This window comes from Diadema antillarum, unplaced genomic scaffold (assembly GCF_040938485.1).
Source record: "Diadema antillarum isolate AM-2024a unplaced genomic scaffold, OU_Dant_1.0 scf00000094, whole genome shotgun sequence".
NCBI lineage: Eukaryota > Metazoa > Echinodermata > Echinoidea > Diadematoida > Diadematidae > Diadema > Diadema antillarum.
In genome coordinates, this window is record NW_027270983.1 from 2,158,219 (window position 1) to 2,230,307 (window position 72,089).

Consider the following 72,089-nt stretch of genomic DNA (forward strand, 5'->3'; position numbering starts at 1 on the left):
TAGAAAATATCAGCCACAAGGTTTTGGCTTCATAAAACATGGAAGCTGGGAGCATCAAAGAAAAATGTTTCTCATAGCTTTGGCAACGAAAAGTAGATAGGTGATGCATTTTGTTGCTTTTGAAATGTGGTTACATTATGCTTATAATACACCATCACTATCATTCCCCCAACCCCCTCCCCACACACACACACTCATGCAAATACAGATGTACATGTGGTAATAAGTGATAGATTGGCACATTGTTGTAGTTCTGGTTCAGTGGTTGCAGTGACATTTTGTGCTGACAGAAGATCGGAAGATGAATGTGATTTGGAAGACACATGAAATTCACCAGAGCATAGAACATCTGCCACTGGCTGGCTTTAAGGTAACCGGGCTATTAAGACAAGTTGTCACTGCCCCCTCTCCCTTGCCCTTTCAGTTCCCCCAGCCCCCCCCCCCCCCCCCATCAGTTTATGGATAAACTAGTTCTTAACACATCCATTCCTGTGCGTCATCTGCCCTACAAAAACAATGACTTTCCAGAGGAGATAGAGGAAATAGTAGGATTTTCTTATCCACAGACTATTAAACAGTTACTGTAAAACCAAATCGGGGCATGACACTTTTGTGAGTTGCCATAAGCATTCAATGCAATAGTAGACTAAATCTTGCAAGTTCATTTTACTTTCGCAAATCTTGGCTTGTTGCAGAATTTGCAAAAGTTTCATGCACGCCAAAAATTTTTGGTTAATACAGTATGTAGACCTAGATATTGAAAGAGGAGAATGAAGAAGCGAGGTAGGTCTCGATCTGGAGGCAAGGCCAGACGAAGGGAGGGGGGTTCGGGGTTCGTTGGGTGGGGGTAGGCTGGTCTAGGGGGCTGGTCTTCTTTATAATACACATAATGTGTTATTGTTCTGCAGGGGAGGGGTGGGGTATGGTGGGGTGGGGTGGGATGTGGTGGGGTGGGGTGGGAAGAGAGTGATGCCAGCAGGATAGCAGTGAGAGTAATGAGGACTGACGGTCAGGAATTGACACTAATGGATGAGCACAGAATGAGCTGGCCAACCTCTGTGGCCCGCCACTTCCTGACTGAACTCAACCCGGGGAGAGCTAGAGAGGATCCAGGGAGGGGCAGGTGGGAACAGCCAGAGGAAATATGGAGAGTATGATGGGGGAGGGGGGAGGTGGGTGGATGAACACATTTGGAACATTGAGGTGGGTTCGGGGGTGGGAGGGTTTGAGGTGGGGGACCAGGATGTATTATGTCAGAAAATTTTCAATGAAAACTATTGTATCACCTGATACACTAGAAGCAATGGCATGAAAAAAGGAGGGGGTGAATAAAGAAAAAGTACTCGGAAAAGACACAAGGACAATATGATAAATAATATAGTCACATTTTTATACCAAGGATGTATCATAAAGGGTTATAAATTAACATGAAAACAACTTGAGGGGAAACTAGGTAAAAAAGAAATAGAAAATAATGGGTGTATCGTACAAAATACACATATGATAAGATGGAAATAAAAGTTGAAAAAGAGGGGTAAAGTACATTCAAACACATGTAAAAGACTGCAAAAACAAAGGACAATTGACACTAAAGAGAAAAAGGATAAAAAGTACACAAGGAAAATATAAGTGAAAGAAAGTGAGGAGCTTTAATGGACAATTAAGGGATATTTCATGAAGAAAAAAATATACAATGTTAGGTAGTATTGATTTGAACAGAGCTGAACTGATTTAAACACAAGATGAGGTAAAGAAGAGAGCTCTCATATACAGGTAATGAGAAAGGAGACAAAAAGTGGGGAAGTACATGGTCCTTGTGGGGTCCCCAACACCAGGGGTGTGGCAAAGGTCCTATACTCCTGTACTTCCTTTTGTATCTGTAGAAGAGCTCACATTTTTTTTTCTTTTTCTTTCCACAATGAGTTGTGTAGCCCTGAGTGTTTCTTCCTTTTCTTTTTGTTTCTGTGAAAAAAAAAAAATTAGGAGTGTACCGCTACTGTTTATAAAATGTGCATTCATTTTTTTTTGTATTTATATAACAATCTGTAGTGTTAAAAAGGTATTAGTTGTGTATACAGAATGTTTGAATGTAATGTAATTTATAAGTGTATTATGATTATGTTATTATTTCATCTGTTTTGCTGTATAACCTCTGTATATCTGTGTAATTCGACATTTAGTCGCCGACTCAGATTTTATTTGAATAAAGACCTTTTAATCAATCAATCAATCAATGAATTGATCTGATATATTGCACACATCAGATTCCAGAAAGTCCAGAAAATATTTTCAATGACAGCTGAATGACATTTCAGCAAACCCCACTCAGTAGCAGATACACTGTACATATGAACTCTGCCGACATAGTAATAGGCTCATTTACACTAATGGTGAGTTACCACGATATTTTGTGTGGCACATTGTATTTCATAATGCCAATGCAAATACAGTGTGTATTGCAAAATGCATCGCGAAGAACTCTGGTATTTAAGGTGATTTAGCAATGACAAGTTTGTGTGAAATGTGCTTGCAAGATTTGAGTGTGAATTATGTCACAAAACACCAACCACAGAAAAGCAGTGCATATCTCACATGATCTGACACACGTTCTGTCTTCTTCCCATAGAAGGTATGCATACACTGTATGTGCACTGCTTACCCTGGAAAGGTGTACTTTTGGGCCAGATTTGTACCATGGAATTTTGTGATACTCCAGCCAATACATACATGTAAAGAATTGCATGGGAATTGCATGGGCATTTCTGTACGTATAGTGTGTGGTAATCTACAGTTACAAGCACAACATGTACTGAAAAGTGAATTCATCAAAAGGAAAAGAAAACAACATAAATTGACACACTTAAGTGGGTTTCGGTGGTTAAAAAACAACAAAAACAAATATTCAAAGAACAATATTCAAGCTGAAAAGCCAAAAAATTTCTTTATATTCTATCGATTCTTATCCCTCATAAGTGAAATTTTCTCTAAGTCAAAGCTATTTCTTCAGTCCAAATAGATTTGACTTACGCAAGGTTTAATGTACTACCTACCAAAATGGTCTTCCTTTGCTATTTTTGTTTTTCCCCATGTATATGAATAATGGTGATATGGGTAGGGGGCAAACCATAACAAGAACAACCATTAACGTAGTACATGCCACGTGCATGTCTCATAGTCACTGGTGTCTATATATATATGAAGTGTGTCTGAAAAGGGTCAACCTGTCATAGCTAAAATTGGTTTTGTTTCCTCTGAAAGAAGTCGTTCATACATAAAAGGGTGAACGAAAAATGCCATGATTCACCTCATAGAAAATAGATGATTGTTACCTTTTATGTGCTTCTTTATGCACATATGAGGTTGATAGGCGCATAAATTTAACATTTATTACCTTGTTGCTATGCTACTTCTCCAAATAAAAGTACAACTTATCTATAAAAAAGAAAAAAAAATCTTTCATAAGGGGGTGTAGGGATTAGTACATGTACTTACAGCAGCAACACCTGCATCCCTGCATCAAACAACCCCCTTCAAAAAAAGACAAAGAAATAACATGAGAAAAGGTCTCCATGTAAAAATTGGTATTGTTGTTGTGTGTGTGTGTTTTTTTGTTTTTGCTCTTTTTTTTTGTCAGACATCGAACAACAACCTATACAATACAAGCTTTGCTTTTTAGTAGGTTCATCACATTTTATGACTGTTAAATTGTCTTTTTCTCTAGATAATGATACTATATCTTGTCTTATGTTCTATTGGTTATATTGTTATATTTATGTTAACATGTGGAACAATAGAATAACACATAAAAATCAAAGTGATTCACAACATGCTAACAATGGATATTCCTAAATGAATGAAATATTGAAGTGACAGAAAAAAACCAAACATATGGGAATGTTAATTATGTGAGGAAGGCTTTGATATTTTTTTCCTTAGGGTGGGATTTCACGGAGCACGCGAACGATTTGCGAAGGATGCGAATGGCAAAATCCAGCATTCGTATTTTCGTCTGCAAAAGATTGCCAAACGAACGTGAGGGTTCGGAAGCGTCGTCAATTGTTCGCGAATGTCGTTTTTACTTCGGCAAGAATTTCAAAAAAGTTTGAAATTTTCTGCGAACCTTTTCCGCACACTTAGTCGTGATTTGCTCGTGAATTGTTCTCGAAAGTGTCTTTAAAGCCTTGTCATATGCGCAAGACCTTCGCAAGACACCCGCGATGTTCACAAAATGTTCGTGAAACCCCAAACAGACTCCGAAACTTTGGAGAATGTCTCGCGTATGTTACGCGAAATCTGCGAAGTTTTTGCGATCATTTTACGACGTAATCGCAAACTGTTCGCGTACCTTTTGAGACATTCTCGCGAACGTTTAGTGCACGTTTGGGGGATGTATGACCTATACGTTTTCTACAAATAAAAATCGTAGCATACACCTCAACATCAAACAATTATTAAAGTGAAAACAAAGTTTTGGTAAGGGCTTGAGAACCCGTCTAGCACCATTTCATATTTGCTTGCAATATATCGAAAGAGTCTACTAAGAAACTTACCTGGCTGACGCGGTTTGCCGGAATGATGAGTCGTTTTGGAGTATTTTGAGAAAAATGATAATAGTAGGAAAACCGACTTTTATTCCAGAAGGCTCCAGACTAACTCGGTCTCAGGAAAAATTCGACCCTACTTCAGACAAAGTACACGCAGTTTGTGATCACCATATTCTACTGGCCACTGCATAATACCAAACGAGGCCTAACTGAAGAGACAGGAAAGTGCGTAATCCTGTACAAAAAAAAAAAAAAAAAAATCACAGCGCGCGGTCCTCAAGCCTATACGCACATCAACTCAATTGTTGCTGAGTCGAGACGCGCGGTCTTTGAATTTATTGTTGTTGTTTATTATCGAGCGTTTTTCATTGTTTTAGAGGTGCTTGATAGGCGCACACTAATTTTACATGCGCGCAAAAGAGGTTTTTGATGCGCGTGGTGTAACAACTCGGACCATTACTGCGAGTAGGCAGAACACCAAGCGCTAGTTTATACAGGCCGCTCCCATATACATAGGACAACACTGTACAATCAGATGGACAACCATTACAACTCATCCTGCCGTCAAAGCAAAGCCGAGTTATCCCCGAGTCCGAGTTTGGCCTGACCCCGCTCGGGTAAGTTCTGAGACTGAATCTTTTTAGTTAATATTTCGCATTTTCGTCGTTAACCATCGAATAGCTTGTTATTAAAGCGTTATCCCGCACATTTCCTAAGCATACGTTCACATTTAGGAGCGAAATTTGACAACTTTTGCAGGCGTACCAAAACTTTGTTAGGGCTTTAACAACTATAGTAACAAAAGAAATTAAAGACTAGCAAAGAGAAAGAAATGTTTGATATACAAAAAAAAATCGCAGAATACACTTAAAATTAATCTAAAGTATGTAAAGTTTTATTTGAGGTATAGAGATCATGTGTTGGAGGAACTGCAAAAAAAAAAAGATCATATGCTTTACTAGTGGAGATACGTCCTAGGAAAAAAATGTAGGCAAGTACACGAAAGAAAAATGAGAGAAAAAGAAAGGAGAAATAGAGGAAAGAAAGAAATTCAACTCAAGACAGCTTCCACCTCTCCTTGGGTACATTTTCTCCCATGATTACTGAAAATTTTTTGTTGTTCGCATTTCCGTCGCGTTTTCTTCGTGTACGTAACATGCTGTACTTTAGCAATGGTACACACGACATTCGCACATACGTCGTGGAAACTTTGCACAAATTGCGCAAGAATAGTTTTCGGCTTCATTGTCGGAAAACATTCGGAGAAAAACTTTTCCGAATGTTGGATTTTGTCATTCGCGTCCTTCGCAAATCGTTCGCGTGCTCCGTGAAATCCCACCCTTAATGTGCTGACTCACTACTTTTTTGTTTGGACTAAAAGGAATTTCAAACTCTGTGGCATTTGCTAGGGGGTTGCAATGTAGCGTATATTGAAAGTACATTCTATATGGGATTACTGAAAGTATTACTGTCCCCAGTACTTGATATTCATGTAAAAGCTAATAGCATATTATGAAAGATGTAGAAATTTTGTCACAAAAGACATATGATATTACCACTTGCTTTAATGGGGGTACATGTTCTTCCCTTTATAATGTGACAAAACAAAACAAGACTGAAATATGCAATGTCTACAACTGAGAACTAAGTATCAAATCTTAAGATGACATCACTAAAAACTTATTTCCATAACACCACACTGCAAATATGCAATCTTGATAAACTGGCTTCATCTTCTTCTAACTAGATAAAATCAAATGGGGTGGTGGGACTTGGGATATTGTACCCAAATTTGTAACTATCGACATCGTGATCTGAACTTTAGATTGATGTCATAATCATTGGCATAAAAACATGACCTTTGAAGCAAATGTTAGGATGCCTGATAGTTATGCTTCACTGAATTCTTTGCTTAAATTGACGGATGCCTCTCCAACTCTTCCAAGTTCAGCATACCAGTACTTAGTATATATGTACAAATTTTTTCATCATGACGGATTAGGATGGAAATGATGCCTCAGACACCATCTGAGCATGAAGCATAAAAAAAAAGAGGAAAAAAGATGTGCTGCTGAATGAGTGGCTCATCTACTACAGTGGCACTCAGCACATCGAGCTATATTTTAGGCCTTGGTCATTGACTTTCTTCAGGTCCCAGCTGTGACAAGTAATGCGCAACTTCTCCACTCTCTCTCTGGCACCCCTCCCCCCCCCCCACTTCCCCCTTCCTCGCACCTATTGCACCCCTCCAATGACTCGCCGGCTTACAGGAAGGCAGGTAATAAATTTGCGGTGTGCTGCCTGGAAGTCATTACTTACCACCAGCTTATCCCCGCTTTCTAAAAACAATGGCCAAACGAAGAGCCAGACAAGCTTGTAAGGGATGGGTGGATGGATGTACGCCATGACACCAATTCCATTACAACTTTGAGGGCAAGAACTCCCCCCTCTTCCCCCCCCCCCCCCCTTCGTCCCAACTGTTTCCCCTATTTTTCCTCCTTCTTTTATTAGCCTCCAAAGCCTCATCCATTTCTTTTCCACACTTATTTTCTCACTGCTCTAATCCAAGATGATCCCCCTTGAGGAGGTGGTGTGCTGGAAATATCCAAAAAGTGTCGCTTTATGAATACTGAATGAGAGCAGCAAGTGGAGGAGTGGGACAGATGGTGATTGGCGGAGAAGGCGGATGATCTTCCATTCACGTCCCCGTTTCCAGGATCCCAGTCTCAAACACAAATGCCAAATATATACTCATCAAATCAAAAGCTGAGGAAGAAATCAATATTCTAAAGAACATGATGGGACTTGCAATTTATTCTTTCTCAGATAAATGCTCCTCCTCCCCCCCCCCCCCAAAAAAAGGAGGCTTATTCTAATGGGTTTTCCAAATATTTCATGAGCTTTAATATCGGATGTCAATTTTTCAAATCACAGAATACACGGAGTTAACAGTGTATTCCAAACGTGTCTGGTGATTGTTTGAATTAGTATCACAGTTCTTTATTCTTGTGCATTTAAAAGCATGAATTCTTGCATTAGAAATCAATGTTATCAATACACTTCCTCATTTTGATATAAGGTCGATGCAATGGTAAGCACTACTCGACAATACACAATGCAAGTGTACAGTTAGCCCTGACAATTTCTTTCAAAATACATGTACTTTAGAACTGAAAGAGTTTTCACTTTTCTTTCATACCTCTATTAATCCCCTCATCTTTCAAACGATATAAATTCAATCTTTTCCAAGAGATCTACAATGCAATCATGGAGCAAAGATGAAAAAAAAAATTAGGCATCAAAAGCTCTTCAACTCTTGGCACATAATATCTCTGTTGGTCTAGAAAGTCATGGCCTGAAATATTACATGATAGACAAGTAAAAAAAAAAATTTGAAATAGACATACAACAAGCAAAGAAGCCGACTATCTATTTTCTGACACAAGATGTCAACAGTATCATGCGTTATCAACACAATCTTCTGCAATTGTTGCAAAGGGAGGGGGAAAAATGAGACATAAATCCCCTTTGGTTTATAAGCCCTACTTTTGTCTGACCTCAGGGAGGAAATCAACAGAGCAGGGAGGAAAAATATCTTGTCTGACAGATGTCAACTTCATATCATCTTCGTTTCTCTTGCCCATGGGCGTATTCCGGGGTTTTCTTCGCAAAGCATATCAACCAGATCATATTTACTACTGTTAAATACCGTGCTGGCCCTTTATTATGCTTTCCAGTCGCCGACATTTTCATCCAGCCCCCTATTTTCGGGCCGGCCATGCGCTGATCCCCGGCGAGAGGGTTGAATCTCCCCCCCCCCCCCCCCCACCCCTTACCCTCCCTGAATTCCTGTTCTCCGGAGGGTTCTCGAAATGGGGCCATTGTGACTCACCGCTGGTCCAAACTCAGCCGCTTCCTCTTAGCACCTCGAAATCCAGTAAGCGGAAATGATGGTCTCTCCGCGTCTCTCCGTCACTGTCTCTCTGATGATATCTTCTACTCTGTCTCTTTTCTCTCCATCTCTCACTCTCTTCTTCTTCTTCTTCTTCTTCTTCTCTCCTTCTTTCTCCCTTTTCCTCTCTTCTTCTCTCTCCCCCCCAAAAAAAAATTACAATGGAAATTTTGCATTGATAACTTCCAATATGATTAAACTGTCCAAACGCTATTTCTGGGTCTAAAAATATAACATCTTGATACCTACATTTTGCAGAAAACCCCCATTTAAGTTGGTTATGGAGTCACAGAGAATTGTGGATCATTGTGCTGCATGTCATGGGTCTGATTCTTCCAAGTTTAGCACTTGGATGCTCTTGGAACTGCATATAAATGTGTGAACACAAAGGACAGAACTTCGAGAGAAGGGATTCCAGACATGATCCACAAAAATCCTCATTTCTCTGTGATCACTACAGCAAACTGGATGGGGTTTTCTGGAAGATGTGGGTAATACGTTATAGTTCCATACCCTGAAATTGTATTTGGATTGATTTGCCATTTTCACAGTTATCATTGCAGAGAGTCCTAATATATCTTTTGTTGGACACATAGTATTCATGTATTTTAGTGTATAGAGTGCTTGCACTATCAGGCACTGTCTACTCCCCCCCCCCCCCCCCCCCCCCCCCCCCCCGCCCAGTCTCCAATGCAAACCTATCATCAATGATTTTTCAAGTCTTGTGTTGCATCCATCCATGCCCTTATTCTAAATACAATCCTGCTGTTGATAGAGACAGTAAAAAAAACTGCCACACCACAAATACTGCTACATTACAGTAAAAAATGCTAGGCAACTGTGCCCAAAAGACTCATCCAAAGCATTACTGGAATATTTCATTTCATTGATTCATTTTCATTATTTCAACAACATTATTTTCAACAACAAAGAGTTGAAGTGTACAAAACATATACACAAAAAAAGAGCAATATACATATTTTACATATCAAAATATGATACAAACACACATTTAAGAGCACATCAAAGCGTAATTTGTTTCAAACTTTTAAAAAACTTTTAAAGAAGTTTGCAGTTGATCAAGATTTGCCATGTGAAGCCACACAGAAGAAAACTTGCCAATTCTGTCACATGACTTTTATTCCCTGTTAACATTACTTCCTGTAGCCATACACTAGATGTCAAGCTAGCTGGCTGGCTGAGCAATTGTATGCAGCAGTTTAAGCCAATTGCTGCATGTGTACTACAGTGGGCACAACCTCTTCTGTAGCACCATAATTCAAGTTGCGTTATTTTGCTGTCGTTTTTTTTTTTAACTCAATAAGGACAAGCAGATTTTCATATAACATGCACTTTCCATTGATACATGTACCTACCCAAGTACAATGTATGCTTGGAACAGTCTCAAATGGGTCAATGTTACAATATTTCCCCAATGAGAATGAGCTATATATATATACCAAATATTTTGCGATGTTTTCACTTTTGCAAACTTTGCAAGTCAGGTACTATTCGCGAATTTAAAGACACGCAAAAATATTGACTCTGATCCCGAATGTGATGTACATGTTCTCCATTCAGTACTGTACTCCACTATCGTGATTTGTGTGTGTGTGTGTGTGTGTGTGGAAGGGGCATTGACTGAGGGTGGAACAGGGGGAATTTTGCTTTCTCAGAGAGAGAACTAAATTTGTATAAAGATATGCTTTATGGTTAATGTAGGCCTGTGATACAACGGCTGAAAATTTATGATGAACAAGCACCTGAAGAGAACTGCTGCGTGCAAGATGTATGCACCAGACTGCCCAATCAGCAGAAGAATGCTGATACTATTAACCTGAAGGCGACGAGCAGATTTTGCTGTAACACCCATTTCCAATAGACACTTTACTGGAGTATATTCATTCATTCATTCATTCATTCATTTTTCCATTTCCAACAAAAGCATATGAATATGATTTTTACAGAAACTGAATACATAAATTTCACCACAATACATAATAAAGGATAGGTTTACAGGTTTACAGAATATTTTAATATTTGGGACTAGTCCTCTATGGGTTAAAAATGTCATGGAGTTAGTAATTTGTATACTTTTTTAAAGCTTTCTATTGGCTTTGAGTCATTTGGTTCTGTCCCTGCACTGTGTCATCCCAGCCGTTTGCTCTCTATCATTAATTTTTTCGCACTCATGTAATAACAGGTGAGCATGTTTTGTTCACATAGAGTATGGCTTCAGTTCAAATAACCCAAGGATAAATTCACTGACTAGCCTCTGCAGTTAATTATACTTTTGTATGTTCTCCTCTAGCAGTCTAATAGTATGCACTCTTCTTGGTAATGTATGCATAGTAATGTTTTCCCTGTTGTTCTCAAACATTCAAGTAGTATAAGGTAATACATCTTGTATGATCATCTCTTGCATTAATGGAGCATATATGTAATGTTCTTTATATGTTATTCTTTAGCAGTCAAGAAGCATAATCATGAAATTATGTAATACTTTATGATTATTTTATTTTTTAGCACTCAGGTGGCTTAGTAATTCACAGCTTGTTGCTGTAATCTTTATTTTGTTTCTGATGGTGTTTTTTTCTTTGTTTTGTTTTGTAGATTGGTCAGTTGGTAGACTGAAGTATGAAATTTTGCCACAGCATTTGATGATTCCATTTTTCTCTCAAAAACAGCAAAACAATAAAATCACTTCTATTTGTTGTGTCAAAAGGCTGTCCAAACTTTTGTGTAGCTTTGGTACAAACAATTACAAACAACAGTAATGCCAAAACAAAATCATCTTATGCTATTCTGGTTGACTGACTAAACAGAACACATATCCACTCCTTATCATGTGGAATTATAAGAACAACATAATGACAACAAGAACAACATGACCACTTTCTGATCAAATTTGTGTCTTATAATGAATATGAACATTGATAATCTTTTTGATAATCTTTGTCTCCATAAATATGCAGCTGATTCAAGAGACAAATTCTAGTCTTTAAAAAAAAAAAAACTTTCTCATTTGTTTGTTTGTCTGGACTCAATCTGCACACATGCTATATGATATCTTATTTGGTATGACAAGAGATGCCATGTGAAGTTTTGCAATATATTTTTTTGGTTCCTTAGACACTCACGTTCTTCTACTTATATGAGTAAATTTATTTACCCACAAAGGAAGAATTCTAATGTCTCTATCTGAAACTGATAGGGCTGATTTAAAGATTCATCATGGATGTGCATATTCCCTTCATCCTCTTCATCTAACCCTTTTCCTTATTCACTTTGCCTAAGGGCAAAAATGAGATAAGAAATTGCAAATTATTAAAAAAACACTCTACTTCTCAATTCTGGCTATTAAAAAGGGATATAACTCTGATAATGTTTTTCCACATCTCACAACTCCTTGATTCCATTGCATGTAAATCTTCCTGTTTGCTTCTTAGCTGTAAAACACACAGTGCCTTGACCGTACAAATTATTGATAAAATTAGCCCCACACCACGCCTCCTTCTGGCCTCATTTATATCCAAACAAAAAGGAGCGATTCCACCGTCTCTGCAGAGACCGGTGCAGTTCATGTAAACATCGCACAATGGGTGTCGATTTTCTCGCTTCCTTCATATTTCAAACTTCCCTTTTACTTCGCGCTATGAGTAAAGCAGGCACCGACTTAGCAAGTTATTGCTCAAATTAGTCACTGTGTGTATTATTGACTGGCATTTTTAATGTTTGGCATTTTTAATGTTTGCCACAAGTGTCTCAGCTACACTGAATGTCCTTCATCTGCTTTGGGTGCTCACAATGCTCTGGATACTCTCTTCTTTAGAAGGGCCTGATGAGTACGAACAACTCACAGCACATCTTGAAGGAAGCTGCCAGCATTGCTCACGCACTGAACTTAAAGCACATGTGGGGAGGGGGGGGAGGGGGATACAAAATAAACACCTTCGTCAAATTATGGGAAACTTGAGTGTAAGTTCATTGGGAAGTTGATAACAATTTCAGGTTAAAGCACAAAGCACACCAGAAGAATTATCATAATCCCACAATTCAAATACTATGGAACTATTTAATGTAAATTTTTAAAGGACAAGTTCACCTTCATAAACATATGGATTGAGAAAATGCAACAATATTAGTAGAACACATCATTGAAAGTTTGAGAAAAATTGGACAGTCGATGCAAAAGTTATGAATTTTTTAAATTTTTGTGTTGGAACCGCTGGATGAGGAGACTACTACAGCTTGTGAGTCATATGCGTACAACAGTATAAAGAAAATGTAAAAGAAAATTCAACATATTTTCACTTTTTTCGCATAATAAAAGAGCACTTGACTTGCCTCTTTCTAAAGGCAGGGGGAATAATATTACCCATAACATTTGTCGGTAACGAGTCAGGGGAATGTGTACTTTTTTCAAAAGATGGAATTTTGTGAAATTCTCTTTATATTTTCCTTATATTGTTGTACGCATGTGACATCTAAGTTATTCATACACTGCAGTAGTCTTCTCATCCAGCGGGTACTGTACAAAAACTTCAAAAATTCATAACTTTTGAACGGATTGTCTGATTTTCCTCAAACTTTCAATGATGTGTTCTACTAATATTGCTACATTCTCTCAATCCTTATGTTTATGAAGGTGAACTTGTCCTTTAAATAAGTGATATACCAGACTAAAAATTCACATTAACCAATTGTTTAGGAAGGACAGAAATTACATAAGACTAAAAATGGAGCTACAGTGTAGGAGCAAGGGGGGGGGGGGGTTGGAAAGAGAATTTAAAATATCTATTAATTCAATATTCAACTTATAAAGTCATCAATTTCATTGAACAGGAACTTTATAATCTCTAGAACTGTTTGATGCTAATTAAAGGAAATGAAAAAAAAAATTCTTTCGTGTCTACGTGTTGCAAATATAGCCTGTCTGAGCTCAACTTGCCATTAAAGCAAAATGTCATCTTTTTCTTTCACACTGGAAGGCGTCAGGATTGCCTTCAATAAGTGAATATTCTCGCCAGTGTCTTAAATGTTACATGATATCAGATACACCCATATATTACTCTCCAGGGGAAGGGGGAGGGAGGGATATCAGGGCTGTGACATTTGTCATTTTTGTCCCGGCTTGGCGGCAGCAGCTCTGGAGTAAATGGTGTGACTAATGGAATACTCCTGAATCAAATCGATGTGTCAAAACTCTGGAAAAGCAGAGACAAAGCAAAACAACTTGAAACAAAACAATCCCCTCCCCCCTCCCCCTCCCCCTCCTCCGACCTCCTCCTCTGCATCATCATGAGGAGTAAACTTGCACAACAACAATGTCTTCTACCTGACTCTTTGGTTTCTTGTGGTGTCTGTGTGGGTGAGCTTAACACCAAGGCTTTTATCAGAAATGAAAATGGCGGGGGTTAGGGTTGCCCCCCTTCAGTAAAGACCCCTCCCCGTCCCCCTCCCCCCCCCCCCCCCACCTCACTGTCCTCAGTCTTGTCGAGCTTCTCATCATCTCGTTAGAATTAAGCAGCAGAGACAGCTAAGTATCAAGTGGTAGCCAGGGCTTAAAATAGCTACCGCCTGTGATTGAGTTCACACGGGGCCTTACTCACAGTCTAGCGCTCGCATTACTCTCCTGATTCGATAACGGCTTTGCTAATAACGCGGTGGAAAGCTTCACTTTGCAAATGGCCATCCACCGGTGGAAGAGATGCATAAAAATTTACACAGGCATAAATTATCCAGTTATATGTTATTTATCTCTTGCAGCAACAGGTTGTAGCAATTACTCCACGTTTGCAGCTGTTGTCTGTGGTTATATATGGGCCATAATATTTCTTTCAAAGTTTTCAAAGTGCCTTTCACTTCATGGCCGAATCTGATTTTTTGCCCCAACAATCTTTTATTTTCATTTCATTCAATACAACATTACTGAATAAATTACTCGTATTCACTCAAATTAAATTTTTATTTTCAATCATCAATCATTTGAATCGAAATATTCACATAGAGCTCAATATATAGATTATTTCTAAAGAATGACACTTTTATGTGCACACTACTGCATAAATGTAAACTGAAACATACTTTTGACTTTATTTTTTAGTGAAGTCAACTGTAATTGAACCATTAAGAGGCTCAGAAGCTATATGATACCTTACATCAAACACAAAACTTTTATGTATACTGTACAGATGCATTTGGCAGTGTATGTTTCATCACAGCATTTTGCAGTTGACAATCAAACTAATTCTGGTTTCCTTTCCAAATCCCCACTTGGTAATGGTTTGGAGGTATGCCCTACAATCCATGACAGGGTCTTCCACGCAAACTTTGAGATGGTTTGCAAGCCATGCCCTCATATCCTGCAGAGTCAATCCTCACACAACTAAATATATGACCTATTCTTATCCTTCAGGACAAGAAAGCAGTAACTTTCACAGGACCCAAGTTTGGAATGATCTTGACATAGAAATAATTCAATGTCATTGCTTCTCAATTTCTTCAGGCATGAACTCACATTCCTCTTTCTATGTATTCATATCTGTAGCAGATTTCTTTATCTTGCTGGGCACTGGAGGTTCATGCCTAGCATTACCCTCATTGTATATGTGGACTTTGGACTCTGCAGGGGATTTGGGTGGATGGTGATCTGTGGAAGCGGATTTCTGATCATTATTAATGGCTATCTCTCTGCCCTAACCGCATGACTGGATCTTCAGCTGCGATTACGGTATTCTAATTTCTTGCCCAAGTTAAGATGCCTTTTTTTGTTGTTAAATGTAACGGGTATTCACTTTGTTATATTCTTCTACAAACGCAGCTCCCACTTCATGATTGGTCATTCATTACAACTGTAAATTTCAAATGATTAAGAATTGATTTTTATTAAGCTTCTGGGAATATACACCCGACAAGCATAGTTTCAACGTAAAGTCCTCATACAAGTATTTTGCATGAGTCCATTCTCGTATTTGATTGGGACTGAACTTTGTTACTATCAGGGTCTGAAAGCTGGCATCCCGGCATCAGAACCTGAGCTTGAATCCTGCGTGGGACATTTAAGATTTTTCATCTGCTATGTCCCTCTTGAAGCCATTATGTCAAGTGGTAAACTGGTAGCCCTCGCTGTTTATAGTGACAGGGTAGTCTCGGAAGATTAGTTTCTTGCTGTATCTTTGAATAGGCTACCCAGCCTGACTATGACCGTATCATTTTCATTCATTCGTGAAGTATCTTGGATGGAGGAATTACTAACAGATCATTGATACAAAAACAACAGTAATGATAAAAAATAAGATTAGAAAAAAAAATGAAGCAATTTGATGTGGTAATGACATTTGCATCTATTGAGATCCTAACTTTTGGTTTTGAATGAGGAAAAAACCTCCCCAACAGCAGTATGATTCAAACTGTCATCTCAGTCCATTTATTTATTTTACTGCACACTGACTTTGAATTCCAGCAGTTCTTTCAAGATCAAAAAGAAAAATCGCAGGAGACGACCATAATCAAGGCCCTGAACATCTTTCTCTCTAGAAGCTCTGCCCCTGACACAGTGCATGTAAACAGTTTAGAAAAGGAAGAGAACATTAAACAAAGGTTTCCGCTTCCTCGATGCGTCCACATAGGCACGCAAATGAATTGGCCGAGTGACTAATCGGACCTGGCAATCAGCGGTGCAGCGAATTTGGGTATTGAATTTCTGAGCTGTGTCCTGCGGCTCTCTGAGCAGGCAGCAGGGGAAGGCACAGCCACCCAAACTTTGGCTTCTTTTTATCAGCCCCTGACGTCTACGCATTCACCAGAGATGATCGAGCATCACAGTTGCGGCTAATCAGCTGCAGAAATGTCATTTTTTGGCCCTAAATAGCAAAATATACACAACGTACAAGAACAAAAAAGAGTTATCTCTTCCTTCTATTTTTTTTTTAAACTCCACCATTGCGGTTGGAGGCTCTGCTTGTGGCGATGCCTAGTAATGTCATTCCCTGTCAAGTGTCCAAGTCCATTTTGTCAAAGGTGGAAGAGGGTGGAGAGGAAAGTTGATCCACAGGAATACACCAGCTGTTGGCTAGAGGGGTAGGAAGTGGCTGCAAAGCTCCCAGATCTCTCCCAGTGAAAGCATCAAGGGGTCGATCGCTCGCTCCCCGCGCGATCTCCGGTAAAAATGAGCCGCTGTTTTGTTTGTGGTCTTCCATATTGTATCACCAATGAATAAGTATACCTGCTAGGTGGTAATTACTGGCAGAAAACAGAAAGGAAATAGGGCGCAATTTGTGCAGATGAATCATAACGACAATGAACATTATATTCTTCTTCCTTCATTGAAAGAAGAAAAATGAGGACTGTTCCCCTCCTCCCCCTCCCCCCCCCCACACATACACGAACACACTCAGAAGCATATACAATATGTTGTAGAGTGAGACCAAGTGCTCTATCTTCGCATCACATTTTGAACATTTCTGACAACTCTGGTCGTGTGGCCGCGGTGAATGTCTCAAGTTCACTGACAATAATCATGATGAAACCAGCCCTCCACTAGATGCTCAACATGGACTGCTGTGCAAGACCTCAGATGCTGCAAGATTTAATCATCTGGAGTATGGAAGACTGCCAGTAATTCCAGCTAACCCACACCATGCCAAATAGGCACAATCCAGATGTGGACTGATATTCTTCATTGCATTATAGGCTTGTAAATCATCATCACAAAAGAACTTCAAGATGATCACTGCCTTTCTGATTTTTTTTTTTTTAACTCGTCGAGGATGGACTAATTTTGGTATAACACGCATTTCCCATAGACTCCTGCCCAACTATACTTGGAACTCGTCCTCAATGGGTTTAAATCAAAGTCAGGACTGAATATGTCAAATGCATACAATGTATCAGAAGAACTTATCTACAAATACTCAGTAGCATGTTCGTGATACATCTTTTTACATATTTTGTTTGTGTGTTCTCATCAAATCAACGCAACAAATTTAAGGATGAAGACAGAGCTTAACGTACATACACTATGGGAAGACTATAATAGTCTAGACTTTTCTAGTCTGCAGTTAAGTATAGTACTTGGCCAGTTGGAGTTGACATTTTGAAGCGATGGTGTGTTTGGGTCCTATAATGTGCCAAGAGGGATGCAGGGCTTGTGCCAAAACGCTTTTCCTCATCCACCGCCAGGTTTATTTTCAAGCCGGAGATGATTCTCTGTTTATTCATCATCAGACGTTACAGTTCCTCCAGCTGATGAATCTGTCAAATTCTGAGAGTGCTGCCTGCACTTTGAAAACAAGGGCATATTATGGGAACAAAATGTTCACTGAACATTTTGTGAGCAGCAAAGTGTATTGTGCAAAGATGGCTATGACACACTAATGATAGGATATGATCCGCAAAAGATGGGATGTGTTCATTGTTACAAACATTGCATACAAGCATCGATCATTCTGTGGCCATGTTTTTCTTTCTCTTTATGGCAGAAAGTCATTATTGAGGGTTTCGTCATCACCATGTGACTAAGCCATGAGCTGTTTCTCACCACGAAAGATTTCAGTTCTGGCAAATTTTTCTTGACAAAGCTGCTAGACTCATACAATGCAGACAAGAGTCTTGTGCACATCACGACCAAGACATCTTTGCCCTGGTGGTGACTTGTCAGCCAAAAAGATACAATAGCTCTTGTTCACTGCGTGGGGGTGGGGGGGGGGGGTACTCCGAGGACTCTTACGCTCAAAACTTGGTTGTTTTGCCCTAGAAAAGGGTCTCTGTCAGTCAATCATACCAGCTTCAGACTTAGCATGACAAATAAGAAAGCAAACCATTCAAAAAGTAGTTCTTTGGTGTTCCTGCCCTTTGTTTTTTCAGGACCCCCTTTGCCCTGATTTTTAAGACTTTCTGGGCCATTATGTCGGCAGCTGCTCCAGAAAGTTATGTACGTCTCAGAGATTCCGGATGACACAAATGTTCCAAACATGCATGTTACAGTACTCTGTCATTAAAAATGGCTTGGCATTTTCCAATGTGCCTCTGAAACAACATCCATGTCTGTGATATCACCTGTTTTCTCTTGTTGCCACACCATCAGCAGATTCTACCTGAGAATCTGAAAACAAGCATGCACTAGTGTGTTTAGTCAAAGCTCAAACTTTGGTTTCAATATATCAAATGTGTGTCAATGAATGTGTGAGTGTGTGTGTGTGTATGTGTGTGTGTGTGTGTGTGTGTGTGTGTGTTTTATTGGGTGATGATTATTATCCTGCCCATTCTCTAATCCGAAATTTGAATAAAGTTTGTTTATCCAAAAATGAAACAAAGGTGCGTACTAATGAACCTTGGGAATCAAAAACCTTATTTCACATTTGGATTAAAGAACCATCAGAATAATGAACCTTAGTTCATTTTTGGATTAACAAGCCTTTAGACTAACAATCCTTAAGATAAAAGAACTGTAATTGTTTCATTTCTACCTTTGTGCATCTAAGTATTGGTTTGTCTATTTTTGTTTGCAACATTGTGATTGTTCACTTCACAACCTTGTGATCCTTTGTCTACATCCTACTGCCATACTTACGTGATGATGACTAAATTGAATGTCTGCAACTGCACAAGAAAGGAAAAAGCGACAAATGTTGCTACTAGTGTCATCTATATGAAACATTTTCAGAGTTTCTATTACGGCATAGACAGAATTACCAAACTTTGGTGAAACTAAGCACATACATCATACAAATCTATTTTCTATGGCAAAGTTCAAGTTCTGGTGCATTTCAATATTCTACAAACTTTTTGTTTTAAGGATGCCAATGTAAATTAGCAGAATATCATAATTCACGGGAACAAACATTAATGAAAACTCTCAAGGTGACAATTGATAAAATTGCATGGCCTAGTCTTGTTATAAATTATACTTTGTATAAGAGTGATAGCCATGACATTTGATTCAAAGTTAACCATTTATTTATAGTGAAGAAACTCACACTTCTGTACATATCCTTGTATCACTGGGCCCAGGCCTCCTGTGTGTATACATTGTGTGTGATCATCATGAACAATGTATTTTAAAGCACACTGTTTAGATCAACACTGTGACTGTAATGTTGACCAATATCATCGCATACTTCATTTCTGCTGTAAATGTCTTTTTTCCCCCATTGTAACAAGACCTTTTTTACCTTACCTGAATTAAACGTTAAATAAAAAGCCCCTTTGACCTAAAATTGGCTAATTCACAAAACAGAATATATCTTTACTTTTATTTCAGATATTCCCTATACTGAATACAAAGAAATGCATGTACACACAACACACACACACACACACAAACACACACATATGACCTTGCAGTGAGCAGGAAATTCGAAATTTGGCCTGCACCTACGTAACGTGCCCTGTCGCATGGTAACACTACAACAGGCAGCCGACTGGCCAATGTCTCCTGTACAATGGTGTTTTTGCGATTTACGTACGTCCATCGGAATTGTCGTTGACGAGGGACCCCATCTGCTGCACCTAGCAGGAAAGCGGCCGGCTACCTAGAGTGGACAGGAGACCCCGAACAATCCTGGAAACCATTCAAGGGCAGCGCTCCACGGTAATCAATGACATCCTCAATCGCACGCTACTGTTCCAAAAGGACTTTTGCACGAAGCAACCTTACAGCACAAAAATGAGCCAGCGCGCCGATATCCTACACTGACCCTGGTGAAGCACGGATGTTTTGAACATAAAAGGGTCATAACAGTCATCTCCCTTTCCCCCCTTCTTTTTAGTAACCATTCTCAGAGTACAGAAGATGCTTCAAGAACATCCTCTTAATCTCCCATGGAAGAGGACCTGACCACCTGCGATCAACATTAAACACAAAAAAACAACAACATTTTTATGACCTAAGAATGCGTGAGTGATTCGGGGAAGGTGATTTTACGCAATCGTGGAAACAGGGCAGAATTCATGGAAATGGAAAGCTAGTGCATCATACAAAATGTAAAAGTGTATGAAGTTTCTGATCTTATGATTTATGGATCTCAATGATTCCTAAATTCCAGATTCTTGTTGAGATAGAAAAGGACTGGCTTTAACAGAAAAAAAATTACTGTTTCTACATAATGAGCAACTCCTTATTTAAGTGAGAAACTTTTTCAATTTTGTGATGAAATGTTAACTAGATACAGTTTCTATATCTCTCAGTCCCGTCAGATGAACATTATCAAAACTGTAACAATAGCAATTACAAAAGAAAAATGAAGAAAATGAGAAACTTGCTTTTAAAAAAATCATAATACCAGAAAACCTACAAACTTGCCTCCTGATGAATTTGCTTTTAATTGAAAATAAGCTGACCTTCAGAGCTACATGTAGTGTGCTGACACTTCAATTTTGTCATATTGTATCGACAATACACTGCAGAAATAAAACCAACCTGAAACTGAACTAAACTACCTTTAAAAGAAAGCCACTTTCATTGTACAAAAGCCGCTGCAGACCGGCGTGCGTGGCATCATCTCACTGTTTTGTTGACACGACTGACTTGGCCGAAGTCGAGTTGCGATTAATAGCAGGATAAGATGCAGCTGCCTCCTAGCCTCCGGTCCACTAAATGGATAATGGACCAGGTCCAAGCAGAAAACATGCCCAGAATTCTCTCTTTTCTCGTCCCTACAGCATGAGTGCCAACACATTGCCAGTGCTAAATGGTCATATCTACGAGAAAAAAAAAAAAGATCAAGCAATGCTCTTTCCATCCATCACAGATGGGTTAATAAAGTGCACAAAAAAGATCACTGCTGTGACAAAAACAAAAACCACTGTTGATGACAAAACTTTCAGTGGTGCATTAATTGATGTTCCTTTCATGAAGGTTAACTTACAAGCACTTGTTCATGACACTGTGATTATGAGCCATTCATGGTGGCTTCAGATTAGCCTGTTAAATTACAACATGAACAACAAAAGTTATGCCTTAATTTTGGATTCAAATTGCATAGAAGTATCAACAGGACTTCTTTGTTATTGCAGCCTAAGAAAGCACTTCAGTTGATTACCTGAGAAATATTTGCTTTGCAATGACATGAACATACATCTTCCAAACTTTCTCCAAAGGAAAAACATGTACATCACACTCGTTTTTATTAGAAACAAAAGAGAAAGAAAGAGGAATCAATATGGAAGACAAAAAGAGGGAGAAAACAGATGTAGAGAGTTATATAAAAACAGAGAAAAACATATGGATGAAGAAAGAAAATGCAGAGTTTGATAAAGAGGTTTTATGCAGGTGGGAAAAAAGTTCATACTATGCTCTCTCTCTTCATAGATCATCTCTGCCCCCAAAATATAATTGAGAAACTGGTATATTTCTTGGGCATATGTGCTATAATAATGTCTGTATTTTGGGGGACCACACAAATACAGCTACCATCTTCGGCAGCTGACAACAATCAGCATAGTAGTAAATTCCTGGGGCCGCAGAACGAACCAAAGGCATCCAAACACTCTAGTGACATTATCAAAGTCTGTGGCGGTTTAAGTACCACTGAGAAAAGGGCAGGGGGAGTCATAATTTCTGTAAGAAAGCAAATTGAGGTATAATAAAAGTCATAAATCTTCCAACGAAACAATCAAGGAGAGATTAAAATGCTTCATAAAGAACAAATCAGAGAGAAAATATCACATCTCTCCACATCATCAAGGTTCCATCAGAATTTTAGCTTTAGACTATAAATTTCAATAAACTGGAGATGATCAAATTTTGGAGGCAACCTGGTGCAAAGAATAATAAGATTTAATCCATATGACAAGAATAAAATTTCTTCCAGGAGAGAAGGGAAAGTGAGGCTGTGTGGAGTGTTTTTTTTTAATGCAAGACCATATTAGAGGTGTTTTTTTTCCCCTTTTATGAAGCAAGACCAAAATGCTTTTTACAGGGCACAAATAAGAGCTTTTTTTTTTAAAAAAAAATGTGCAACTAAAATACATGTTACAGTGCGCAAATCTGGCTTTGCTGGATTATTTTCTTGGTATCAAAACAGCCTGAGCCTGCTGTCTTATCCACGTTTCATACTCATGCACACTTCAAATCACAAAGGGTGTGATTTGGCTCAGTTGGTAGGACATCTGCAGGTCACTCTCTATGAGTATTGGGAATTATGAATAAAAATGAGTTCATGAATGGTCACAATGGTGCAGATAATAACACACATCCGGCTAACAAAATTATTGCATCATGCATGGCAGTAAAAAGTGATAATACAACAAGGCATCCAGATGGTCTGGAGAAATTTAGACCTGAAATATGGAGTCATTATTTAATGATGTCTCAAAATAAGTGTAGGGCTCAAAGTTGCAAGTAATGTTCTAAGACTACACATGATGCCAAACAAACAACAACCAAAAAGAACTCAGTATGTAATTCACAAATCATAAGAGGAATTTCATAAAGAGTGTCAGTTGATTTTAAATTGTCTGTTTGTTTCGGTTATGTTGGCAGCCCCACTCCCTGTACCATTCTTTTTTTTTTCTTTTACCATTCACATATCTAGGATAACTGTACAATTGATATCACAAATCCCAAGTCAGTTACTGTAAAAGTGGAAATTTTCGCGGTGTTGAAATTTTCGCGCATTTCGCGCAACCAGAAACTAGCGTGAAAATAAAAGCACGCAAATATTTTTGCTTGCCATATGCTCCTGTGCGTGATGTCATGATTCCGCGGAATTAAAAACACGCGAAACTCTTCTTACCCGGCGAAGCGCGAAAAATTAGTCGCACGAAAATATCCACTTTTACAGTAGTTGGTGTGTCTTGGTAGATATTACTGTAAAAGTGGAAATTTTCACAGAGTTGACATTTTTGCGCATTTCCTGCAACCAGAAACTGGCGCGAAAATAAAAGCACACAAATATTTGTGCTTGCTATATGTTCCAGTAGTTGATGTCTTGATCCCACGGAATTAAAAACATGCGAAACTCTTCTTACCCGGCCAAGCGCGAAAAATTAGTCCCGGGAAAATATCCACTTTTACAGTATGCAAGATATGATACAATACAGACAGAGATGGTTAACCCCTGTCATGGATATATAGCCAAGAGAGATACACCACGAAATACAAGTAAAATGGTAAAATCAGATAAACAACATAGAGATAGATTGATAGAGAGAAATAGAGAGACAGACATACAGAGAAAAGAAGAAAAGAAGAATAAGAAAAAGAAGAAGTAGGAGATCTGATCTGAGTGTGATAAGAAAGTATCCACCTAAAGATATGTGGATTCATGAACAATATTACAGGACAGACTTTAAGGTAAAAAAAAAAAAAAAAAATAGGATGTACCTTGGGATTGGGTGCAGAGTACTAATGGACGAGAAAAATAGCTAGATATAGATAAGTAGACCGAGATAGAGAAAAAAATGAGACAGCAATAAGGCATGGTCACACTATGCGAAACCATGCATGGATTCACTCTCTATAGTATTTTCCTTCCCATAGTTTGGGCAGTATGATCTCAAATTTCCCAAGAAGTTACCAGCAAACCATCCCGCAAAAACCTCCAGCATGTACTTACTGGGAAGTTTCTTACTTTTTGTGAGAGAGACTATGAGCTGTTTTGTAGAGTGTGACCATGCAGGGCAGCAACTTTGAGAAGTTTGTGACGGGATAGTAGAACCATTCGTGTCTAGTATGCAAATTGAACATTCTTTTGTACGCTGCTGGACATTTGCATTTTCTTTTTCATATTCAAAGCGGGCATGTAGTTCAAGCATCTGGACAACAAACTTGTTAGAGATTGAAACTACAGGTAGTTTCATATATCACTGAAATTATGCGTAGTTTTGTCTTTAATGTAACCGTGTGCTCAAACTTCTGGAATTTATCCGGAAGTAAACAGAGGGTGCGTTCGAGCGCACTAAAGTGAACCACAGTGAACTGAACCAAAGCGTACCGTACCGAACTGTGCCAGATTTGAAGCGTTTGATCGCTCTGTCGAGAAAGCGTACCTCACGAGTTATTTTTAGAAAAGGTCACACATTTTTTTAGGAAGAATGTCATCCACCTGCGCTTGAACTAATTTACTTACACTGTACAGCTGTCCCGAACAAAGAGAATGATGTTTTTGCATTGTGACGTAGGCGCATGATACGCGCATTCTTAACAGCGAACTTTTGGTACGCTTTGGTACGCTTTTGGAGCACATCGGGAAGTGGTCCACTTTGGGCTCGGTACAGTACGGTACGGTACACTTTAGGAGCGTTCGAGCGCTCCTCTGGAGCAGGTACGGTACGGTACAGTTCGCTTTAGGAGAGCCCTCGAACGCACCCCATGAGTAGCTTGGTGTAGCATAACCACGACTATAGAGAAAGAGAAATAGAGAAAGAGAGAGAGAAAAGCGACAAAAGGAGAGCAATAGAGAAAGAGAGAGAGGGGGGGATGGAAGAAAAAGGAAAAGAGGAAGCTTGCGGTGACTGTGCATGAAAGATGGAAAGAGAGATGGATTACTGAGAGTGCTGAAATATCTTGTTCACTCCCGGAGTACACAGTAGAGCCAGTCCGGAGTCACCCACACGGGATCTCTGGGGATAAAGTGAATGCTTCCCCTCACCTACGCACCCAAAATATACCACGCTTGAAGAAAGAAAGAAAGAAAAAAGAGGGGGTTGGTTTTGAACAGAGCAACAACAAAAAAAGAAATAACAACAACTACACAAAACTTGTCCACTTTATCAGCTATAGTCAATGAAACCATCTCTGAGAGGCGAACGTCGTCCCTCATTTCTCAGTAGTAAACAGATCGGAGCTACATGTAAGTCGAGGGCGCAGGCTCTAGCTCTCTCCCAGATCAGATTATGTTGGTGGGGGAAGGATGAAGTCAGGACTGGCATGAAGGTGGCAAGGAATGCAGACAGAGATTGGGGAAGACGTGCAAATGGGGGAATTCACACGCCAGTTTGGCAGCATGATTTGGATTGCGATTTAAACACCAATGTTTGGATCACGATCCAAATCTCACTTTTATTTGATGTGTGAACTCCTGGCAAACTGAAAACCACGATTTGGATTGTGATTCAAATCGTGATTCAAATCTATTACTTTTTTTGTGATTTTTCCCCAAATATTTGCAATTACTCTGCACCATGTCCCATATGAACCAATTTTTGGATGAAAAAAAAAGTCCTTCACTGTGTAAACGCATCTGGATAACAGAGACAGATAACAGAGGAGGCCGGATAATCGAGGTCGAACTGTAATCACGCTGCATGCTGGGTAGCTCCTGCGGATGGGTGTCTGAGGACACACATGTTCCTCTCAAGTGGGCTTGTAAGATTTTGGGTTGTCATGTGAAACCCTGCAAAAAAAAAAAATTGATGTTTTAAGTGCAATCATTTAGAAGAATTTTTGCCTTATTTGAACTGTAATCTAAAAAGTAAGATTTATATCCTGATTTAGATCATGATCCAACTCTGACTCCTATCATCGGAACGCACCTTACGTTGTAAACTGCATCTTGGTGGGCAAGATGTAAGGACGCTGAATGAAAAAAAGTCAAAACACAGAAGTCAAACAGTTCTATCAAGACAATAGTGGTTGCAAAGGTAGTCTTGAGAAGATTATGAACTATTGGTCCAGTATTCTCTAGAGATTGTGCAAAGGCTATATCTTGAGGTTGATTGGACAATAATCTCATAACTATTAAATTGCAGGTTACTAGTAGATGCACCTATTATCAGCAGAGTGAAGAATGAAAGCAAGACTGACTAAATGACCTGCATTATGAGCCATCATGCAATTTCTTGTGTGGGGCATTAGTATAATTACCTACCTAATTTCTTACTTCTCTTTTTCTCTTGGATAAAATCAGATAAAAACTTTATCTAGATAATTTATCTTTACCTTGTTAAAGCTTTTAATATATACAAAATTCGTGGAAGCAATGATAAATTTGATTAGATAAATAGTGATCCATCATTTTGGCAGCAGCATATTTATAGCCCATGTATTGTGAGCAAATTGCTGGCATGTCATTCTCTTGACAGCTTGTGTCTGAATGCAAAATATGGCATGGCTCACATATTGGCAAGCAGATTAAATAGGAAACGGTAATATGCTTCCTATGAGTGCATCTTTTTCCTTTCATCTTTTTTTAATAATCATTAATGCTGCCAAAGAGGATATCATTAATGTTGACAGCTGTACTTATATTCACCATTATGAGTAGCTGTATATTAAGCAATAGCAGCAGTAGGAGTCATCACAGTAGTACTACTTGTAACAGAAGTAGTGGTATTAATGATAGAAAATGGTAGTAATAGTGGTGGTAGTAGTAGTAGTAGTAGTAGTAGTAGTAGTAGTAGTAGTAGTAGTAGTAGTGGTAGTAGTAGAAGTAGTAGTAGTAGTAGTAGTAGTAGTAGTAGTAGTAGTAGTAGTAATAGTAGTCGTAGTAGTAGTAGTAGTAGTAGAAGTAGTAGCAGTAGTAGTAATAAGTTGTAGTTGTAGTTGAAATTGCAGTCATAGTCGTGGTATCAGAAGAAGAAAAATAGGAAAAGAAGTAGCTGAAGTTGTTGAAAGGGTAGTGACATTGTCGTACATTATATATAGCATTAGTTGTTGCAGCTGTAACAGATATTGTATATAGTAGTAGCAGCAGTAGTAATAGTAGGGAAGACGGTCATAATTTCAGTAGCAACAATAGAGTTTGAAGTTGTAGACAGCCATTGGAGCAAAAGTAGAAATACATTGTAGTTGGAGGTACAGAAGAAGTTGTGGCAGTGGCTACAGTAGGCGTTGCAACAATACTTCTGACAGAGTTAGTTAAAGCATAACAGAAGCAATTAAGACACAAAATTAAATCACTGCGTCTGGATTTTTCTTTTAATTCAGTGATTTAAATTTGTATCTCAATTGAATGTTACATGATGTACGTAATATATCAGAACCAACTTACATCAACTTACAAAGCAGGAGTATTAGGAGTATTAGCAGTTGCTGTAAAAGCTGTTAAAGTAACTGCAGTTGTAGTGAGAAATATCAAATTGTGACCCGCTACAACAAAAGGATCCTAAAGTCGCTGACGGCCGAGCTGAGAAAATCGAGTTTGAAGTCACATCATCAAAATTGGTCAAAACAATCGGATTTCTGTTTGTGGCATAATTTTGTAGTCTAATGTTTTGTCCATCATCTGCCGTAATTTCGAAGCTTAATGATCAGAGGAAAGGCAAGAAATCGGCGTTTTTCTGGGCCTTGATTTTCCAACTTTCAATGTAAGAGAAACGTGTCTGAAGGTTTGGATTTAGCGCCGCAGCTAGACTCCGCCCCTAGCAACGAGGGAGTGATCTTATTGGTCAGTGCGTGGCATCCCGATTACCGATTGGTCGTGCGTAGACCAGTGGCGCTAAGCTTGACTGAACGTGGCGCTAAGCTTGACTGAACATGGCGAGGTCGCTAGGAGCGTGCCTTCTATTGTCAAGCAGTGAAAAATGTCTCACCTCCCCTTTACCATGGTAGCGTCAGAAGGACAACTTTGAAGGCATTTTTCTCGAAACTACGATTTCCTCAACCACTTGACATGCGCTGATAAAATCATCGATATCTCCGCAACCGAGTACTTTTATGAGTTGTGCTATATATGAAATTAAAGTAGAAGAGTACGGAAAAATTGTCATGCCATTTTCAGAAAATTGTCCTCCCGACTTTTGGATTCTTTTGTTGTAGCGGGTCACAATTGATCATCAGTGGTCTTCTGAAGCCTCACTTTCCTAAGAGTGCCAGATAAAACAAATTTGATATGAGTTGTGTTATCTTTATATGCAATTCAATGTTGCCTTCTTTGGTCAATGTGAATATAACTACATTAGACAATACAACTTCACACAGTGACACTGATGGCACACACGCACTGTGACTGCCTGTCTCATTCACATTGGATTACATCACAATGAAACAACAGCAACAACAAAATCTCCATTTACTATCTTTCCAGACTTAGCTGAATGACTTACTAAATCATGGCGTGAGTCACAATTCAGTTCTATGACACCTGTTGCGATCACAATATGATTCACGGCAACTAAGTGTGGTGCGCAACAAGCGCACGGCAGGAAGCAAAAGCTGGAGACAAAAAACCGGAAGCGAGACAACGGCAAGGGTACGTCGCTTAAAAAGAAGAAAGGCGACAGACAATGCGTGATAGATAAAGAAAGAGAGAGTGAGAGGGATTAAAGACAAATGTTATTCAACATACACTGTATATCCTGACAAATCACTCTGAGATGGCCATGCTGACTACACAGAGACTGAGAAGTACATTATGTATTATGTCTCACTTCAAAAGCCTTGTTCACTTGGCGCATTGTTTTTCGTATACCCTGCCTATAAAATTGAGAGCCTGCATCAAAGAGGGCGTGGGGGCTGATCAACCATTCTATTGCAACACAATTGCGAAATGCTTTTACAAGGAAAAGATGCGAGCCTTTAAAGATGACTACTTCATTTTTCTAATTTCTGTTGCAATGTTCCTGATGCACCTTTAATGGAGTGATAAAAGGATATAGATACTTGTGAAACATTTACATAGAGGCATGGGAAATCTCATCAACCATTGATAAGCAATCATGAAATGCAACGCTGGTTTAAAAAGCAACTAGTAAGAAATGCTGATCAAAAGAGACTTTCATTGGTTTACTGTATATGCCGAATATTTCGCGAGGCTTTTATTTTTGCGAATTTCGCGAGTCAGGTGCTATTCGCGAAATAAAAGACACACGAAAATATTGACTCTGATCCCGATGTGAATGTGACGTACGCGTGTACACTTCTCTTTCAGTGCAGGACTCCACGATCGCAAATTTAATCACTCGCGAAATCATCGGGAATTCCTGATTCGCGGAAATTTAGACTTGCGAAATATATGGCGTATGCAGTATTGCCAGCTTACACCAATGGTCTTGTCATACTATCAAAATACTGATAAACGAGGAATGTTCGCGTGTATTCAAAATCACGAATTTTGTGAGAGTCTAGATTCGCAAAATTATAATGCACATGAAAGTTCTTGTCTACGCTATACATGTATGCATTGAATGTTAGAGGCAACTCTAAAAAAAAAAGGATGTTTGCTCTAATTCGTGAAAATTTTATGCTGTGTTGTGTTTTACAGTATGGTTACAATGCACATTGTATAGCATCCTCAGTGTAGACATGAAAGGTAAGGCTACAGAAATCTAGGAATTTGCATGATCCACTTTAAACAGACTTCAATGTGTTACATGACTGATTTATAATTTGTGAGGGAATGCTTCGAATGTTGTAGAATACTCAGTATTTCACTTTGCCTACAAATAGACATGGATGTAGCTCATGAATTCGAGTGAGGCAACAAATTAAAGTCAAACATGAGCAATCTCTACGGTGAGAAGTCTAATGCGATCTCTCCGCAGCCATTCTGAATTGCGTTAAAAAATCCCCGCCACTTCCTCGAAGCGAGAGCGAGGGAAGTTGGAGCAGCAGCAGAAATATCTGCCGGGGAGAGAAATCTGGATGACAATTGGAGTGACATCATAGGAAACCAGGCTTCCTACGTCTGACCTTGCGACGAGATCATCGCCAGGAGGGGTGTATGATTAATGGGGAGAGACTGTGCAGCTTGAAGGGGGGCAGCCCGGCAAACCTTCACGGTAACCATTAAACTCGTGAATTCATTCAAGATGGCACACCTTTCACACTGGCGAAGCTGACGGCCAGACCCTCCCTCACAAATTCCCACAATGATGTCGGCAGAACACTCTTGAGCGCTTACACAATGAACTCACGGTCAAACAACCTCTATACCTGACATTCAAACAGCTACAAACATCACACTGCTGTAATTTTCCCACTAATTCTTTTATTACCATTCAGTCCTTGTAGCATCTTTTAATCACATGGAATTGAAAACTGTGTTTCTATCCATTATTTTCTCAACATTGAGATGTATTCTTGCTCTATGACAACAGACCACATGTCCATTCAGGAATAGCAAAGCCATATACATGACAGACATTTTGTCTTAGAATTCAAGTTGGGTATAAAAATGGCCAACTTTCCCATGCCTTCTATAACTTTCCCACGTTCTGTCGAAACCTTGAGTGGACAGTGATGTAACCATAGTTTCTTGTGAGGGAAAGATGTTAAGAGAGTTTGCCTGCTGAAATGGAGACCATATGATTACCCAATCATTTGACGAGCTGCGGAATACTAGCAACAGGATTTATCACTTATGAAGAACTTTTAATATATAAGTCAGGATGAAATAGGGCATGATATCACCGAAGGGCTACTTTATTGACCATTACTCATTTTATGAGTTCCTTGTGTGATATATCGTCAGTTGCAAATACACCAACTGATGGCCCAAAATATTGCTTGTAATGCCGGAAACTGCACAGTTACTGCCTTGCTTTGATTTGTTTTATCTTCAAATGCTTAACCAGAGCAATCCTGTTGAAAAAAAAAAGAACATTCATCTGCATCAAACTCTAATGTTAAACAGATTTGTGAGTGGTTATCACATCTATCATGCTGGCTAAATAACACCAATAGGAGAGCTTTCCTGTAATGTGTGCCATTCAAAGTTCAGTGGCAGGTTCATTTCATTGAACTCAGGACATAGATATGACATTGAATATCATTATGGCATGGGTAATTCAATTTCGCATAATCTTTTCACTCACCACATTTGATTTGTCTCTTCCGAGATCTGTGCATCAAATTAATAAATGGGAGTTCCACTAGTAAAGATTAAATTGAATTTTCCCAGAATCCAGTGATCCAAGGACTGACCCGTTGAAAGTAAACAAGGAGTACTTTTTATTCTTTATTTTCCTTTTTTTTTGGGGGGGGGGGATATTTGTAGGTTCACCAGAGTGAGCAAAATTATGGCTGAAACACAATGCAGGCATGGGAAAAATTTGTATTTGTTAACACCTCACATTAACAACAGGTAATTGAAGCAATATCTTCTCAGGATATTAGATTAGAAAGAACACAGAACACCCCAAAATAAACAATATCAAAATGAATAGAGTATGTGATATAAAACAGACGCAAAACCTTCTCATCTAAGCTTACCCAATCTGTTTATACCAAATGTGTCATTGTCTGAATAATTATATTTTTGAAGACAGGCAGCTTAGTTTTGATGTGGCATTGAACAGCCTACTGACTACAAATGCTTGAAGTATTTTAATTAAATAATGACAAGTTGTTAAGGTAACAGAACATAACATGCAGAGTCCCTTTCTGTCTACTTTCAGGAGTGGAGCTTAAGTTGTAATGAAAACAACATTCTAAATAATGGTAGTCATATCAAAGAAACAGATCAATATATACAAAATATAAAATCTGGAATAGTGATATGTCTTTTTTGAATGTCCTTTTCGTAGCATGGTTTAAGGACTCCTCATTTGTCTTTCAAGAGCTAATCACACTCAAGGTAGCAATTTTCTTTTAATTTACCAGAAGCTTTCAACCTCCCTTCCCTTTGAAAATGTGTTCTGAAATATTGTGCAAGTACATCTCTAGAGAGCAATGTCATGGGTATGTTTCTTTTTAGATAAAAAAAAAGTGAAAATGACATTCACAAACAAATGAACAGGAATAAGGACTTTAGTTCACAAAATAACACAACTGTGCCACCATTGCACCTTTAAATGGATCGAAACAAATAAAAAAAAAAAACTATCAATCAACTCACTCTAATACATTAATTCAATGTCAAATGGTTGCTAAGAACTTGTAGTTCGTCAATGCACAGTCTAAATCAAATTGTTATCAACTTGTGTCATTCCATTCATACACATTTTGATGCAGGAGCTCGGTTCCAGATCAAAAGCAATGGCACAGATTTATACTGCACCCATTGCATGACTGAATAATGCTCAAATGCCCTTCTGAAGATAAACAAGCACAAATTTGTGAATTGCCAGATCCAAATTTACTACAAGACTTTCAGCCAGTCAGGAGCCTCAGTCAATCTGACTTCATGAATATGCAACAGGAAGTTGAACTGTTACTCACTGCTGTCCTTTAGTGACCATTTGGGCACACAAACACATGTGCATACACACACACAGACACACACACATTAGAGCACGCACACACACCCACACACACACACACACACACACTCTCACATACATGTCACAATTCAGTGACTACTATTGGCTGGAGAATCCCTAAGCCAATAGATAAAAGAGACAGGAGGTTCATATCATAAATATTCATGAGCAAAGTATTGTCCAATCAGCAGTGATAGCTTGTTTCATGAGGAGGCTGGCCAAAGCTAGCACACTCACAAGGCGGAGCTTAGCTGGAAGGCATGGGATCTATGAATGGTGGGTTTGCAAGGAGGAGGGGCTCTCTTGTTGAAAGTCACCCATGCCTGCTTCTTTCCCCACTTTTTGTTTTTACTACCCCTGCCATGCTCACTACTCTGCTTGCTGGCTGTGTGGACGTGCCCTAAAAGCTGTGGCAGGCTCGGGAATACCTCATTGGATTTTGGGGGCAAAGAACTGACTTCCCATTCGAAAGCTATGGATAATACTCAGTGATTGCTGTCCTGCATGGAATATTACTTGCCAAGGAGTAAGCCTAATCTGATTGGAACTTGCCACATGAGAGGAATATTATCACTGGACCAATTTCACCTGTGAAGTGGCTTTGACTGTTTCTAAGTACTTGGGATAATAGTAAACTCCCTGGATTGCACTTTTCTCTTTGGATGTTGAAGGCAAGTCTTTTTGCTTCATTGATAGCATTCTGTGTATCATTCCTTATCCACAACCTTCAGGAATTATCAAAGGATATTTCAAACATGCAGTGGGTGATGGTGTTGTATTATTTCCTTCTTCCTTCATCCGTTCACCGTTGAAGCTATAGAACAGTTGTGCTTTTTCACAGTAATTTTCTCATGTGGATTGAAAAAAATAGAAATAGAGCCATGCCATTTCACAGGATCAGCTAAAAACCTTGCAGTTAGAAGCAGGATTCATTAACCGCAGGAAAGTTGCAAATCGCTGGTGAATACTTGTGACAAAATGTAATCTATTGTAACATATAGCATGTGTGTGCTGTATTATAGAACTCTGTTCAGGCAAATGAATATCTTCAGAACCATTCACATACAGAACTCCTCTATTCTGTAATGCCATGGTAGAAAAGTAGGAGTATAGAGTGTACCATTTTTGTAAACCATATTCACAATTCTTTCTTATTTATAGTGAAAGGATATCTTCATATCTGCAAAAATATCAGATCTTCAGGTTGCTTAGGACTCTGTACCTACATGTATTCATTTATTTATTCATTCATTCATTTATTTTCAAGAAGCTAGCATGAATACGAATTTGTAGTTAAAGTACAGCCTACCCTAAACCATTCTCACAAATCTATACTGTACTTCCTCTTGCTGAATTTGACATGCCATCGATTTATATCAGAACAAAATACTTAGATTCCAAGTGAATAACCCACCCAGTGAGAAGCTCCTATAACAATGGTATCTTTCTTTTTATTTCTTCAATTATTATAATTATTACATCTACTGATTGAAAAACAAGTGCTGGCACAGTAAAAATAAACATAAAACCCTCACTTGTCAAAAATGTACGTCCCAGAGATCCTTTCAACCCCCTTTTTTGTCACAATTCTCGCTATTTATCTTTTCAGTGCCTGTAACAAATCATTTTATCGACTTAAGGTTTCTTTTAACCATATTCTTTCTGTGACGTTCAGGCACCAAGAACTTTTTGTGCATTTTTGTTTTTAATGTCATACTCTGTTTGAGGTTAAAATACTTGTTTTCTTAAGAACATTTTGGATCAACCTATCATGCCTAAAGGGAAGTTGTGGTAAATATCACTCTATATCTTATCACAACAGCTTGCTTTCACTTCCATGTTTTTTACACCGCTTTATTCAATTTGTCACATCAATGTTGTAAAATCAATCTTTACGTATGTAATGTGGTGAATTATTTGAAATCTAATGCATACCACTGGATAATTAATTTCATTCATGTAGTGCTAGCAGCATGAAATGACACCAGATACAATGCCCCGAGAATAGCTCAACAGACAAACATTCTCTGTCAATGATAAAACAGTTTCCAGCAAACGGTAGTCCTGAACTGAACTAGACCCTCACGTGGGGAAGTGTGGACTGCCAATGCTAATGAAGGGAACAAGAGTTTTGGGTAATCGATTAATACCAATTTCCTTTCCCCTCCACGCAACTCACCTTTCTCTCCCTCTCTCACCCCTGGCCATGTAAGAGGTGCGAGATCAGGTGCCAGTCGCTGCCAGCGAGTATGGCACATGGCACCGTACTATGGTGGGTGATAAGGGGAGCGGACTGCGGGTCTCAGCCTTCCCCGCCCCGCCTCCTCTGCCTTCCCTACTCCTTGCAGTCCATGCAGGAGTGCTAGGGTAAGGGTGTGTTAGCAAGCAACACCCAAACTCAAAATTTCTGCTTGGCTTTCCAATAGCTGTCTAAGTACTAGTATACTTGTCTACTCTTGCTCCAAGATATTACACAACTCACTCGAGATTCACAAGCTTGAAATATTCCTTTCATTTTGATTCTTTTGTTTTTTTAATGATAGAGATTTGAATGTATTCAACTGGTTTATTCTAAAGACTGTGAGACACTTCCAGACATTGGTAATGAGTGTTAACACAGAATATCTTCAGCAGTTGATTGGATCTTAATTTTTTTCATTACGTATATAGTCATTTATAACTGCTTGTCTTCTGACACAAATACACCGCATATCTAACTATATGTTCAGTGGAGGTTTTCATTTTGTTAATAGTCATGATGTGATAGCATTGTCAACATCCTCAAGGGCCTTTACCATCACAGACGATACTGTTTTATACCAACGCAATCATTGCATTATCAGGAGCATGACAACTTTTACACATTCCTGAACTTACCACCTGATATGTGTACATTTCTCTCTTTTTGAACATATGTTTGATCTTAACCAGTCATGTATTCAAACTCTTAAATGAGATTTAATAATTCCAGTTGTATTGAATGAGATTCTACAAAGCATCTTCTGTCTTGAAATTTTCTGTCTAAAAATTGCTATGAGTTAGACTGTGGGAGGCATAACATAATATAGCATGAAAAATAGCAACAATGCAACACTCTTCAGGAAATCAAGCCAATATTCTGCTGATGTGTAACTTTAATTACTAGATTGACAAGAGATATTGCAGCTTATCTCCACATTTGAATCATTGATTGGTTACAAATAAGGAAAATCATGTTCCATACTTGAGGATTCGCAATCAACTTTGGGCATGTTATGTTATCATGGTGGAAAATAAAAGCTACACGAACAGATTTTTTCAAAAGACTATATGAATGGGCAGGTTACTTCTGTTCCTATCATGTGTGAAAACTTGAAGTCAGTCAATTTCTCAAAAAGTGGCATTCACTGTCGACATCAAGATTCATCTTCTACATGTTGCATTGGCACCTTCATCCACAAACTTTATTGTCATTTTCTTTATCATCACGATTCGATTCTTATTTCATCGTTGTCATCATCCGAAATGTCAGTAGAAGAAAGGGGAGTGTTATTAATATGTTGCAGCGATTAGTTTGTAGTATGTCGCATGCCATTAACCATTTGCAAAACAGCAATGAGAAGGTACAAATGGAAATGATTCAGTTACCTCATGCCATTTCCTTCCCGTTCCATCAGTTTCATTAAACTTAAAAACAAAATGTCTTTAATCCTAATCTCTGATAATACTGCCTAACTTTACAGCCAGAAACTCTTTTATTAATTTCCTCATCCAACTCTTTACCTGGCAGATAAATACATAAATCACTTTTACCAAAATTCTATTCACTTTCACCTCTTTGCTGTCTAAAGCAGTTTCTTTCATTCATAAATTCTTCCACTAAAGTTTCCATGGCAATTTAGGAAGACCCTAATGTGACAATACAACAAGGAGAGAAAAGTCATGTGTTGACCACAACTATTAAGTCAAGCTTCAAAAGCTGTAAACTTAAAAAAAGTAAAGTAAGGTCTGAAATTCAAACTTTTTACTGACATGTTTTCAGTCCATTTTATTCTCTACTGTTCTCTACTTACTCACATGAAGTGGACGTTTTGACATTTTGAAATGTCCACAAAACATACAAATTGGAGACTGCCTGAAAAACTGTCTCCTAGAATTTGACTAAGAGAAAAGATTATGAAATGATGAATGACCTTTAATTCTAATTTGAAACCACTTTCTCTAGCTGTCAGCCCTTCTGTACTCATTCTATCTTAATTTCTGTGAGGAAGTATTCAATTTCTTTCTTCCCATCAAAGTTACAGAAACAAGAGCCCCATCACCTGTGCTGGGAGTGCGCATTGATAAGTGCTATGAACTGAAAATATATGGACTATTACGAGGATTGGATAACCTTGTACGGCATTCTTTATTTCTGACACATGCCACCGTACCTTCACAGGAAACTTTGAATTAGCCCTGTTGGCTGCAATTGCCAAACATTCTTTGAAATGCGTTCATGACCTTGGCATACAATTAAAGTTTGCCAAAGTTTGTTCAGAAGACTGAACATCCTTATTCATTTTTTTTTTCAACACCTTTACATTTTCTTTTCCCCTGCGGCATTTTCATGGCTCCTCGATTGGCAAAAGACCACAAATGTTCCTCAAAAACCACAAGATTTCCTTCTACTACACACAGGAGGACAAACTATGATCCAATTCACCGCAAGATTTCTACACTGGACTTGCTAATAGTCAATGAAAAGCAGTTCATGTGGCAACATATTCTATTATACAATGTCAGTAACTGTCGCACAAACGAATACATCTAATCTATGAGGGTTGCAAATGGAGCATTTTTGTTAAACATCATTATAATATCTGGGAATTTATCAATGTTTTTGATAAATGTAAAGAGCAGAATAGTTCTTCACCTTCCCCTTTCTGTCTTTTACCAAATATCATAATTGGGATATAACAAGCCGTGAAGCCAAATTTGTCAATGTCTGGCCTGGTTCCTAATTGAAGTGCCAACATCCTTGGCAGATGGAAATGACAGATTGCTTTGAATTTTCTCCCCCCCCCCCCATCTTTTTTTCCCCCTACTAAACCTCTCCAAGTCATCTTGGGGGGCTGTATGCACCGTACTGTTTCTTTTTAACCTGTTGAGGACGAGTCCCGAGTATACTCGGGCAGGTGTCTATGGGAAATGTGTGTTGTAGCAAAATCAAATCGTCCTCAACGGGTTAACCTGTTGAAGACTAGTCCCGAATATACTTGGCAGGTGTCTATGGGAAATGCGTGTTATAACAAAAAAGCCCAAGCCTGCTTCGGGGGCAATGTCCTATTAAAACATGAAAGTAAGACATAAAACTATTCATCTACTCATGAGAAAATGAACATCATAATACATTGTGTGCTTTTATAGGCTGGACCAACTTGTAAGTCCTGTGGACTCAATTTTGACAATCAAACTAATAATATACCTTTTGGAGCAAAACTGATATTTGAAATTTGGTAGTTATACCAATTCATTAAATTCAATTCCATGATGGTATTTCTTCTTGAATATATAGGACTTCCAGAAGTCCCCAACCTTTTTCTTATGATTTAGCAGTCCACATGCAGTAATGTTTGAAATTTTATGCGCAAAAAGTAGTCCAGCAAAGCTTATTTCTCTAAGAATGACATTGTGTGGTAAATACTATAATGGGGCTTTAACCCATTGAGGACGGACTGATTTTGCTACAACACACATTTCCCATAGACCCCTGCCCGAATATACTCGGGACTCGTCCTCAACGGGTTAAGCCAAAATTAGCCCTTTTTTGTCCAAGAACATGGTATTTAATCAAAATTCACAATTAAGTGTTTGAAAAGCATTATAGATGAATATTTGAAATGCAGTGCAGGACATTCTAAATATGCATCATATTTTGTTAAGTCAAAGGAATTCCCATTCGGAAGCTGAAACTTACCATAGAGAAAGTGATAATTCACAAAATTTCATTTAAAAACACAAGTTTCCCCACTTTGTCACTGATTTAGGCTTCAGTGAGTTCAATAGTTCCATGGAAGGCATAAACTAGTACATTAAGAACCAAATTTTAGTGTAGTGAGCAAATTTAAGAAAAAGTAATTTTTTAAATTCTTTCAGAAAATTTCTCCTATGTGTTGGATACAGTTATATATTTCTCACCCAAAGCAGCACATCCAGCCATGTTCCTATTGCTTTCAGTTTTTCCTCTACACCCAAAGATACACTGCAATTGCGTATTTCCTCGGTTGAAAATAGTCTGATCAACCATGGCTTCCAAAACAAAGGCAGGTATATCTAAATCTCCCACTATGTCAAAGTAGGGGGATATTCTGAAAGATTTCATTGACAGATGGAAGAAGACTATGGTCTTATAACAAGTTCAAATACAAATCCGTAAAAACAATTGCAGAAAGAAAAAAAAAAGAGGGCAAAAGGTACTTTTAGATCTTTAATAATCAAGATGATGGATTTTGTATGCAATGTAGACAACATAAAAGCAAGGATCTCAGAATGTGTAATCCTTGGTATGGTTCCCAAATAGTATATTGCATTCCACTATGTATAAAATGAACCCCCCCCCAAAAAAAAAAAAATAAAAAAATAAAAAAATAAATAAATAGATAAATAAATAAATAAAAAATATTGGCAATCTAGCATTTTCTAAAGTGATTTTTGTTATGACTCTATTTGGAAGATGTATTTTTTGTTTTCATTTCATCCATGATAAAATCTCTTCCTTTATTAACACTTAACAAAGACATATTTCACTTATGCTTAGTTGCTGTAGATGTTAGTTAATAAGTTGGTTTGTTTGTTTGTCGGGGGGGGGGGGGGGGTGGGGTTGTATAGGGTAAATGAGGATATGAAAGTATATGACTTCACGGTCAGGGGCCACCAACATATTTAGAGGTAAATTTTCAATTCCGTACTGCCCTCATGCTTTCAGCCGTTGCAGCAAGATAGAGAACCAGCAACAAACCAACCTGAAGACAAGACTATTTCTGAATGAAAGCAGTTAAACAAAAGTGGTTGAACTCTGAGAAAACTGGATTTAGATAAGAGACAAAAGAGAACAATTTATCAGTGAAAGTCAGTCATTTCAATATTTCTTTAAATAGAACTGTTTTTAAAAACGGTCTTGTTTCTCCTGAACAGAATTCCTAACAATTTTGTAAATTTTTACTGTCATATCCTCTTATGAGGAATATTTCTCATGTTACTGCTGAGCATGAAGGAAGGATGATACATGTATAAATGCATATTTATCAATTGTTAGGCTGAGATCAAATAAACTGAATTTCACATTCATTTGTGCAAGTTGTTCAACAACTGACTGGAATATTACTGCAGAGCTACAAAATGATACTTGAAAAAAAAAACATACATGAGTAAAATCCATATAAATTGTTGGCAATGTTTATTTTCAATATTGTAGTTACCGTGTAGTTAATTACCATGTAGTTAATATGCGTGTAGTTAATTTGCAAATGCCTCATTCAAGTCAAGGTACTTCCATTCTAGTGAGTGTCTGGATGTTACACAACAAAATGAGAATGGCAAATGCAGAGGCTCTAACCCCAAGCACCTTCTGATCTAGAGATTCTCCCGCCTGAAATCCCTAGCAAACGGGAGACTCCAACTTGATGTGCGCGAAGTTCCTTGCGTCCAGGTTCCAGGGCCCGCTTAAGGGCCCTGGAAGCGCTAGGGTTCTAGATGCTCTCTCATGCTATCTCAGTCTTATTTTTCGACATACAATGGCACTAAGTAAGAAATCATTTCAAGCGGGAGATACAGAGCCAGGGTGGGAGAAATTGCATTACAAGCGGGAGAACGGGAGACTTTGCAAAAATGGGCTTTTGGCGGGAGATCTCCTGTATAAAATGGGAGAGTTGGAGTCTCTGCACATGTACTAAGTATTCCAAAGAGACAAACACTTTAAACGTCAATCAATTTAATTTTGTTTTGTTTTCAGTGTTGATACAGATTTTACTTGCCAGAATGATATGTTCCTTGACATGGCACGCTTAGATATTTCTAGTCAGTGTTACAAAACTGAGTGGCTCTGATAAGCTCCTCTGAAAGATTGCAAATCTCCTGGAAATCATGAGAAACATATAATTTCCACTTTTTGTGAATATCTGATATTTATCTCTTCAGTTTTTTTAAGAGGTTTCCTTTTTTTTCAACTGTAGGGCAATAGTTGAAAGAAGGCTTTAAAGGTATAAACATATATATTTTTTTGTCTTTATATGTGTGCATATTTGAGTCTTGAATGTGCACAGTGATATTTACTTTGCTGACTTGAATTTTACTGTACTCCTTGATTTCAGGTTTGCCAGTGAGTCAGATTTCAACCATCATCTCTCTCCATTTGATTATCCAGATGTTTTGGTTCATGCAGCAATATACGAAGAATATTTCTATGCTAGTGCCATACATAACACTTTCAGTCTTTCCCTCAAATTTTCCTTTCAGGTGTGCCCCCGACACTCATCACACAGAATGGCCCCTGTCCCTCTTCTTTCAATGGCCTGCTTCCTGGTCCTGGTAGGGGTGTCCAAGGCGCGGCCGGCAGAGCGCGAGCCGCCCGACATATCCAACACGGTGTACCACGTGGACACCAACAGCCTCATCCTGGACCTGGTGGACCGGGTGCACAAGATGGAGCACGACCTGGCAGAGCTCCGGCAGCAGCAGATGATCAGTCAGGACCAGATCAGGGGCAACTACGCCACCCTCAATGCAGTACATAAAATCAGTGAGTATCAATGATATTCAGAGCTTTCTAACAGGTCTTTGTGGCACTCTCCTTAATTCATCCCTGCAATATCTTCCTGTTGCATAGCAACCGTCTCTAGTAAAACCAAACTTCAACAAAATTCATCTGCTAGTCAATTGGTTACTCTTTCCAGTGACAACCTGACAAATATCAGTTTCATCTAGAAATGGCATTTGGATCCAATATGCACCTGATCTGATGTCAAACAATGTTTGAATCCAGCACTGACACGCATGATGCTTTCAAGATGAATACTACGTAATAAATGCAGAAATGAAATACAAGTATAGCTTTACTACCATTGAAATGAAAATGATTTACTACCAGTTTACTGGTAGTTAAGCAGTCCTTGATTAGTATAAAAAAAAGAAAGAAGGATTGATATTGACCATGCAATCCAAACTTAACTTTTATTGTTCAGTTGCACATAAGGATAATAATTTAAGGCTCTGCACAGAACAGAATCCCATGAGAGAAAAAAAAATGAAACAAAAAAACTTTGCCTCTGGCATCCATCAGGAAGGAGGCATAAAGACAAAGATAGGGAAGGAAATAACAACTGGAGGGACAGGGTTTAACCTGCCAGTGAATAATTGACCGATGTGATAGGATGTGATCAAAGCCATGCCTGCAGAATATGTTCTGACCATGAGTGATCACTTGTTATTTTCATTGGGAAAACAGCGTCAGCTGTGATTTTGGCCCTATGGCAGTAACAAGCCAGAGAGTGTGCAGTATTTTCTCTTTGAAAAAGGAAAGAAATCATTGTCTCGGTGGTGTAGCACTGTTAGACTGGATTAGCGAGACATCCCATTACATGAATTGTAGCTGAATATAGAGTGGCTGGTATAGTTGGTTCACACGAGGAGCTACATGTAAGCTACGCTATTAAACACGCCTGTTGATTGCCGACCGGGGCGCTGGCTGATAGCTGCCACAAACAATTCGGCGGATTCGCAGCTAATATGCACTTGCGGAAGGTAGCCAAGCTGTGAGAGGCAAATTCTGCTGTCCCTGGTTAATACCACTACATTATTACTGCATTTGATGACCAAACACATATGGTCCACTGCCAGCAGTTGTTAACATACATCAGGAATGTTCATAGTGTGACTTGCGATCATATCTGCGTAGTATCATTGTAGGATACATTGGATGAAGAGAATACTATAATTGTTTGGAGTTTGATTTTGTTTTTTTAAGACAGGATGTGCTCTACAAGTTGACAAAATCTCAGACATCGATATGCAATTCATCCTTATTTTAGCTTGTGCAATGAATATCTTAATGCACACACTTTTTAAAAAAAATTCAGAGGAGTACAGTTGCGATGTGCTTGGTATAAAGGGGATGGATGGTCCAGGGTTTTCCTATTCCTCATATGACATCAATAACTTGGGATACAAAATTATGAATTAAGTGCACAATAAAAATGATCTTTGTCACATCTTCAGCAACATAATAAGCATCGATAAGACCACAGCTATATTCCAACATGCCTGCTCAACCAATGTTCAGATAACTGAACTTAATTTTCTTGATTGGCTTTTTCCAAAAGTGCAATACGTAACTTGGCCTGTTGCCCTTATCTACTGGCATCACGCCAATAAGTCATTAATGTACTGTATTCTGTGCAAGAATACAGTGCTAATGGGTTGAAAGTGCAATGTATGCTGTATGACACTGTAATTCATTTAAAATGCCTCCTAAATCAATGTTTGCCAATAAACTGGCAAAAAGGAAGACTGAGATTTTGTCAGCATCTGCAATTTAAGAACCTGATTTACTGGACTATGGAAATTTCCTCCAAGCATGAAGAAAGCATGGCATTATTATTCTAATTGCTATATGTGCAAATTGCAGATTAGGTTACTATATCTATTCATTCATCTCATCATGTATTCTCCACTACGGATGTATTAATCAAGTCAATGAAAAAAGAATATAAAATTGTGTAATAGAACCAGCAAGCTAAATGACATTAGGATAAAATTTCTACTTACTTGACGGAAGCATTGAAGTGGCTCTGAAAGAATTATCCCCCAAAATGAATTCTTTTCACTCATTCATATCATCTGTCAGAGAAATTGCACCAGCATCCCATCCTCCATGTAAACATCCCCAAACATAAATGTTCATGTTTTCAGTCCTCCTTACCCCCTCCCCATACACACACAAACACACCTACACACACATGCCGCCGCACATTTGTCAAAGACATCGCAAAGCGTGTGGTGAATTGATCTCGAGATCTGCACCGGCGCGCTCCGTAATGAGATGAGTTATGTGCGGCTGCAAATGCAGAAATCACTTCACTCATTGCGTGACAACGAATCCCGGCGGTACGCTTTGGCTTTGCGGGGTCTCGCCCGGCTATACCCTCTCCCCACAGACACTCGCCGAGTGCGCTGAAGTCATATTCACCACATATTGTTTTCCATCAAACAAGTGTTTCCTAAGCACAAACTGCAATCACGAGTCAAGGACACAAAAGGAGATGAAACGTTTTCTATCCACAAAATGTCACTTCTGTCTAAAAGAAATATAAACTTCATCTCGCAGTGAAACAGACTTGCTTTGTACTGCGTGAACAGTATCAAATCAAAACAAATTGAGCCTGTAGGTTTCCACACTTTTCCCAATCAATCATAAAAAACCTAAGAGACAATACCCAGGCTTCTCAGGATATAGCTAACATGGTTATGACCTACTTCACTCAGAATGTGCTGACATAAGTTGTTTTTCAAATTTTTTTTTTCATATTTTCCACTCCATTTGGCACTCTTTCTATCATTTTTTTTTTCATGAAGAAAAATCAATCGTACATAGAATGTATTATTAAATTTGTTTGTTTGTTTGTTTGTACAGTCAGTAGTGAAGTTTGCAATTTTACAGGCCCTGAGATGCCTGACTACTGAGGGGTAGAAATATATAAGCACGCGTATCATTAAAGTATCTAGGCATAGAAGCTCCTCGCTTCATTAGTTTGAATGAAAAATTTTTGAAAAAAAAAAGTGTACACTGAAACTTCACTTTTGTAGACTGGACAGGCTATCATTTCCTGGATTACACCAATCACAATGAAACTGAAGAGCAAGTCTAAGCAGGATGACTGTTCAGCTATTACCCAACAAAAAGACTCCATAATCATTTTTGATGTTCCTTGTGAAATGTTATAGTCAGTGTGATCTACTGTTTCCAACTGTTGATCACCAGCAGTGTGCTACGGCTATACTGTCTCACTTCTGTCAAAGCGTTGGGCTTGGAATATCCAATTTGGGATTGAGGGGGTTCGAAACAAAACAAAACAGAACAAAACCAAAAAAAGAGCAGCATGCAAAAGAGATATAATGTGTTGGCTCACTTTCCAGTGCTATGACGGTGGAAGGAAGCGGTCCATTATAACTTGCCTTCCCATGCCCCCCAAAATCCTCACCTTACAACAAAACTCCCATCCCCATCCCATCCCCACAGCAATGGACTGAGGGACGGATCACAGGGCTGTGGGATGGTGAGATGACCTCATCAACCTGCGTAAAGCAAACAATCCTAGCAACAGGTTGATTGAGGACCGAGATATGTGGAGAATGACAGATTTTCCCCAAAACACATTAATTAACCAGTGACAAGCATAATATACAATTTGAAATTCAAAATAGAAAAGAGAAAGAGAGATACATAGATAGATATATAGAAAGATGGATGGATAGAAACAGAGAGAGAAAGATAGATAGATATAGACAGATAGATCGAAAGATAGACAGATAGATAGATATAAACAGATAGATCGAAAGATGCAGATAGATACTGTAGGTATATAGATAGACAGATAGATACTGTAGGTAGATAGATAGATAGCATTGGTCTGGGGCGGGAAAAAAAAAAAACCTGTTGTGACTGCCACTGCTGACAGTTTGTGAGCGTTGAGTCACCACTAGAGGGAAATGAAAACTTGTCATAATTTCAGTGGGAGGTGTGGGAACATATCTCCCTCTGCAAGACAGAAACGCAGACTTTATTGAGAAAGTGTGGGGAAGAAAATATCCTATTCATGATATACCATTGTTTAAGGAGTCACTTCACTGACAACTGAGACAAGGCAAACACACTTAAATATTGCATTCCGCAACACAAATGTGATACCTAATCTTCTTTATGGATGAGTATTACTATCTCTCTTCTATTGAAAATTACCTCTAATTTTCATCTCACAGTCACTCAATGTGTACATCTGTAATTTTCTTACATTACGTTCTGTGGATTAAAAAAAAAAAAAACACAGAACGGAAAGGAAAGGATAATACTCAATGCTCATAATCTCTGTAGTTCTTAACCCGTTGAGGATGAGTCCTGAGTATACTCGGGCAAATGTCAATGGGAAATGCATGTTGTAGCAAACTCAGCGCATCCTCAACGGGTTAATAAACATTGTGACTTAACCCTTTGTCAAATTGTATTTACGAGACCCGATTTGTTAATAATAGAAATATATACTTGTGAAAGATATGGATGTACACAGCATGGCACTGAGACAGACAAATTAATTCTTGTCTGAGCATGCCCACAGGATATCAATGTGACTGTTTTTCTTTTTAACCAAAAAATTAAAAGAGGTATACATTCACACTCATACATTTTATTCATTCTCTTTACAGTTGGGCCAACACCACTGGACTGCCATGAAGTAAGGAGGAGAGTTCCCCAGGCAGTGAGCGGCGTCTACATGATCAAGCCGCGGGGAGAAACAGGACCCTTTCCCAATCTACTGCGAGATGGACCAGGAGGGTAGCGCTTGGACTGTTTTCCAGCTGGCGTGTGGACAGGGTCCGAAGACTTTAATCGCGACTGGCGGGACTACGCCCGCGGCTTCGGCAACGTCAGCGCCGAGTTCTGGATCGGCAACGAGTTTCTGCACCACCTGAGCAAGCAGTACCGCTACATGCTGCGCGTGGAGATCACCGACTGGTTCAACCGAAAGTACATCGCCGATTATGCCGGCTTCGAGGTGGACCACAAGCGAAATGACTTTAGGCTGACAGTCGAAGACTTTTTGGGCGGAAACGCCACGGATGCCCTGACATATCACAGACGGCAGCAGATTCACAACAGTGGACAAAGACAACGACGAAAGTGATGGGGTGAACTGTGCCGAAGTCCACCATGGTGGATGGTGGTTCCAGGCGTGCGACAGATCAAACCTTAATGGACTCTACTACCACGAAGGAACATACACCGGACAGTGGGACGACGGCATTGAGCTGGAAAGAGACGGACGGTCCACCGTTCTACTCGTATAAATCAACAAAAATGATGCTCACAGACCATGGCAATGAGCGCACCAATCAATTTGATTCTTCAGGACATACTTGAGAGGACAGTAACAACATATTCATTCCCATATTTGTGCTACAGTGTAATTTCTCATGTAAATATGGATAACTTTCCGTCTACCTTCATTTTGCTGTTGGCCAAATTTCAACAATATTGATATATCTGTTTCTACTCGTCTGTGATGTGTGTAGCACTTACTATGTAAGTGATGATAAAATTGACCTCATTTTCATTCTTTTGCTAACATGCAGTCAGCTACACGATGTTTCTCAGACATATATTACCTACCGAGCAGTTGACTTTCTATTCAATCAAAGTCAACATCAACATGTTGTAGATGTATCCCTTCGAAAACATGGCCCGTTGCATAAAACTTACCGTTGAATTTCAATGGTAACTACCGTCAAAATTAGGCGTCACAGCCAATCAGCATCAAGGATTATAAAATTTACCGCTAATTTGAAGACTTACCCGCTCCTTTCTAGCGGTAAGCGGTAAGGGTTTTATGCAACAGGGTAACCACAATGCCTTTGGGAGAAAAGCCTATAAAATGAGATGGAAGTGATGAACTTTGCTGCTTCCTTCCATCTTTCAAAGCAATGACACCATTTGTTTCCAAATGTTTGAATACACACCATCTGCTTCTCATACCATCATTTCCAACTAACAAGTGTACATAGACTGTAGCGCACAGTATTCAATGGCTGGAGTCTCCTTATTGAGGCCAATGGTTAGAACTTGTCCTACACGGGGGGCACTCACGGGGGAGAGACTTATTTCGAGCTAGAAAATGCTACGGTCAGGGATATTCGAAAACTTGTCTCAGCGCGTCACACCAGGTACCCCCCCACAAGGGCACTCACTGCGGCAGCAACACAACACCAGCACTGAGGGATGCGGTAATTCCTCTCACATACCTGGTTGCCGTAGAGATAGGAGTGGTAGCCGACCGTCTCCAGGCACGCTCCGTGGGGCCTCAAAGTCGAGGGGGATGGAGGATGGTGGAAAGAGCGGCTTAATCTTGGCAGGATGCACTGACAGCAAGTTCTCTTTCTGGTAGAGGGTTGCATTGTACTGATGCTGTCAGAAGAAAACAAAAAACGAGTATATCTCAATCAACAATAAATGAACCCTATCTAGTATCAGCAAATTGAGCTATGATAAAACTGATCAACATGTCATAAAGATATAGACTAACTGATTAAGAATATTGCCTGTTTCATGGTTATCTCTCTATCTCTCTCCAAAAAATAAAATAAAAGTCTAAACCAACTGCTTCTCTGAAAACTTAAGCAATGGCTGAATCTGACAGGGCATTTGTGTTTCAATTATTCAATTCAATTTATTTCACATTGCTCTATGAGAAAATCAAGCTTGAACTAACAATAATAGTCCCATAAGAATGGCTAAAAACATGAGCTTTCAAAGTCATTAAAACTGTTCAGGAATGACAGCCATTAATTTCTGATGGGGTAGATAAAAAAGACCTGCCCCAATTGAAAACTGAGGCTGTCAGGTACATACATACCAGCTGCATACACTAATCTGTGTACAAGGCTTCTGTATGTATGCACTGTGTGTGAATTTACAAAGAATCCTGAGTATAAGTACATGAGAGATGAAGAGCATATAAGCTGTTTGGAACTTATGACCAACTTCATGACAATTCATAGATCTGTACAGATCCCATGTTTACTCTGTGCACTCGCGATTCATTTACTTTCCTGGATAACAGCCACAGAAGGCCTATATGCACATTTTTCTGGTGCACTACTGAACCTGTAATAGTTTATTGTCACAAATAGTTATTTAAATGTTTTATGATACATTGGCAGAACACTTTCTTATCCAAATCTTAAGTCAAATTAACCTTTACAATATAGATATTTGCTCCCACACACATAATGATATATGACAGAATATTCAAAAAGGATTTGATATTTAAACTTTGTGTATGTGTGTGGCATTTTTTTTTTTCAATCACAAAAATGCAAGAAAATTAGCTTAGGGCAGACTTTAATCAAATCAAACAGTTGTACATAGTCAATGAACAATTATTTAAAAATGAAAAAACAAAGATACTCCAAATTATCAGTATTCCCGTTTTTTGATTGCCATGACTCTCAATTGTCATGTGAATTGCAGTGACTGTGTTTTGATTGTAAATAATTCTTATCATATTATACAATATGTTATCGAACATTCTGTATATCACATTTAACATGAATGACATTGTATATTACCTCTTTCTAATGCTATCATTATGTACGGTTCTCATCGTCACTACTGTATTTCTCACACAACTACCTTAAAGAATGGCATCTTTACTTCCCGCAGTGCCATCACTGAAACAATTTTTGCAAATTTAAGATTTCGTAAAGGCACTTCTCAATGGAATAAACATATTGATTAGAATTTGCCATGATAACAACTAAAACATGTTTCCTAAAATGTATGTGAAAACTACTAGGCTCAAATTACAGGGCATTATAGATTATTGTCTATATCTTTTGAAATTATGATTCATGAGTGATTTCATTGAAGAGATTGTCATTATGTCAAAGTCTGGCACTGATTCTGTCTGTACACAAGAGAAACATTTCTAAACTAGATTACATACTTCCCTGGCTGTTCTTGGCCAAACAAACAAAGTTCAATGTTTACTTTTTTCAATTGAATACACTGTGTGTATGTGTCAAATACATCAGACTAATTCCATAATTTATGACAGTGTAAGAAGTGCTGAGATTTTTGTTTCTTTTTGTATCATATTAACAGTGATATAATCATTATTTTTATACAAAATATATTGATTCTGTGTACAGTCTGGAAAAGTTGATCAAAGCTGGCAAGGAAAGGGTTTGGCAATCACTAGCTAACTGAAAGGGTCTGTGAGGACAGGGGAAGTCTGGAATAAAGACTATAGAAAGAGTATGTATAGGCAATTGTGACCATACGCATGCTATCATGTTTCAAAATTAAAAGTTTCGAAAGACTAATTATCTTGTGCTCAATAGCTAATTTGCTGCCAAAAATCCCAATGGTTGACTTTTGCACATCAACCCTGGTGGTACGATTTACTAATCTTAATGATTTCATCTGCAAAGTTAAAAAAGGATTCTATCTCTATGATGATGATCACATATAAACAATTTTTATAAAACCGAATCCTTGCATATTTGTGTCTATTTGTTTCCCTTACAAATCATATTTTGTAGTGATAATCTAATTCTGCCATCATTGAACAACTTTTTTTTTATATATAAAAACCTTAAGTACAACAAAAACAGTCCCATCTATATTCCTCACATTCGACTGTACACTAGCTGGACTAGTCAGTACATGTATGTGTACTGACAAGCTATTTATGGAATCCTTATTTAAATGAAACAAAGTTTAGCCAATGGGGACACTGTAAATCCCATGAATTATCAAATTGCAGACTGAAGTCAGGCATGTTATTGTGTATGTGTGCAGCAGACCTATTCAGTCCTACACTTGTGATGAGAATGCTTATTTAGTATGGTTTTTTGTGCTGTCTTGTATGTCACATGCAAATACTTAACGAAAGTATTTGAGTTTCTGGCTAAGACAGATGTTTTGCGAAAGGTAAAATGGGTGTAAGTTTATGGTGTGTATTACGTTTATGAATGTGTGAAAGTCAAAATAAAGTCATAAAATGTGGAAAAAAAGAAATAAATGAGTACTGAGGCAATTCTTCTCACACTTTCAGTGGTCTAATGCATCTTACTCTAAATTTGCTTGATGTCAGAAGTATAATTTATGGACATATAAGAAGAGGTGATGATATCATGCATGCACACTACAAAAATACAGTATGAAATGATAAATGGCCTTGCTGTGAAATGCAACATTTATCCCAATGCAACCAAAAAGAACAAATTTCTGTTATTTCACAATATGAACCAGAGCAGAATTTCAACATGGAATACAGTTTAAAATTGAGTCAGACGGGGGAGGGTGGATCTTTTTATGTAGCATTCATTACATGCTATCTCATTGGTCAATTCTGTGACAGTAAAATGTAGACAAGTATTGATTTGCCACATAAATGGCAGCCTGGAAGTTTTCAAATATGCAATGTCTTTTAATTAAAAATGTATAGAAATAAAGGAAACTGGAGTTTTTCAATGTACACTCTATCTCACACCTCAGCATAAAAATTTGCCAACTGCAAAAAGGGGTTGACTCCTCTGCTGGGCAAAATATGAATTTGATATCATGATGAAACATGTTGAGGAAGGAAGCTCTTCTATAATCTTAACCAACAAATATATAAAATTAAAGGGATGGTATAGTTTTGGTTGAGATGGGGATTCAGGTTTTAAATTCTTGCAAGATAAACAGAAACCACTTACGTACATGTATATGAAATACCAAAGAGCATACAATGCTAGGAGGAATTAAAAGTCTATCTGATAAAATCGGTTTTGAAATGGCTGAAACATCACGGTACAAAGAGGTCCTAATCAAAGGTGGGACCCACCTTTGATTAGGACCACTTTGTTTTGCTTTGCTTTGGGTATTTCAGCTATTTCAAAACTGATTTTCATCAGATGAACCTTTAATTCCTTGTAAGCTCTTAAAACTTTCATATAAGTGGTTTCTAATCATCTCGCAAAAAGTTAAAAACCTGAATCCCCCTCTCAACCCAAACTACATTTTGTTGTATACCATCCCTTTAACCAACAAATATATGAAATTGAATGATTACTGAAATCTTTTGATGCTTGTAAGCAGTATTTCAGCACATCCATTTGTAGTGATTGATACTCAAAATGCGGCACTATCTAACCATCATACACACAGATAAACCAAAACAAAGATAATAATATTGTTCAAGATAACAGGATCACTGAAAGGGGGGGGGAGGGGTCTAAGTGACCCCTCCAAGCCCCCCTGTCATCGGGCCGTGCCCTCTTCCTCTATGCTCTACTTCCCATTGTCACCTCTCCTTGCCTTGGAATACCCCCACCCCTCACTCCACCCCAATTTCTGCACCCTGCCTGCCTGCCTCCATGTCCCTTGCCACCCCTTCCCATTCACTAGCTTTACTCTACAGTATTGTGACATTATTCACATTTGATTAGGGGGGAAAAAATGTTGTTTATATATCTCGTATTAATATTCTTATCACTGATATGGTCAAAAGTATATCATGCGACAAGGTGCAGTTCTGCCTATCATTGACCTAATGGTTTTGACTCTCTATCAATTGACTTAAGGTCAAACAATTAAGGAAAAGGTAACCCAAGATGTCTTCCTTTCTCATATACAATCTGCAAGCAATGTTAAAGAAGAATGAAATCTAAATATACAACTGTACATGTTGATTGAGTAAATGCAGCAATCTTAATAGAGAACACCAGTGAAGTTTGAAGAAAATAGGACAATAAGTTGAACAGTTATGAAGTTTTGGTAAAGCCTTCTTTTGATGAGAAGAATACTACAGTTTGTGACATGCCATACCTAAAATTACATGAAAATATATAAAGAGAATTCTATAAAGAATTTCATTTCTTATGAAAAGTTTATATTCCCTTGACTTGTTACTGAAATATGTTAAAGGGAATATCATTCCCCCTGCTTTCTGAAAGGAATAAGTCAAGTGCTCTTCTATTACTTTGGGAAAGTTAGAATGTGTTGAATTTTCTTTATATTTTCTTAAGATTGTTTTCAATGTATGATATCTTAATGTTGCTGTAGTCCTCTCATCCAGTGATGGCTGCACCAAAACTATAAAAATTCATAACTTTTGAACGGATTGTTTGATATTCCTCAAACTTTGCTGATGTGTTCTGCTATTAGTACAACATTCCCTCAATTTACATGTATTTTGGTTTCACTCCCCTTTAAAAGCCATTCATGTCTTTCATGATTTAATAGTTAAAAATATGTCACAAGCACCACCCTGAAGGCAAGAAAGAAAACTGTGGCACAATTTTTTTGATGGTCACTGAATTATGTGGATTTAGTATGATTACTGATGTCTAGAACATTATCCTTTCCTTGGAATAAGAGCTACTCCCATCACTCGATCTACAGCGAAAGAAGGCTTCAAATTTCATTTTTCCTGTTACGATGACAATCTGCAAATACATGACTTCCACAGAATTTTGTATTTTCTTGTTGATTCTCTTTGGCGTGTCGATTCTTCTCTGAGCAATTTGACTGAAAGGTCGTTATCCATCAAACTGCCTGCAAAATAAGAGCAACATTTCGTGGACCCCCATCAATCTTCTTGATCTTTGGGCAGAGTGAACATTAACGACTAAAATATCGCCAAGTTTGTCACGCGACCAGCCTACCATCTGTACGTGGGCGATGCCTTTGATTGCGAATACTTTACGATCTTTAACTTAACAATTTTTTGCCCGTGTGACCATAATTATGTGTGTTAGGTGTTTCACAGGTACTCGTATGTCCTCCAAACAATGGACACATACAATGTATCATTTACATGGACATAGGATAATTCAATAGTGAAAAAATGTGCTTTATCTCACCTTTGAACACTAAATTGCAAATATCATAACAAATTTTGATAACAGGCAATCTATTGTAACTCCAGGTTGAACAAGGGGAGGGGGATGTAGTTAACACTGATATTTCTAAACAGAGTCTACCCACATTCCTTTCCTTTTTTTTTTCCTTTTCTTTTTAATCTTTGTCTTTAAGAGTACATACATGTATCTGTCTGTCTAGCTGGCTGGCTATCCTCTTATCACTGCTGTACCATATACTGTAAAAGTGGATATTTTCGCGCAACTAATTTTTTCACGCTCAGCGGGGTAAGAAGAGTTACGCATGTTTTTAATTCTGCAGTTTCTAATCAAGATCTCAACTACTGGAACATATGGCAGGCAAAAATATATGTGTGCTTTCATTTTCACACTAGTTTCTCGTTGCGCGAAATGTGCAAAAATTTCAACACTGCGAAACTGTCCATTTTTACAGTACCTGGCATATGCCTAGGCAAGACTGAAGGGATCTGTGGGGTGGTAATTCATGTCTTCTCATTGCGCTAATAAGAGACAAATTAGCAACAACAGATTAACTCTATACTGTCTTTTACACCTTCCTTTCCTGTTGTCTTCTTGTCTGTCACTGGCTGAGACCCTTTCAGATTAACAAAAGAACTTGTTTGTAAGCCATGTCTACAAACTTATTTTATGCTAATCGATGTGTTTGTACAATGACGGTAAGTGTGAAAGCCTTGAATGAGTGTGAATTGAGTGTGAATTACTTTTCTCTGCAATACATTTCCAAAATGAGTCTTTTGTTTAGCCCATTTTCAATCAAACTGATCAATGGTTGTTACATGGTTAAAACATCTCAATAATGAGGGAAAAAAACATAGGAACTAGATACTTTTTTTTTAACATTGACACCAATGGTAATGAGCACAATTCCTTTGGCAAGGTATTTCATGCGAATGGTTCACAAAATAAGAAACTACGTTCACCTGCCTTTATGTTTACATGTGATACATGTATCTGCACTAATGTACACTCCATGGCAGAGCACAATTTGCAAGTTGAATGATGGGGAGAGTGTAACAGTTTTCTATAAATATTTACAAGCAGTTTGGGGTGGACAGCAAATTTCATTTCAGCATCTGAACACTGCAAATTTAGTAAAAAGATGCATTTCAGCTAGAAACATGATTACCAACAAGATTCTCTTTTTTTTTGTAGTGTGTAGTAGACTCTTTCTCTGTCTCCCTCTCCTTGTCTGTTTGTCTGTCTGTCTATTTTTTTCAATCTCTCACCCCAACCCAATCACTCACTGACAGCCACGAACCTACCTTTTCGTCTCACCTCCCCTGCTTTTAACCTACACTCCTACATGGGCCGTCTGTGTGTCTGCCCGCCTCGCTCCAGCTTTGTCGATATTATTTCCTAAAAGCCTCCCTCTGATCATTACACACCTACACTGTACTCATCACAGTTTACACTCCACCCACACTCCGTATCCAACATCAAACTCCCTGGGTGTGTCACTGTGTTTGTGTCTTGTCTTTCTCCATCTGCTTCTGCTCATCCATCAATCTCTCCTTCTCTCCATCTCCCCCTCTGTCTTCTCCTTTTTTATTTTACCCTGCTCCTCATGAACTCTTTGGCCGTTTTCACACTGGTCGAGATATGTTAACTGCAATGCTGAAATTAAATTACAATTACAATTACAACTAGAATTATCGTCCTTGTAGGCCCTATTGTCTGTCTGTTAAAATTACTGTGTACAATGTAGGTCATATGTGACCGTGCACCTCAAAACGAACATAAAGTCGCACACACTGATTATGCGTGAGGACTGAAAATAAGTGAAATGGGTCAACCTAACCGAACTTAACTTTTTCATATTTTCTGAAAGAGCGGGTCTTCTTTTACATTATGCTAAAATTTGGTATCATAAAACGGGCAGGAAAGTGTGCTTTTTTTAGCAGTTTATCTCGAACATTTTTGGTAGAATAGTGTGATTAGGTGTGTCTTTAGAATCGTTTTTTCATTTCTGAAAAACCTTGTCCACACTCTTCACTTTCAACTCTAATAACTTTTGAAAGGATAATGCTACTGCTTTGAAAGTTGGCATTAATTATGGACAGAATGTGTTAATGAGGCATGCTCAATTTCAGTTTAATCTAATAATCCCTTCATTGTTGTTACTCTGGTGGTTTACTTCCTGTTTTTTGTCCCATTCATCGCACAGCCAGCACGGTTTGGTAAAGATTAAGCGCTTGAATAGACACTGTACTTCAGAGCCTCTTTTCTCAGTTCACACTTTTCCTGAGTTTGTGCTTTCTTTCCAATATTTAGATAGGTTAGGAGAGTCCATTTGATTTGAGTTATACATCATTTTAAAGCTTAAAGTCTGCTCTTTCAGAATATGGTCTTAACTAAAAATTCATGTCTGGTGACTTTTTGTTTGTTTTGAGGTGCAGGGTCACATATGACTATGATGTCCCTTGATATTTGTTCAAACTTGAAAGCGTGATATCTTTGATAACGCTTTTCCAAATCAGAAAGTCTAAGAAATGTTTTGATGTTCCAACCCTTTGCATTTCAATGAAGTGTGGGATTGCATTTAAACTTGACAGCCCATTTCAGTAATTTGTGCACATCTGATGTTAGTTGAGCTATGTTAGGAATTTTTTTCTTGTATATCCAAGCTGGACATTATGTATCATTCCAATTTGTTATATTTCATGTGTTTTCTATTGAGAAATACAAGAATAAAATGAAATTGAAATTGAAATACAAATTGATGGCTAGCATTCTATTTGTGATAGATTTTTGAAAGAAAATGAACCAACTAGAAGTCACTGGAAAATCTGGTCTGGAGAATACAGAAGTTCCAAAGATTAAGAAATAGATGATCAGCAATTTATTTTAGGCTAATGTGATGATGGTTTTGCATATATAAATTTATACAAGAATTATTACATTTTGTTAAATACATATTTTCCCTACAGATACACTCTGTTCAGAATTTGGGACCTACGCTTAACAAGCTCGCTTTTAAGTAGGTTCCATCATATTTCTTTAGCGTTATACATAGAACCAAACGTACGATGATTGACCGCTATGTTTTACATGCTTACATTGATTTACTGTGCATCCAAGCTGGATATTATGATTCGCTATGTTTTTATTATATTTGATGTACATTCCTTCATTGAGAAATATGAAAACAAATTGAATTGAATTGAATTGAAGTATGATACAGTTTACAAACCATCAATCCAACATTGTGCATTTGAATTCTGCGCAATACATGATAAAGCTGAAATCACCGAAACTGATCTTGAATCACCTTTTGCTACAAACACCACTATTAAAGAGGTTGATGGAAGGGTGCGATAATGAAAACAGACAGATTCACCAACTGTGTTGGGAATCCTTCAAATCATTACACAGTCCAGGCAAGTCAGAAAGAAAAACAAGACTGACGTCCACAAGAAACAGTCATGCAGGGAGGTCATATGTCACAGGGTAAATCAGGACATTCTTGATATTGCAAATAATCACTTCTGTTGGTTGCCATGGCAACATGAATTCTGCAAAACATCCAGTGCTGTCTGTCTCTCTACACAAGGCATTCATGAACGCATAAATTGGACACTACTTTGTCTTGGGAATTCTTTCAATCAGTATAAAACTGTGAACAGCAAAACTTTGGTGGTATGACAAAATATAGCATCCACCACACCTTGGCACAATGATTTTACAGTAGGCCTAATAGCAACAAAGCATGCGACAAGTACATCTGTACAGTGATCAATTGAAGAAAAAGAAAATGACAGGGAGTAGACCTGTGTGCCAGGCGCTGCAAAATCATCTTTTACTTTTTGAAAGGAAAGGATGAAAAGGACTTTAAAAAAAAATCATGCTAATCTATACATATGCTAATCTAAACAGATACTAACCTTTTTTTTATTTTATTATGTAATGAAGACGAATCTTCAATAAAAGAGTATGTTTGCACTGGGTGCTGTCATTGTTTTCTTTTTTTTTATGAAGACTCTAAACAGGGGAATTCCCATTTAGCACATACTTAAATAGTATACACTAGGTATGGTTTAATCAACATGCCTCCTTTGACAGATTTCAAACTTCAAACTTCTGTTAGCTAGGTTTGACCTATTTCACAGTAGGACAGTAAAGGCAGTCTCAGCTGAAGCTAGGGTGTTCACTGTGAGAACACTCTTCAGCCAGCGAGGACTACCAGGCAGCTTTAGGGGAAGCAGCACTGGCATTGATGACTGTGTTTATATTACACACACACACACACACACACACACACACACACACAAATTGAGGTAGAATCATGATCCTAAATGCTTTTGAGGCATTTTCCGGGGTTAGCTTTACGCAACCATGTTTTCAAATGCCTTTAGAAACGCCCGACTTTAAACGCCATTCAAAGGGTATTTTGAAACACGTTTGAAACCATGATTGCCTTCTTGTGAGTCGATAAAGGTAATGTCATTTTGAAACATGTTTATTTCTCAAGGTCAAATCTGTATTTATGAGCGGGCATCCACAACACCCACTCCATTTCTTTCTGATTTTTCTTCATTCAGTTAATTATGTATAAAGCATTTGTTTTTTTGCTGTTGGTACATGTTTGGTATTGCAAAAAAAAAAGGCAAGAAAGGTGATTTATTAGCACTATTCTTGATATCCTCACTGGAATATGAGCTGCTGGTTCAAGCTGATGGATACACTTATCAAGTAGTCGAACATTATACACACACAAAGAAAAAAAATGAAAAGAAGAGGAAATGGACCACAAAATAGAGATTCTGAGATTCAGGCCACCACATATACATATTCTGGTCCTAATATTCTTATCACTCTTTTGTCATTATCATTCCAAGCTTTAAAAAGTTATATTCCAGTTCTTTATTTTTGTAGTGTTTTGCCTTATGCTCTCTACCCCCTCCTGAAAAAAAAAAACACACAAAACAAACAAAAAAACACCCACTTGGCCGAAGATACTATGAGTGGATGTCAGGCACACATTGATACCTTTTATCAATCTGAGATTTAAAAGATTTGTGTATTGTTCACAGTAGTTTGCCTCCATCCCAACCCTGCCCCCCCCCCCCCTTAAAAAGAATGCCTTTATGCAACATCTAGTTCCCTAAATGTGCATTATTACTGCCACATAGCCAGACAGTGGTGCCAAATTGTCCATCTCATGATTGGTTTCCATGGCAGCGAGTCCAGCCTTAGCCACACCCTCCAAAACAACCTTCATTTTTGTCTTTATCTTTATAGTAATCAGATCATGTCTGGGGTTAGTCAAGCAACCATTCACAAACTCATTGCTAACCACTTTCTGACAAAGAGCTATCACACTTTTTGGCACCACTCAAGTCTTGTTTTCTTAACATTTTTCTCTGTAAAAAAATATGGAGTTATTACTTTCTTGTTGCAATTTGTATTCTCCCGCTGCTAGATACTGCAATTTTGGCAAACAGCAAGTTATCTTTTATAATCCCATCAAAAGTTGTATGAATTGCTAGTGTCCTATTAAAAAAAAAAAAAAAAAAAAAAAAAAAAAAAAAAAAAAAAAATCAGTCTTAATGCAATTAGTAAGACAAGAATTAAAACAAAAAAAATGTTGTCCTTCCATTGCTAATCACACAAAAATGCAGTACACCAAGCACATTCTGACTTCTTTTAAAACATACTACTTCAACTGAAAAGAAAACATAACTTCAAAACCCTTTTGCTAGAATTAGGATATCCACAAGTAAGATTTTAAATCATTTATTTCAGTTGCTTTAATCGGAACATTCAATCTTGATGAGTTAAAAATCACTTTAAAGCTGTGAATCTCTTCCTTTCATCTTGAGAACGCTTAGCCCTGTCACACTTGAAACATCCATGGTTGCCCTCTCCAATATCACCACATCCTCACAGCCACCATTCTGTCTGTGTGTTGGTGTGTATGTGTGTGTGAACGCATGTGGGCGTGAAAGTGAGTGCATGAAATTCAGGTATATATACAAAAACGTTTGTGTAACTCTGCTTTGTTCATATAATAAACACCCTTCGCTGCACTTCACTCTCCAACAACACTGTAAAGCCTACTTCTTCCTTAAAGAAGGAAAAGGTTGATATTACCTCTCAGCGCTTGCTAAGGGGTTTGATCTAGTCCCTATGGTAAGAGTATGTATTAACCAGGGCCCTTTGGCATAAAAGATGATATAAAATGCAAGTCAGAAAAGCAGATATACAAGTATAATTTGTAAGTATCTGAATACTTAATTCTGAACAGCTGATACCTGACTTACATTTAATTTTCTGACTTTATATCTGACTGCATATTTTCATGCAACATGGCTGAGAGGTATTGGTGACCGAGCAAGAACAAACAAGAGGTGACTATAAAGGAGACAGGCTGTGAGAAGATTGCAGGACAACCCTTGTCTAAAGGTTACTCCTATCAGGACCTTAATCAAGATATCACTCAGGCATCCTATAAGGAGGTGTACGGATCGCTGGGGGCTGCGATGATACGGAGGTGCATGAATGTTCCAATGAAAACAGCGTCTTCCTCTCTCTCCTCTCTCTCCCTTTTCTCCGTCTCTGGAGCTCTGTGGCACGGGCGTAACATGAGAGGATCGCCCCCGCTTTTCCTCCCCGGGCCGCGGTGCCAAACAGCACCGCCAAGCATGACATTTTACGATGGCGCGATAATTGTCGACTTTGTGTGCAAATGGAATAGTTCCTCTCGGAGAAACCGCATCCGCCGAAAGAGAGGGGGAAGAGTACAGCGTCCGCTCAGAGCCGAGGGGATATGGGGGAGGGAGTGTACAGAGAATTGTGCTCGAAGGGGGGTGGGGGAGGGAGGACTGCGGGTTCCCATGAATAGAATGAAAACGTGCAGAGATTATCACTTAAAATACCACTCATGTTCAAGACATTTCCACTCTCCTCTCATTCTTTGTCTTTTCTCTCTCTCTCTCTCTCTCTCTCTCTTTACTTGTCTATCTCTATCTTTTTTCTTTAAATGACCTGGTTTTTAAAGGTAGAATAATGCATACATCACAATCTTGCAATCCCTGACATATCTATCTTACATTCTATTTTGTATTCTGCTTTAATAACATCAGCAGCTTGGGCATGGAACTCTCATAGAGAGAATCCTACATTGTCTTCTACATCTAATTTTCATTTTCAATTGTGTGGCCAGTGGAAATGTTAACTATCTTCTGTATTAGTCTTATACAAACAACTTTCTCCAAAAAAAAAAAAAATATATATATATAAACAAATGTATACACACACACACACACACACACACACATATATATATATATATATATATATATATATATATATATATATATATATATATATACATATATATATACATATATATATATATATATATATATATATATATATTACCTGAAGAGATCAAGCTTGTTTCAACATGAGAGATATTTTGCTGTTGATTCACATGAATGGCTTAGATGCTGCAAACAAACAAAAAATACATGAAAGGCCTTAAAATCATCAGAGATGGAATCCCAACACACATCAGACATGACATTTGATACATTGAGTCAGTGACTTAAATCTACTTTGTACACCAATGAGTTAGGGGTGCACGTGTGACATGGGTACACAAATTAAACCCCAAAGTTTGTATCCAGGTGATGAGCACAACAAACAGACTCCCCAAGCTGTAAGTGTTATGAGGTCATGGTGCCTGATACGTTGAAGAGACAATGGGGCGTGGCCATGCAGGCACGCATGCATACATGCCCCAGCTCTAACATTACACCTAAACCACACTTCCAGTCCATCGACAAAAGTTCATACCTGTGCTGCTAGGTGCAAGTTTCCATTCGCCCAAGTGTCGAACACAACTCACTTTGTTATTAACAAAGTCTATGATTTCAAAATTATAGGCTTTGACCATTCAGTGACACAAAATAGCTAATAGTGGTAAGAAAACCTAAAAAACAAAATTGGTCTAAAATTAAAAAAACAACCTTTGACAACCTAGCAATCAACCAAGTTCAAGTCAATACTCAGTTTCAGTGAACAGTAAAAGGAAAGCAAAGGTCTCATTCACTTTGGTTGTTGGTGCATTTTTTAATATGAAATGAAATGATCTTCAACAGTTCAATAATCTAACTATGAATGACTCTAATTTATTACCAACATTGAAAGAATTCATTGGTAGCCCCTGTCATTACTAGAAGAGATTAACAGTGTATGGATCAAGACCTGGATATATTCTACAAATTTGCCTCCAAACTGGCAATTTGACAGCTTATCAGATTCAATGGTACAAATATGACATCATTAATCAAACTTCTTTCAATTTAATGTTTATAATGCAAGTTTGACCAATTCCACATTAAGAAAAAAAAAGGCTAAACTTTGAATTTCATTTAAAACTAAAAGGCCATGTGTATGTTTATGTATTTGTGTATGTTTAAAAGCAATTGAGTATGTGTATATGTTTGTGTGTGTGTGTGTGTGTGTGTGTGTGTGTGTGTGTGTACGTGTATGTGCTTGCGTATTTGCATTTATATGCATATGTTTGTGTGACTTCATTCTATTATACCATTCATATCTTAGCCCATAGTTATGCAAAGCATTACTTCACTTCATGTACATGTATGCCGATGGTACTTTGCTATTAAACTAGAGAAAAATCAACTGAGTGACAAATATTCACTCAGTTGCAATAAAAGCAACTCGCAGCAAGAATCATCAATTTGAATATAAATATGCAGTTTTACCTGCTGCCGTAAGGTATAAGAACCATCACTGACTATCAGGCATAAACTCAGTAGTCTAGTGGATATGACACCTATCTAGCAATTAGGAGGTCGTGGGTTCAAATCCCATTTGAGTATGTATGTTCATGATTTTCATCATGACTACAACTCATGACACTGAATATTTGGTGCAGGTTTTTATGTTGATGAAGGGCAATTTGTCAATCACTTGCAATGCAAAACAACTTGATGCAAAAATTATTAATTTGAATAGAGAAAAAACAAGAATTTTTCTTTAAGTTTACATTTTAAAATGAGAACATTTTGGAATCTTAAAGTTTCATGCACTTTACCTCAGAGGACATGAATGTTGAAGTCTTCTTACAAAAAACTGTGCCTCTTGCGACATCCAGTATCATCACCCATCACATCCATATATATAAATACACATGTACGCATATATTTTTGTTGGTTTTTTTCCCAATCAGTGATATAGTCTTCAAAAATGATACAAGAACATGTGATTTCTGCTCACCTACTGTATCCATTTTTGTAGCGTGATCTAAGAGATTGAAAATAAACTTTCTCCTATATTATCATGATAAATACATGAAAACATAAATAAATACATGTTCAGAGATTGCATCAAGAGAGTGAAGGGGAATATACCACTTTCAATAGCTGACGGGATAAAAGGCCTCTACCGCTGCAACTTTTGACCCAGACCACGTGCCACCTTGAAATGTATTTTGAGCAGCAGCTAATAGGGATGAACTTTCACTACGTGAAATACGTACATTGTACCACAGAATTTGGCAGACTGGCAGACAGGGGGGTGTTTCATCAACGTTTGTCAGCGCTGACAATCACCATAGTAACAGTCAGTGACCAGCGCATCTCAGCCAATCAAAACCAAGGATTTTGCTGAAATTGTCAGCGCTGACAACTTGTCAGTGCTGACAAACGTTGATGAAACAACTCCCAGGACTCACTATGCAGTGTTTCACAGACAGAGGGCCTTCTTTAAATACCTCAGTGGGGAGCACTTCTTTTAAATCACTTTGCCTAGCACTCAAATAATGTAACCCCTCTGGCTATCCAACTTATGTTGTGTGTGTGCAGAACAGATAAAGAAAATGTAAAGAGAATGCTGCAAACTTTCTTTTTTGTATGGAAAGTACAGATATCTGATTTGTTACGCTGGATGAACATAGATATATGGGAGCTCTTCATAATCACTTTGCCTATTACTCGAACAATCTTACCCCTCTGGCTATCCAGCCTATGCTATGTGTGTGCAGATCAACAATATAAAAAACAAAATACAAAAAGAATTCCACAATTTTTTTTTTATGAAAAGTACATGTATCTTTGACTTGTTACTGACATATTATATGCCAAGGGTGATATTATTCTCCCTGTTTTCTAAAAGAGGTAAGTCAATTGCTAGGAAAGTAAGATTTTGCGGAATTTTCTTTTGTATTTTGTTTATATCATTGCTCTTCCCTGACGTCACAAACTGTTGTAGTCTTTTCATCCAGTGATGGAAGTATCGAAACTTTAAAAATTCATAGCTTTGGAACAGAATTTTCAGATTTTTCCAAAAACTTCACTAATGTGTTCTACTAATATCACTGCATTTACGCAATCCACATGTATATTTGGCAAAACTTCTTGTTTAAGTGGTGGTGGTGGCATAAACATAGAGATTGTGTACGTATATGGTGAAAATGCAATTCTTTCCTTTAGATGACTAATATGGATGTATCATTATTCTGATAGATGAACAAATGAGATATCATTACCCTATTTGTGTGTGTGTGTGTGTGTGTGTGTGTGTGTGTGTGTGTGTGTGTGTGTGTCTGTGTGTGTGTGTCTGTGTGTGAAAGTTTGGGATGGGGTGGAAGGGGGAGGGACAGGACAGGTTTAAAAAGGCTCTTTAATGTACAACCCATCTTATATTTTGAGCACACGTCCCAGGCCTCACACCATGTGGTATGGAGTGACTCAAGTTTACTCATTTCTAGGAATGGCTCAAACGGCTGGCCTAACATACCGGTAATGCTTCCCATGCACACAATGCCTCCAAACTGGAAAACAAAAAAGAGACTTTGTTAACATGGAACATGAAGGAGATGAAAGGAAGTTCACATGACACATAATTCACACTTCACACAATGTTCTCAAGACAACAGCAGAGTAAGGCAATGATTAATCCATGACAGCAGGAGTTCTTTTAAGAGTCATGTATAGTCGACAGTCAAGCATAAGTGTCATGCGTTTGAGAGTAAAAGTTGATTTCATCACTTCTGCGGTTGATTTCAGAGAGGATATGAACACAACCGGCCCTTTACATCTGTAAGTTGTGAACGACATTTCCTTTGTCAGCCTGGCATTATATAGAAAACTGAGTATCAATGAGAAAAAGATATAAGTCAGCATGAATCACAAAACTACAGATCCACTAGAGCAGAAATGAATGATCCATAAAGTACAAACAAACAATATATTATCATCTTTGATGTCAAACACAAGCAGAGCAATACACACTCCACAAATGTTTATTCATGAGCAACTTAGCACACAGTATCCGCATCAGATTTATAGCTTCAACCAGCATGGAACAACAAATCCAACTGCTTCCAATACCTAAGATTTTTCTTAAATCACATTCCGGATTGAACATTTCAACCTGACAAGTTGTTTGGAAGTCAAGTCGAACCAAAAGGGCACATACAGTGTACATCAAATATCCAGCTCACTTTGCAAATAAAATACAGTGTGTTTTCTCTAGCAATACAGAACAAAGAGAAGTTAGTGCGGTATAAGGACACAAAGAGAGGAAAGCCCGAAACATTGAGGCTGGTGTAAAATAAAGAGAACTTTTCAGGAACAAACTGAGAGGGGAACAGCGAGAATGTCTTTTGCGTCCTTCAAAATCTGCATTAGTGTGGATAACTCAAGCATTTGGGCTAGAATAACTCGGTATCATGATGCAAATGGAGCACAAGCCAACATGCTGATTGATATTCCTCAACTTTCCTCTGGAAAAAAAAGAAAGAAATAGGAATCTTTCAATGCCTCGCAAAATGCCAGTAGCCTAAAAACAAGTCAAGCTTGAAAGGGTTAAGATCATAAGGTACAATAGACAACTAGAGAGAGTGAGAGAGAGAGTGGGAGGATTATCTGTAAACCTGAGACAGGAACATTTAACCTCAGGGCTTGACATACAAGTGTCGGAGGTCAAGGGGCAAAGTTCATGTCTACCTAAGATGTGAAATCCGAACATGCCGGAGTCAAATACTTTCACTGTGCACAGACTTGCCAAAGATCTGACATGAGTACTCTATGTTAAAGAGAAAAAACAACAACAAAATTAAAAGAATTTTCAAAGTTACTTAGCTTGTAAACATGTTTATCCTGAGCACTTTTACATAACTTTCTGAGGACTGAATTTTTGCATAATGGTTTCCATTGTTGATACTACTTTATGCGTGTAGTAAATTCTGACAAGTTATATTGGTACAATGCAACCAAAATTTACAAAGATTGCAGTATTTGCTCAGATACACCTTCTTCATAAACCAGTCTGAAGGCTCAAGTATCATTCCATTCTTTCCCTTCCATACACTGTGTCATACTTCTACTGACACAATAATTTGGGAGGATTAGTGCATTCATTTTATTTTAAAGACTACCATACCTTTTTGCAAACTATTCCTCAACTTTATGTCTCTCTCAATATCTAATCTATCTACATTGTCTATCTATCTATCTATCTATCTATCTATCTATCTATCTATCTATCTATATCTACAGCAGTATCTATTATATAATGTACACAAACAAGATAGCCTCGGGCCATTCATGTTGGCACTTATAAGAATAATGTCCCATTAAAGACCTCACTAGCTCCTTTTCAGGAGAGATTTTGATGCAGAAGAATCAAGAATCATAATATCTGAACAAATGTGTACATCACAATGCTACTACCTCAAAAGCAAGAATATTGATATCAAATGTTATCCAAGCAGATCAAGTTGTAATGGAGACTTGTCATTGATGTCTTTTATCAAGGCGAAGCACGGTGATAAAAAAAAGAAAAGAAAAAGGAAGCGCTCATGCCCGGCAACAGCTCTCAGAACAGTGCCAGCCATTCTTATACATTTCTCATTTCTGTATCAATGCTATATTTGAGCCTCTTTTCACATGATATGATGCACAGTGCAATGATTCATGGAATTGTGCATAAATTTGAACGAACGCTTCCTAAACTTGGGGGGGGGGGGGACCCATTCTATACAATGCTCCAGATCTGATGGTGTAATACTGCTTGTGAGAGAACGTAAGTTGAGATGGACTAGATTTCATATAGCACTGAGACCAAGAATGTGACATGATAGACAGATAGGCCTAGATGCATGTAGAGGGTTAGAATGTGACCTTGTTGCTCTGTACCATGACACATGGTTGTTTAGCCTTTCTTTCAGCCACAGGATTATTTTTTTTTTTCATCTCCCTCACATTTGTCCACTGGTCTTAATATGGCTTTAGGTTAAAATCATATTTTTGAATGCCTTAAATACTGTGGAATAAAATATCTCTGGAAAAAAGCTGTTCACGCCCGACTCTCAAAGATAGCGATCAAAAAGGCGAGGAAGGAAGAAAAGATACAAGGTAAACACTCCTGAATACGAGGCTATCCATGGCAGCGATCCAGGCGGTCAGGGCAACATGGACAGGACAGGAACTGCTACCTCTGAGTCATGTGACTCCTGCCATGCTCCCTGTGCTCACACAACAACAGCAACAACAAAACTGACAAAGTGACAACAAAAAACAAAAACAACAAAAAGCCCATCCCAGATCCAGTGATGAGAGTGTCTGACTATAGTCTCTGTTCAAAGGCCTCTGTCATGAAATGACAGTCTTTAAAGGCAAAAACACAGGAAAAATATGTGTTGGACAAAACTGATAATTCAGCCGGAGGGGGAGGGGATCAATTCTTGCTGTCCAAGAATACACATAACCATTGGTTATAAGACATTTAGGGCAAAAGTGGGGGTGTAAAGAGCAGTAAAAGGGGCACAAAAGGTGTGGAAAATGTGGCAATAAAAGAATAATGCTTTATGATTTTTACTATTTGGGGTGGTCAAAAGTCTAGGGCTTACAAAGGACTTCAAGCTGTCTTTCAAACACTGCAAGATATCAAACTAGGCTGCCCTCTGGAACACACATTTGAAACAATTTTGAAACAATTGACTTGATCGATTGATTTGAATTCATTTCCACTTCGTGTTCACAAAACCAAGAAACTACATAACAGATTTACGATAATTATTACTATACAAGTACATACAATACTCCTCCCTAAACTATAAAGGTGCTAGCAGGAGTCACTGTGCCTAAAGACTCTCAACTTAAGACTACACAGCTTGATTGCCAGTGCAAGCTTGAGATAACTATGCTCTTGCTTGAAAAATGCTAACAACAACAACAACACGCACACACACACACACACACACACAAATCTCTCAGACATAATAAACAATACACATTGAGGAAACAACTGCTACCACAAATTTATAACACCCTTTAACAGATAACTCCAGCCTAAACAATACACTGAACTTGTAGGAGACACAGTGTCCAGGTCTTATTTCACAACAACAACAACAACAACAACAACAACAAATGACATGAAACACACATATGAAAGACATCATGTGTGAAGACTCCATTCCCTGACAATGTGAAGGACTTTGCCATCGGGGAAAAAAAAATCTGGCTGAGCCAAAATGTGGAGTAAAAAAGCAGTCATGTGTCAAAGATTCTATTTCAGACACAGTGAAACACCTCTGCCAAAAACTGGCTGAGATGGAGAGCATAAGACACACTGTGTCACATACTCTGTCTAAGGTTCAGTATTTAAAGACATGTCACATACTCTACCAGAGATTCAATGCCAAAGACAACTTGTTACAACATATGTACTCTACCTCAGACTCAGTGTTAAAGACAACTTGTAACATACTCTACTCCAGACTCAGACCACTTGTCACATACACGTGTACTCTCCCCAGACTGTGTTAAGGACAACTTGTCACATTCACTACTCAGACCTCAGACTCAGTGTTAAAGATAACTTGTCACATACTCTACCTCAGACTCAGTGTTAAACACAATTTGTCACAGATCTACTTGAGATTAAGTGTTAAAGACCTGTCACATACTCTACCTCAGACTCAGTGTTAAAGCCAACTTGTCACATATACTCTACCTCAGACTCAGTGTTGAAGACAATTTGTCGCATGATCTACTTGAGATTAAGTGGTAAAGACCTGTCACATACTCTACCTCAGACTCAGTGTTAAAGACAGCTTGTCACATATACTCTACCTCAGACTCAGTGTTAAAGACAACTTGTAACATACTCTACTCAAGACTCAGACCACTTGTCACATATACGTGTACTCTCCCTCACACTGTGTTAAGGACAACTTGTCACATAACTACTCAGACCTCAGACTCTGTGTAAAAGACAATTTGTCACATGATCTACTTGAGATTAAGTGTTAAAGACCTGTCACATACTCTACCTCAGACTCAGTCTCAAAGAGAACTTGTCACATACTCTAACTCAGACTCAGTCTCAAAGAGAACTTTTCACATACTCTAACTCAGACTCAGTCTCAAAGAGAACTTGTCACATACTCTAACTCAGACTCAGTCTCAAAGAGAACTTGTCACATACTCTACCTCAGACTCAGTCTCAAAGAGAACTTGTCACATACTCTAACTCAGACTCAGTCTCAAAGAGAACTTTTCACATACTCTACTTCAGACTCAGTCTCAAAGAGAACTTGTCACATACTCTACTTCAGACTCAGTCTCAAAGCGAACTTGTCACATACTCTACTTCAAACTCAGTCTCAAAGCGAACTTGTCACATACTCTACCTCAGACTCAGTCTCAAAGAGAACTTGTCACATACTCTAACTCAGACTCAGTCTCAAAGAGAACTTGTCACATACTCTAACTCAGACTCAGTCTCAAAGAGAACTTTTCACATACTCTACTTCAGACTCAGTCTCAAAGCGAACTTGTCACATACTCTACCTCAGACTCAGTCTCAAAGAGAACTTTTCACATACTCTACTTCAGACTCGGTGTTAAAGACAACTTGTCTCATACTCTATCTCAGACTCAGTGTTAAATACAACTTGTCACATACTCTATCTCAGACTCAGTGATAAAGACGACTTGTCACATACTCTACTTCAGACTCGGTGTTAAAGACAACTTGTCACATACTCTACCTCAGACTCAGTGTTAAAGACAGCTTGTCACATATACTCTACCTCAGACTCAGTGTTAAAGACAACTTGTAACATACTCTACTCAAGACTCAGACCACTTGTCACATATACGTGTACTCTCCCTCACACTGTGTTAAGGACAACTTGTCACATAACTACTCAGACCTCAGACTCTGTGTAAAAGACAATTTGTCACATGATCTACTTGAGATTAAGTGTTAAAGACCTGTCACATACTCTACCTCAGACTCAGTCTCAAAGAGAACTTTTCACATACTCTAACTCAGACTCAGTCTCAAAGAGAACTTTTCACATACTCTAACTCAGACTCAGTTTCAAAGAGAACTTGTCACATACTCTAACACAGACTCAGTCTCAAAGAGAACTTGTCACATACTCTAACTCAGACTCAGTCTCAAAGAGAACTTTTCACATACTCTAACTCAGACTCAGTCTCAAAGAGAACTTTTCACATACTCTAACTCAGACTCAGTCTCAAAGAGAACTTGTCACATACTCTAACACAGACTCAGTCTCAAAGAGAACTTGTCACATACTCTAACTCAGACTCAGTCTCAAAGAGAACTTTTCACATACTCTACTTCAGACTCAGTCTCAAAGCGAACTTGTCACATACTCTAACACAGACTCAGTCTCAAAGAGAACTTGTCACATACTCTACCTCAGACTCAGTCTCAAAGAGAACTTTTCACATACTCTAACTCAGACTCAGTCTCAAAGAGAACTTGTCACATACTCTAACTCAGACTCAGTCTCAAAGAGAACTTGTCACATACTCTACTTCAGACTCAGTCTCAAAGCGAACTTGTCACATACTCTACCTCAGACTCAGTCTCAAAGAGAACTTTTCACATACTCTACTTCAGACTCAGTCTCAAAGCGAACTTGTCACATACTCTACTTCAGACTCAGTCTCAAAGCGAACTTGTCACATACTCTACCTCAGACTCAGTCTCAAAGAGAACTTGTCACATACTCTAACTCAGACTCAGTCTCAAAGAGAACTTGTCACATACTCTAACTCAGACTCAGTCTCAAAGAGAACTTTTCACATACTCTACCTCAGACTCAGTCTCAAAGCGAACTTGTCACATACTCTAACTCAGACTCAGTCTCAAAGAGAACTTTTCACATACTCTACTTCAGACTCAGTCTCAAAGAGAACTTTTCACATACTCTACTTCAGACTCGGTGTTAAAGACAACTTGTCTCATACTCTATCTCAGACTCAGTGTTAAATACAACTTGTCACATACTCTATCTCAGACTCAGTGATAAAGACGACTTGTCACATACTCTACTTCAGACTCGGTGTTAAAGACAACTTGTCACATACTCTATTTCAGACTCAGTGATAAAGACAACTTGTCACATACTCTACATCAGACTCAGTGTTAAATACAACTTGTCACATACTCTACCTCAAACTCAGTGTTAAAGACAACTGAATTGTCTCATACTTAACCTCAGACTCAGTGCTACAGACGACTTGTTACATACTCTACCTCAGAATCGGTGTTAAAGACAACTTGTCACATATTCAACCTCAGACTCAATGTTAAAGAAAACTTGTCACATACTCTAACTCAGACTCAGTGTTAAAGACAACTTGTCACATTTTCTACCACAGAATCAGTGTTAAAGAGTGCTTGATATGTGAAAGATTTAATAAAATTATTCAAAATTGAATTCATTTGTTTTACATGACTGCTAATGTAGCCTATTGGATGCTTAGAAGCAAGCAACCTTGCACCAATGATGAGTCCCCTCCAAACAACGAGTTACAAACAGTTTAGACTAAAAACTATACTCTGTTAATGCTCTGAGAAGTAAAATACTCCCTTCATCACATATATTTAGACACAGTGTAAAAGCAATGGTGTGTAGAAAACTGCCTGGAACTTAGTCGTACAATGTAGGTTACTCTAGAACCAGAAATGTTCACATGCATAAAACCTGCAAGAGGCAAGATTCACAAAATTAAAATGAGCAAGTAAAGTTTTTTTTTTTTTTTTTTTTTTTTTTTTTTCACACAATGCATTAGATGCCAGTCACCAATTCAAGAAAGTTTTGTGCCATGAATGTTTCTGGTATTACAGCGTAGGACAACAGTCAAAAACACTGTCTGAAACATAAACTAGATTACAGTGTAAAAGAAGCATTGTCAAGAGCTGTGTGAGGGACACAGCATTAGTAGCAAATGATTAGAATGTGTCTTGAGATGCCTTGCTCACCTGCTGCTGGGCCAGGATTAGGAACCTCCCTGACTGGGGGGAGTGCAGGCCAAGGAGCGGAACGGAGTCTGTCAGGTTCAAAGGGTGCCAGGCGGAAAATGGGAAGGAGCTCACTGCCAAGACCTTATTTGACAGAAAAAAAATAACAAAACAAAACATTTTAGAAACCTCATAAATTGCATGTGATTAACCCGTCGAGGATGGTTTGATTTTGCTACAACACGCATTTCCCATAGACACTTGCCCGAGTATACTCAGGACTCGTCCTCAATGGGTTAAGAAGCCAAGGCATGTTACTTTAATACATTGGAAAAGTCATTTCATTTCATTTATTGGGAAGGGTGTGTTTTCAACTATAGAGTCTGAAAGTTTTTATCATTTGAATATGCATTTTGAATATATCATATTTAAATCTTAATGCAGGAATATTTGATGAACTACACTTGTACAATACTGGTCAGAACAAAAATCACAGGGTACTAGCAATATGAGTTTAACTGCAAACTTTTGCTGATTTTACCCTGAGAGGTACTTGGTTTATGTAGAAAGAG

General features: G+C 38.2%; 1 pseudogene; it reads left to right on the forward strand.

Moving 5' to 3' along the window:
- The first annotated feature begins 32,991 nt into the window (after positions 1-32,991).
- LOC139718413 (microfibril-associated glycoprotein 4-like) lies at positions 32,992-46,692 on the forward strand (annotated as a pseudogene).
- Positions 46,693-72,089: the final 25,397 nt, after the last annotated feature.